This window comes from Mesoplodon mirus, assembly GCF_964341445.2.
Source record: "Mesoplodon mirus genome assembly, chromosome: 2".
Classification (NCBI taxonomy): Eukaryota; Metazoa; Chordata; class Mammalia; order Artiodactyla; family Ziphiidae; genus Mesoplodon; species Mesoplodon mirus.
Window position 1 is genome coordinate 35,380,264 of NC_138977.1, and position 55,281 is coordinate 35,435,544.

Genomic DNA, 55,281 nt, shown 5'->3' on the forward strand with positions numbered 1-55,281 from the left:
GTTGGGTCTTTGTTGCTGCGTGTGGATTTTTCTCTTGTTGCGGAGAGCAGGGGCTACTCTTCGTTGCGGTGCACGGGCCTCTCATTGCGGTGGTTTCTATTGTTGCGGAGCACGGGCTCTAGGTGCACGGGCTTCAGTAGTTGTGGCTTGAGGGCTCTAGAGTGCAGGCTCACTAGTTGTGGCGCACGGGCTTAGCTGCTCTGCAACATGTGGGATCTTCCCAGACCAGGGCTCGAACCCGTGTCCCCTGCATTGGCAGGCGGATTCTTAACCACTGCGCCACCAGGGAAGCCCCAATATTGATCATTTTTGTTCATAAACTGAACTGCAAGAAAAGTGTGCCTCCTGAAAGTAGAGGAAGTTTAAAATTATGCCTTTACTGTGGAATTTAAGAGCAATTAGCACATGGGAATAGGCATGGACGATGGAGGTACAAATGTAGAGAAATGGAATGATAGATACAATAAGAGGGCACCATTTCATTGAACTGTTAGCTACCATAAATCCCGTGACCTGATTTCACTCCAATGATAAATGGTTTACTTTTAAATAACTTATGCCCTATACTATGCTTGCATTCATTTTAAACTTAATTGAGTATGAGCTGAATACAAAATAAAATATAAACTTTTAAATCAAGGTATGTAGATGTCAAATCAGTGCTTGAAAACTAATAAAATATAGTATTAAACAACAGCAACCAAAAAGAAAATCCAGAGAGGACTTTCTCTTGAGTTCCCTTGTCCCCGTGCCACATTTTTACTAGCAATTGATACCACTTCAAAAGCTCAAAGTGCATCTAACGCATTAGAACACATGGACAAAGCCTGCCTGCAAATCTAGCTTACCTCTGCCAGTCCCATCAACACCTGGAACACAGCTCTTCCCTGGAGCTCTCTGAAGAGGGTGGCTCTTTGCTGGGAATAGACAGGGACTGAACCAGAGGAGAAGAGTACAGAGCAGAGCCATGAATATTATCTTGGATCTCCTCCTGCTTCTGATCATCATCATCTACTCCTACTTAGAATCCTTGGTGAAGGTTTTCATTCCCCAGAGGAGAAAATCTGTGGCTGGGGAGATTGTTCTCATTACAGGAGCTGGGCATGGAATAGGAAGGCATACTGCCTATGAATTTGCAAAACAGAAGAGCAGACTGGTTCTATGGGATATTAATAAGGTATTGGATTCATTTACCCACCTTTTAAAGTTACAAGTGAGACAGGTGTTTAAAAACTTATTTGACTTAACATTTGCTTATATTTGTGTTTTTCTTTCTCGAAGTTTGGTAACTAAATTCCCTGGAGCCTTACTCTACATATGCATCAGGATGGGGTTTTTTTTGTTGTTGTTGTTTAAAGTACAAGTGCCATATTACCCATCACATCTAGTTGCAGAGAGCGAGTTGGAAGAGGACTATGGTCATGGCACCCAATAGCTTTTTTTTTTTAAGATTTATTTTTTATTTATTTACTTATTTTTGGCTGTGCCGGGTCTTAGTTGTGGCGCAGGATCTTCAATGAAGCATGTGGGACCTTTCATTGCTGCGCGAGGGCTTCTCTCTAGTTGTGGCATGCAGGTTTTCTCTCTCTAGTTGTGGTGCACAGGCTCCAGCACTCATGGGCTCTATAGTTGTGGCGCACGGGTTCCAGGGCACGTGGACTGTGTAGTTTGCACGCAGGTTCTCTAGTAAAGGCGCACGAGCTCACTAGTTGTAGCACGAGAGCTCAGTTGCCCCTCGGCATGTGGGATCCTAGTTCCCTGACCAGGGATCGAACCCGCGTCCCCTGCATTGGAAGGCAGATTCTTTACCACTGGACCACCAGGGAAGTCCCCATCAGGATGGTTTGATGAAGGGAATATAACTGAGACCTTAGCAGTGATTTTTATGCCATGATATGCAAGTTTCATAACATAGACTCAGGAGCCAGGGTACTTCCAAACTGTTTAAATTGAGCAGACAATTTCTCTCAGCCTCAGTTTCCTCATCTGAAATGGGGATAATATTGGGTTGGCCAAAAAGTTCGTTCGGGTTTTTCTGTACGATGTTCTGTAACAGAACATCGTACAGAAAAACCGAACAGAACATCTGACAGGAAAACTCGAACGAACTTTTTGGCCAGCCCAATACCTCACAGGATAGGCAAGAACAGAGGTTAGCAAACTACAGCCAATGAACCAAACCTGGCCCCAGAGCAGACTGTTGAGCTAGGAATGTATTTTTTAAAGGTCTGGCAAGGCAAAAACCAAATAAAAAACAAAGAATATGTGACAGAATTTCTTCATGCGTTCTCTCACATGCATGCAATCCTAAAATTTTTACAGTCTGCTAGGTGCTTTACTGCCTATTTCATAGTTGGTGCTCAACAAGCATATGTTAAATAGATTGTTGAGTATTCTTCTCCATACTCAAACATCTCCTTTCATGACACCACAAAGAGCAACATCTTTCAAGCATGTCCTTTAAGCTATGAGAATGTAGCAAAACAAGTGAAAACACGTGAGACTAACATGAACCTTCCCTGGCAGAAAAGCCAGGTATAATCTCTGCAAGTTAGGCAAGCGGTGCCTCTCAGGAAATTTGCTTACAAACAAGTGGGACATTTTGGACGTGAATTTTAATCTTAAAAAAATTTTCTTCCCAATGCTTTCTCCCTCACTCTTGTCCCCTCACTGACCTACATCTTTTGGAATTTCTTTTTTCCAATTACAGCATGGTGTTGAGGAAACTGCAGCTGAATGCAGAAAACTAGGGGCCATTACACATGTGTTTGTGGTAGACTGCAGTAACAGAGAAGAGATTTATGACTCTGTAAACCAGGTGAGACTTCAGAATACAAATTTCTTCCCATAATTTTGTGTCCCCTTACATGGAATATGAAAAGATTCTTTATGACTGCCTAATTTAAATTAGATTTTTTTTTTTAGCCTCTGCTAACTGAGGTAGTTGTGTGAACAAGGTAGGACATAGACCTTTTCCTTCCATATAATCCACTCAACTCTGCCTATTATTATTGTTTCATATTATTAATCGATTTCATTCTGGTCAGAAGTTTGAGCAGCTGCACAGAGTGACAGAGAAAAGATTGATCACCAGGGAAAAGGATAACTTTCTACTTTCATTTTAGTCCTATTACTTTTGCAGTAATTCCTTTATTTTTTCCTTTAAATATTTCCTCTTTGAGATTTTATTTATGTTGGTGCCAATCTAATCTTCTATAGAAAATATAATATTAATAATTATTATAACAATTTTTAAGGGTAAATATCAAATACAGTGGACCAAGCACTCTGAAAATGGTTGTACCCTTTGATTCAATCCCTACAATAACCCTCTTAACCTCACTTGACAGGTGAGCAAACAGATTCAGAGGGTTTAAGCCAGACCAAGGTCATGTAGCTAGTAGGTGGCAGAGCCAGGATTACACAATTAGTACTTTTAAAATGTTTGGTAAGAACTGATGTGTCAGACCAAGTTCATGTAGCTAGCAGGTAGTGAAAACAGGATTACTCAATTAGCACTTTTAAAATATTTAGTTAGAACAGATATATCAATCAACACAAATATTAATTTCATTTTATTGATAAGTTTCAAAAAATATCTATGATGTACTGGGTACTGAAATTTAGCTGTTAAAAAAAACAGTTTACCCCAGCTTTATGACAGTGTCTCCTTGGCAACCACTCTTTGGACTAAAGCTCTTTCCTGCCTGAACTCTGAGAGATCTCATCAAACAGAATAAAGAATCTAATCCCTGGATGATATCAGCCCCAAAACTTTGAGTTTCGATACTACACCCAATGAATGTGTTCTTTCTATTTCAACAGGTAAAGAAAGAGGTGGGTGATGTAACTATCGTAGTGAATAATGCTGGGGCAGTATATCCAGCTGACCTTCTTAGTACAAAGGATGAAGAGATTACCAAAACTTTTGAGGTCAACATCCTAGGACATTTTTGGGTAAGCGTGAGTCAGAAATATTCCTAGTTTGTGTATGTCTGACAATTCCTCTTAAGGTACATGAAGTTCATAATTGAGTTCACATCCTTCTGAATGGGAAACTCCATATCTTTGCCTTAAAACAACAATCATCCAATATTCGTGTCTCTGACAGAAGGGCACAGATTTCAAGGGGGCACGACTCACCAGAATGTAGGCTAGTTAGTCTGCCTTATCCACCAGTACCTAACACAAAGCCTGGCATGTACTGGGTGCTCAAAAAATATTCATGGAGCTTTCCTAAGGATTGTCAGTATACACCTTTTCAGTGCTTTAGAGAAAATACATACAGTGTACATTCACTTGTGACCTCATGTCATGGAATTTTAGAACAGAAAGGACAAAGAACTCACTACTTGGGTTATATAGGGGTTGGGGGTTCTTCTGGCTGGAACTCTGAGCAAAGCTCTAGGTCAGGCTGGAGCTTAGAGATAAGGCTCTACAGACCTCTTAAAATTGTTTGGTTTTGTGAGAGTCTGAAATATGTCTTTGTAGAGAGCATTTATATGAATTAATCTTCCAGTGCCTCAATATTAGTGTAGAACATAGGACAGATCTGGATTCTGGAATAGAGAAGAAAAAAAGAGATGTGTTCCCCCATTTTCCCAAGCCCCTCACACATGCTAATGAGAATTAATTATTATGACCACCAAACTACTGAGAGACCCCATGTATTCGTTGTCTACAGCTGCATAACAATTATATCAAAACTTAGTGGATTAAAGCCAGAATAAATGTTCATATTCCTCTCACGGTTTCTGTGGGTCAGGAATTTGGGGGTGGCTTGGTTTGGCAGTTCTGGCTCTATGAATTTGCACAGGGTCCATAGGGTGCGTTTATAAAATTCTCATAAAATAATATTGATATTTCTCACCAAACAGTAAAGCTTTTTGGAGGTAAAGAAAGACTTTTTGTTTCCTGGAACATCAACATATAATGCACAGTATTACAAATAGGGAGATATTAAATCTGATCATGGTACATAATGACCATGGGTCAGTACAGGACTCAGCTGTTTCTACTCAACTTGATATAGGTACACAAGATTTTAACTCTTCTCATTAGAAAGATAAAGCCCCAAACAAACAAAAAAATCACATGATACCAGATTACCATACGGAATTTTCTCAGCTCTGAAAACTGAATTTTTCCCTTAATAATATTGTTTAGATGATGGATCCATAAAAGAGATTTTTGATTCCCTCTGAAGGGAAGAAGAGGGATATTAAGATAAGTTCTTGGCATGTGGTATGCAGTGCACAGCACTCAATGCCAGCTCAAACTAATTGTTTTAATCTTTTTTTCATTTCTGTCATCGGTGGAGAAGTAATCATGGAATCTTGGCACGTATTTCATTTCATCGAAAAAGTTGTCTTAAATGACATTTCGTCTTAAAAATAAAACTACCTAATTTGGAAACTTAACACCTGTGTCATTGTTTCTTTTGGTTCTGCAATGATCCTGAAGATCACAAAGGCACTTCTTCCAGCGATGATGCAGAGAAACCATGGCCACATTGTCACAGTGGCTTCAATATGCGGCCACGGAGTGATTCCTTATATTATTCCATATTGGTAAGTATTACTTTCTAGTAGTGCTATATATTTTTACACTTTTAAGGTTTTATTAGACCTCAGATTCCAGTCCTCATAACAGGTGATTTGTTTTATTTTTCTTTATTTTATTTATTTATTTTTGGAGAGCTAGAATTGTGTTTTCTTCATTTTTGAATCTTCTTAGGACAAAAAGTCAAATGCCTTGCAAAAAATAAAAGCTAAAAAAAGTCTCATAGCAGGTAATTTGGATTTACAGAATGTATACAGTCGTTTAGAATAAACTCTTAAAAATGACTTCTCCTAAAACAAGGAAACTGGATTTAAATGAAAAATCATTTTAAATATTTTTAGATTTCTGAAAACTCCTCCACAGAGCAATGAAAGAAAACAGTAATGCCAAGCATGTTTTCGTTGTATCCTGTAATGAGTAGATGTTCATAAAGGAAATAAGGAACTAAAAAACAAACAAAAAAAAAAGAAAGAAAGAAAGAAAGAAGGAACTCACAGACTAAGAAGCAAAATATAAGGAAGTCCAAATGAACACAAATCTGTGCCATGGCCTGCATGCCCAAGATAAGCTAAACAGAGTGGCTCCTGGATCAAAGCATGTTCCAGTGTGCTTGTGCCATAAAAGATTGTGTGTGTGTGTGTGTGTGTGTGTGTGTGTGTGTGAGAGAGAGAGAGGGGGGGGTGGGGATTGAGAGAAAGCCTTTACCGTATTAAAAGATGCAGATAGCATATTCCATGCTCTACCAAGGACATAAAGAGACGAAGGTGGGAACTCCCTAAAGACACACTATTTGCAAAATATTTTTTCTTCATACACTCCTTCAATGGCATCTCATTTCCTTATTCTGGTCTTATATCAACCTCATAGAAAAGTTTAATTTGTTAACATTTTGGCCAATTCTTTTTGTAACAGTCAATACATGTGTATCAATGTGTGGGGATGGGGGTGGGTAGTTAGTTGGTTTATTACTTATCTACACATCCATGTTCAAGGTTGAATTTGGACCAAATTATTTCTGACACCAAATGTAGTCACAGATGTAGTTAATTTTCACTGTAGGTTAAGGTGTCCTTGCACATACATATGGTTGTTTCAAGCTGCCTCTACCATCTTAAAACACAAATCAGAATTTCACAGATTAAACATTTAATATTGTTTTAATGTTTAGAAATGTGGAAACCCAATGTAATCATTGTTTTCCTTTTCTTCTTTTCCTTTAAGAGAGCAGCCAGCCTTTAACTTTATGGTTCTTGTCATCTGGGTCAAAAATACAATTAACATTACATAGCTCCTTATAGGTAATAAAGTTATTATGCATATGCTATTTGATTTAATCCTCAAGATGGCTCTATATTTTATTACCAGCATCTTTTTATAAATGAATTTTATTTTATTTTTTTGTTTTTTGGCTGCACTGTGCGACGTGTGGGATCTTAGTTCCCCAACTCAGGATCGAACCTGCACCCCCTGCATTGGAAGTGCAGAGTCTTAACCACTGGACCACCGGGGAAGTCCCTCTTACCAGCATTTTAAAGATCAGAAAATCAAAGGAAGAAGACAAAGTAATATGTTGAAGGTTGCACACACTAACACACCCACACCACCTGAAGTCTTTTTACTCCAGATCTTCACAATGAAATTAAGAAGCCAAAGTGAACTCCACATTTCAAAAGAGAAACTATCAAGAGAGAGAGGAGAAATGTGTAGAGTCCCACAGAAGTTTGTTAATACAGATATTAGTTACATAGTTTTTCTAAACATGATTTTCCTGATTCATATTTTTCAAAATAAAAGCAGCAGTAAAAAACTGATTAGAAAACAGTTTAAAGATTGAATGGAAAAACCTTATAGGTAGAATGAGCAGTAAGCAAGTCAATCAAAGTTATTAGAATTTGTTCTATTGTTATCACCACTAATAAAAAAATCGGTACATTCAGAATTCAGTGAAATCAGATAAGAAAATGTAAATGAAAATAGACCACCAAGTGGAAGATTTGGGGGTTTGGCTTTTATTTGTTCTCAAACAAAATCAACATTTTCCTCTCACAGAAAGCTGAGGAATGTTTCACTTTCCCTTAGCTAACAGGGGTGGATAATTCTCTTACAGTTCCAGCAAATTTGCTGCTGTTGGCTTCCACCGAGCTCTGACATCAGAATTCGAGGCCTTGGGAAAAACTGGTATCAAAACCTCGTGTCTCTGCCCAGTTTTTGTGAATACCGGGTTCACTAAAAACCCAAGCACAAGGTAAGGTCAAAATCAAGTTAAGATGGAAATATGGCCTGAGAAATTGGTATGAACTCTACATGAGAAATTTTTAGGTGGGTCAACTGAGAAAATAGAAAACAAAAAAACGAAAAAGGAAAAACATTATTTCTTATTAATGTTATTGGATTGCCTTTACGTTTTCACTTTGAAATTAGATGAACAAAGGGGAAAAATGCATTAGGGGCTAGTAGGAGTGATCAACTGCCAATGAATCAGGCATTGGGTATTTATTCGTGTCCAGGGGAAAGACTCAACACACACGCAGGTGTTAAGAGGGAGTGAGCATGAGGGTGGGTAAGATGGAGAGGTGTGCTTCGGGGGGATGGCAAGAGTGTCCTCTCCGGGAAACCACACCCCCAAAACGAATGTGACCTCACCTCCCCCCTCCCACTCGCGGTTCATCCTCCTCAACAGAGTATGGAAAGGCACAGATATATTCCCCTTTTCCATATTCGACAGCACTGGCCACAGTGCTAGCAAAAAGGACTCCAACATTTTCCAAACTTGCCTGATCCTAAGCATCATCACTGTGCTTACATAAAAAATAAATGTTCTTAGGCTCTTCCTTAGAGATTCTGATTCAGTAGAGTGAAACGAGCTCCAAGAATGTTTTGCTTTGTTTACAAGGAAACCAGGTAACTCTGGAGGCAGGTTTGGAAAACATTGACATAGTAAATATAACCACATGCATTTGATCATGGCTACCACCCTGTCCTCCTTTAAAATGCAAATGTTCCTAGAAGCGGCAATAAGCTGAGTCTTTAACCCCTCAGTCAAGGTGAATTTCTTTTTTTTTCTTTTTTAAACTGAGACCTTTTCTTTTTTTTTAAGTTTATTTATTTATTTATTTTTGGCTGCATTGGGTCTTCCGTTGCTGCGCGCAGACTTTTTCTAGTTGCGGTGAGCGGGGGCTACTCTTGTTTGTGGTGCACGGGATTCTCATTGCAGTGGCTTCTCTTGTTGCGGAGCACGGGTTCTAGGCACACGGGCTTCAGTAGTTGTGGCATGAGGGCTCGGTAGTTGTGGTGCACGGGCTTAGCTGCTCCACAGCATGTGGGATCTTCGCGGACCAGGGCTCAAACCTGTGTCCCCTGCACTGGCAGGCAGATTCTTAACTAATGCACCACCAGGGAAGTCTAAGGTGAATTTCTTGACCAAGTACTTTGTTTCTGGTAAAGGAGGATTTGAGACGACAAGAGAGGAGAAATTGGCCCTGAAAAGAGAGGAAAAAAGCGGAAAGGTGAGGATAAGGAACCTAAAATTAATACATCTGCTTCACAATTTGCCTCGATTCTAATAAACATTCTGCTACAGGTTAACAAAATATACTGAGCTTGCTAATCTGAAGCCAATTTATTATTGGAAAGGAATTAGTCCTAAATATAGTCATTCAAAGGAGCTAATAAATTCCCTTTTATTAAGCTCAGCCTCATTTAAAGCTACTGACTCTGAAACTCTGAATTAGCTGCGTCATCTCCAGAGCTGTAGCCACTCCCTGGCAGTTGAGTCCTTAACTGTGTTAGAACACAAGTACTTAACAAGTACACGGTATTGTACGTAAGTAAATACAATGAGATAATTGGGACTCTGGGCTCAGTTTTCTTAAATAGGAAATTGGGCCCAATACAAATCCTCTTGGTAAGCATTCAGGCTTAGTGTGAGCCCAGAGTACCAGGTCTTCCAGAGGGGAAGGCAAAATAGATGACAAGCGTAAGGCTAATATGACCTCGGGTATGTGGGTTCCTGGGGGTGACCCTGGGAACTGACCCAGGCAATGCTGAAAATTTGGAATTGGTCTCACCCAGACTACCTGATTCTGAACTTCCTTGGCAAAGGCTAGCATGTCCATATACTAATGTGAGGCTTGGCTCAGAGACAGGGTTGATAGACCCAGGTAGGTGAAATCAGGGAGGGAAGAGGTAGTACCCAATAATTTAGAAAACTATTGATTTGTATTACTCTCTGCTGGCTTGCCACTCAAAGTCATGGAAACCTCAATCATGTGAAGTAAATCACATGATATCTCAGGGAAGGAAGTTGTAACAGTCACTACTTCCTTAACTCCTCCGCACAACCTTTGTATTCACTAAGCCATTCAGCCTATGCCTAGACAACTTAACTTTGGTGCAATACTTTCAATCCATTTACATTTTAATTTCCTGTCATCATCTTGCATTAATGGGCATTCTATACTGGCCTGTGGTTATGAATACTTCTCAAGACCCCATGTATACAGTCTTCAGTATAAGCAAGTTCACACCTCTAGTTGTAATGTAATACTCCCTATGCATGTCTTGAATTCTCATTAAACTTTAGCATAGGCAAGTCAGCAGTGAATCTCAAGTACTAAATGCCCTCAAAACAATCCAGCTTTGTGGGATACCTCCACAAGAAAGCAAGTGTACTTAGCTATAGATTTCTCTTCTCATAAGAAGAAAGCAAGTGTACTTAGCTATAGATTTCTCTTCTCATATCTAACAAGCCCTGAAGAAAGATGCCAGTTGTTTCCTTTCTGTCCTTTGATCAGTCCTACCCACTACTCTTCCTTGCCTGGCTCCTCTTCTCTTCTATTATCTAATTCCTCACCACCATTTTGATGTTTTGACTGAGTGAGCCATGAAACACACCTACTGGATGTGAAAGTAGTAGATTGTGATAACAAAACATCAATGTAGCATGGGGGAGGGAAGGCAGGTGGCATTTGTGCAGTGAATCCTGGAAGCTTTTATTTTTTTATTATTTTTTAAAATAAATTTATTTATTTAATTTATTCTTTATTTGGCTCCGTTGGGTCTTCGTTGCTGCGTGCGGGCTTTCTCTAGTTGTGGCGAGCAGGGGCTACTCTTCATTGTGGTGCACAGCCTTCTCATTGTGGTGGCTTCTCTTGTGGCAGAGCATGGGCTCTAGGCTTGTGGGCCTCAGTAGTTGTGGTGCGCGGTCTCAGTAGTTGTGGCTCATGGGCTCTAGAGTGCAGGCTCAGTAGTTGTGGTGCACGGGTTTAGTTGCCCCATGGCACGTGGGATCTTTCTGGACCAGAGCTCAAACCCGTGTCCCCTGCATTGGCAGGCAGATTCTTAACCACTGCACCACCAGGGAAGCCCCTGGAAGCTTTTAAATCCTAATTAGTGAAAAGATAAGTTAATTTTCCTGCTTTTGTTGATTATAAAAAACAACAAAAAGGACCAAACTTTTCTTTTTTAATCACAGACTATTCCCTGTATTGGAGACAAATGAAGTTGCAAGAAGCTTGATAGATGGAATACTTACCAATAAGAAAATGATTTTTGTTCCATCATATCTCAATATCTTCCTAACACTAGAGAGGTAAGTACAGCACAAAACACCTAAAATACTACAACACGGATAGAGCTATCATTATGGAGAGTTTTTCAGTTGTGAACGTTGCCATGGAAATTCTCCATGCCTGGGGAGAAGAGTTAAGTTTCCTCTACTATTACCTTACTCAATCTATAAAAAGAGAATGATTCATTTTCTCTACTCCATCTATCACCTCTGCCCAGTCTTTGCCAGAGACCATTCTAACTGAGGGAAAGACAGATTAAAGAGAGAATGCAATATGGTGAACTAGCTAAAAATAAAGGGTCTATAAAGAAGCCTGCTGGGGTTTTGATTAAGACTACATTGAATCTATAGATCAATTGGGGGAGAGCAGACATATTAACAATATTGAGCCTTCAAATCCAAAAGGACAAAGAGCACAAGGTATCTTTTTATTTTTTCATCTTTTTCAATATGTCTACACAGTATTTTGTAGTTTTCAGTGTACAAATCTTACACACCTTTTGTCAGGTTTATCCCAAAGTATTTCGTGGTTTTTATGCTATTGCAAATGGCATTTTTAAAAATTTCCTATTTCCCATTGTTTGTTGCTAGCATATATTTGCTTTTTGCACTTGGATCTGTATTTAGCAACCTTGCTAAACTCACTTCTAGTAGCTTTTTTGTAGATTCTAACAGACAGTTTTACACAGATGATCATATTTCCTGCAAATAAAGATACTTTTACTTCTTTTTTTTCCAGTCTATATGTTTTTTATTTCTTGCCTATCACACTGGCTAGAACCTCCTATTCAATGTCAGAGAGGATTGGTGAAAACACACATCCAAGTGTTGTTTCTGATCCTCAGAGGAAAGTAGTCAGTCTTTCACAATTAAGAATGATATCAGCTATAGATTTTTTTCATTTTCTCTTTATCAGGTTGAAGAAGTTCCCTTCTATTACTACTTTGATGAGCATATTCATCAAGAGTAGATACAGATTTTGTCAAATGCTTTTACTGAATATGTTAAGGTATTATGGTCTTTCTATTTTAGTTTTTTCATATGGTGCATTACACTGACTCGTTCTAAAGATTAAACCAACACTGCATTGTAATGTCTTTGTCTGATTTTTGTGTTAGGATAACACTTACCTCATAAACTGAGTTGGAAAGTATTCCCTCCTCTTCTCTTTTCTGGAATAACTTGTGTTGAATGGGTATTATTTCCTTCTTAAACATTTTGTAGAATTCAACAGTGAAACCATCTGAGCCTGTTGTTTAGCCTCTTAGCTAAACAATAAGCTCCTCAAAGGGAGTAGCTGTTTTTAAAGTACTTTACCTTATTATAGAGGGCATAATATCAATAGATATTCCATAAAAACTCAAGGAGAGGTGGAGAGGCAGATGGAATGGATTCTGATGGTGTTGCTCTGTGAACTCTTAGCATCAGGATTCATTGACAGTTACAGCAATAAGCCTAGGTCTTCAGTTTTAGGTCTTTACTCACATAAGATTTCATATAATAGTTTACTAATATGAGAAGGTGAGAAGAGTGGTATATATCAGTGCTTTCTTTATATTTGCATAATATTTGAACTGTATTAAAAGATACACACAAAAAAAGAGAGAGGTAGATGTGAAGAAAGAACAGAAGAAAACTAAATGCAAACCATATAACTCTCAGGGTATTTTTAACTGACAACAAAAAAGAACTCTGGTGTCAAAGATTTTAAATTGAAATTTTTTCATCTTTTTTTCGTACAGATTTCTTCCTGAACGTGCCTTGGCAGCCATAAATCATGTACAGGATATTCAATTTGAAGCAGTGGTTGGCCACAAAACCAAAATGAAATGAATAAATGTGCTCCAGGCTGAGATGTATGCACCTTAATGATGTGGAACTAAGTTTAGAGTCAATGCTTCAAAGCTCTATTTCACATTTTTCAATGCCATTAATATTAAAAACATTGGTTTGACATTAGCAGTGGTCAAATGAACAAGACTAATCACCGGTCTTTCTATTTCTCGAGATTATTTCTGTAGTTTTAATAGTCAGATCCATTTTTTATTCCATGCCTCTTAAAAACTTCTATGCTTACATAAACATACTTAAAAGGGTCATTTTTCTTTAAGAGATTTCATTTCTTTTCTTTCCGTTTAAAGGTGGACAAAGCTACCTCCCTGACCATAAATACAAAAAGAACTTATTTACACAGGGAAGTTTTAAGACTGTTCTTTTTTTTTTTTTTTTTTTTTCTTTTTGCGGTATGCGGGCCTCTCACTGCCGTGGCCTCTCCCGTTGCGGAGCACAGGCTCCGGACGCGCAGGCCCAGCGGCCATGGCTCACGGGCCCAGCCGCTCCGCGGCATATGGGATCCTCCCAGACCGGGGCACGAACCCGTATCCCCTGCATCGGCAGGCGGACTCTCAACCACTGCGCCACCAGGGAGGCCCAAGACTGTTCTTAAAGTAGTCTTCCAAACTGTAGCCAGGCCACAGAATGTCAGCAAGTACACAGTGTGAGTGAGCAGTTAGAGATCAAGTTTAAGCAGACAGCTGTGCTCCAAAAGGCAGAAAGATTACTCCTATGAAACTCAATGTTTGGGAGCTTTCTCTAGCTTCTCCATTTTTCATCAACCCCAAACAGAGCTTTCTCACCTGATTCTGTCCCTTATATAGCTCTTATATCCACCAAGAGTGGACCCTCCACACTTTCTGCCCTTTTCATAATCTCTTAAAATACTATGACATTTCAAAAGGTGACTCTCTCTTGAATCTCAGAGTATCTAAAATTTTAACCCCATGGTAACCTCTTCTTTGTAGTTTATGCTTTCACATATCATTGGTACCAGACAGTTTTGAGCTTCAAAAATGAAAGCTAACACAGGGAAAGGAACTAGGCTGGCTACCTAATAGTGCACCATGGATCTGAGAGATGGAGGGGAAAAGAGGGTGGTCTTTTTTTTTTTTTTAATAGAAAGAAAAATCTGATTCCAACTACATCAAGAATAATCTTGTTTTCTGTGTTTTTCACACATTATAGGCTGCTTTTACATCGACTATCCTATTTTATCCTCATTAAAAACATGATTAAAAACAAATCATTAATAAAAACAATTTCTTAAAAACAAATGATAAATGTGTTGTTGTGCTTTTAAAAAATGACCTCTTGTAGTTATAAAATTAAGAGTTTTGGGCTTCCCTGGTGGCGCAGTGGTTGGGAGTCCGCCTGCCGATGCAGGGGACACGGGTTCGTGCCCCGGTCCGGGAAGATCTCAAATGCCGCGGAGCGGCTGGGCCCGTGAGCCACGGCCGCTGAGCGTGCACGTCCTGAGCCTGTGCTCCACAACGGGAGAGGCCACAACAGTGAGAGGCCCGCGTACTGCAAAAAAAAAAAAAAAAAAAAAACAAACAGGAGTTTTGATTTCTAATCTCTGAGTCTCTGTGAGCCTCCTTCAGGAAGCAAGGATCTGGGTGGTAGCAGAGAGATCTTGCAGATGTTGAGAGGGACAAGGGGTTCTCCCAACTCCGGCTTCTTTGACAGTTAGGAGTGTTGGTGTATGTGCTGAAACTTACTGAGTCCTTTGTATGTGAGGCACTGAACAGAGTACTATTGTTTTAAGATTTTTTTCCTTGCTACTTTGGCAATAATTTTTGTTCATGATATTCTTTTAATTGTTTGCCTTAAAATTAAGAACTTTATGAGAGAAACCTTAAAATGTATTATTTTAAAAGTATGATTACAAAACTTCAAAAGAGGAATATATATAGTAAAAACTATAAACCCGCCCCACACAATCCCAGTCCCTAAATGTACTATATTAATGTACAATCTTCCTATCTTTTTCTAATGCATGCACAAGCACATATATGAGAAATACATTACATTCTTTTACTGCATGTGTTACACAGATTGTTTCAAGACACGCATTATATTCTGTAACTTGCTTTTTTAACTGACCAACACATGCCCAAAGCCTTTTCTTTCAGTACATAGAGTTTAATCTCAACCTTTTTCATGGGCACACAGTACTAAATGGTACTATATTTAACCATTCCTTTGTAATATAACATTTAGGATGTTTCCAATTTTTCTCAATTTATTTACTCTTTTTTTTTTTTTTTTGCGGTATGCGGGCCTCTCACTGTTGTGGCCTCTCCCGTTGCGGAGCACAGGCTCCAGACACGCAGGCTCAGCGGCCATGGCTCAGGGGCCCAGCCGCTCCGCGGCATGTGGGATCTTCCCGGACTGGGGCACGAACCCGTGTGTCCTGCATCGGCAGGTGGACTCTCAACCACTGCGCCACCAGGGAAGCCCTATTTACTCTTTATTTACTTAACAAATACTTATTGAGTGTCAGCCACAGTTCTAGACCCCGGGAAACATGAGTGAATAAAGCAAACTTCTTGCCTTAATGGAGCTCACATGCTAGTATGTAGGGCAAACAACAGACTGCAGATATCATGAGAGAGAGTTTCTAAAATAGTTAAGAGTTGGGACTTCCTGGTGGTGCAGTGGTTAAGACTCCAAGCTCCCAATGCAGGGGACCTGGGTTCAATCCCAGGTCAGGGAATTAAATCCCACATGCCGCAACTAAAGATCTCTCACATGCCGCAACTAAGACCCAGCCCAGCCAAATAAATAAATAAATAATAAAATAGTAGAGTCAAGGAAGAACTCTCTGAGAACTAACATTTTTGGGTAGAAATATGTGTGAAGTGAAAGCATGGCCCGTGCAAATACCTAGGGAAAGGAAAGTGCAAATTCTGACGAAGGAACAAACTTCTCTGAAGAACTGTATGAGGGCCACTGAGGCCAGAGTGGATGAGCAAGTGGGCAGTGTTGTAGGTGACATGCCAAAAGAGACACCAGACTGTTGGAGACCACACAGGCCACAGTAAGAAGTTTTGATTTTTCTGAGTGTGAGAGAAAGGATCTGAGGATTTGAGTTAGGAACTGACCCATATAAATGAAATCCCAACGTTAGATGCAAAGAAAAAACTCTCCCTTTTTAATCCAATTTTTGGCTTTAAGCCTTTGTAAGTGAAACTCAGAGAAATACCTGGAAGCACAAATATCGAGCTCTCTTTGCCTATTTTTCCTGTATACTTTGACTATTGACTTCTTCCTTGTCAGTTCCAGGTGTGTTTCTAAATGTTTTACTATGACAATCTCCATCTCAGAAATCTCCTCAAGGGTACTCACTAACACCAAAATCCCAGTTCCAGGGCTAACTCTAGGGTGTGCAGGGCCCTGGGCAAATGTTTCCTGTGGGTTTCTGTCTACATAAATAAGTCGATTAAAAACGTATTACAGGGACTTCTCTGCCAGTCTAGTGGGTAAGACTCCACACTTCCACTGCAGGCGGCACAGGTTCGATCCCCGGATGGGGAACTAGGATCCTGCAGGCTGCGTGGTGTGACCAAAAAAAAAAAGAAAAAATATTATATAATTCATAGGTCCATTGAGGTATAGGGATATATTGATGAAGATTTAGAATAATAAAATTATTTATTGTCCACTCGATGCAAGTAAAGATTCTTCTTGGTATCCAGGTTCTATTTCTTCTTGTTTGGTTCAAGAGTCATTTCTTTTTTTTTCTTTATTATCAAATGAGCCATTTCTTGCTAATTTCATATCTTTCAACACAAGAACTGGTAGTAATGTTATTATTTCTCATAACACCGTGGTGCTTGTAACATGTTTGTATTAAAATAATATGAATCTTCTAGCCTCTACAACACTCTACTACCATCTGTATCATGTTAGTCACATCATTACTCTTGATTTTGCACCATCCATTGTGCTACTTGTAAATACTAGCTTCCAACCACTCGAAGATTGTTATGGCACTTCTTTGATAATAACCACAAATTCAAGCCTGACCCAGAGTGTGCAGGAAATGTGAATAATTTGTTTTCTGGTCATGTTAAATTTATCATTTAGAATGTTATAGCATAACATGGAACAACACATATTCTATGTCTTGAACTCTTTAGGCCATAATTATTGCATTCCTAGAATGTGAACTTTTTCAACACTGACTGCACCTTGTTTCTCATACATCACCACCAGCAGGAAGGGGATTTTAGGCATAACAAAATAAATAGTCGAATTCATGCAAGGAATGTCTGTTTCTCATCTGGGAGAACTTAACACACTAACCAGGGAGAACAGAGCATGACCACATCCATCAGAAGGGTCCATTGTTGTGGTGAAGACATCTAGAAAGCCCTCAGAAGTGACAGATACAGCCACTCCCAAAGGACTCCTTGACCCATGGTGTAGAACCTATAAAGGGGATGGGGCAACTGCCCTAAATGCCAGTGGCAAGGAGCGTAAGGACACCTGATGCCACCCCTGGAGCCCTTGGGTGTTATACAGCAGAAGTGGCAGCATGGTTAGCACATAGTGAAAGTGGATGCCTGGGCCCACACATACGGCCTGAGTAGTGGACCCAGAGCCCTAAATTTGACCTATATCCGAAATAAGTGTGAATCACCCCAAATCAGCATGTCAGCATCACTTCAACAGCCCAATTTCACATGATTCTGCAAAGGAAATACCTTGCCAACCAGCAGCGGCAGCAATCTGCTCACCAGGCACCTATCCTAGAACTGGGGTCTGAAAACAGCCCCAGGATGACACCATACATACAAGAGCTCCAGGACATCTGGTCAATTCCATGTGCACAGAGAGACAGACAACTCTCCAAAGGGAGAAACAGGACCAGCACCAAAAGAGGACTTAGAACATTTCAAAGAAGTCACTTCAAAGAGGAAGACTCTCTGAGGCGCAGGGCTGGGGCAAGATGTCTGCATGCCCAGGTGTAAGAGTAGCAGTGCCCAGCTCCTCCAGATTTGTGCACAGCTTAAAGGGACGCCGAAGTAAATGTATGGCTGAAGAGAAATTTTTCAGTTAGTCTCAGATCTAAATCTTATATTATGCATATGATAATGTTTTTAAGGATGAGGTAACATCTAACATTCAAGTTCCCCATTTATTGAGGGCATGGTACTCAAAAGACTCATCACAGCATTGTTCTATTCCCTTGCATCACGGCCATCACATGAGAGCATGTTGGAAATACAAACTCTTGGGCCCCACCCCAGACTTACATAATGAGTCTGTACTTTTTTAAAGGACCCCTAGGTGATTGATATGTACTTGAAAATTTGAGAAGCATTGCTTTTTATGACATTAACTTTGAATTTAGTGCAGCTCCATGTCAGAACTTGGCTGTCCTAAATATATGATAATTACAACAAATCTAACAGTACCTCTGTGCTTATTTCTTCACAAATTATATGAGAAACCATAGGGAGGAAATTCCAACCCCTGTCCTAAGGGTCCTTTCACACTTTCTTTTTGCCTTCTCTTGTATCTAAGATTATTAGATAGCATAACTTTTTCAATTTACTTCTTCAAGTATGCTAGGTGTTTTGTTGAAAACCCCTTCTTTATTTGATTGGATACGCTACATCTGATCAAATTTGCCTGTCAGCTGCTTGTAACAAGAATAGGATTGTAGGAAAGTTAAGTGACATGTATTTCATGAGAATTGTCTTAGTCTGTTCAGGCTGCTATAACAAAATACCATAAACTGGGTGGCTTATAAACAACAGAAATTTATATCTCACAGTTCTAGAGGCTGGGAAATCCACGACCAAGATGCTGGTAAGTTCAATGTCTGGTGAAGGATTTTCCCTGTGTATTCACATGGCAGAAGGGGGTGAGAGATCCTTCTGGGGAATATTATTCCTCTTTAATAAGGGCACTAATCCCCTTCACTAGGTTTCTGCCCTCATGACCTAATCATTTCCCAAAGGCCCCATCTCTAAATACCATCACACTGGGGATTAGCTTTCCACATATGAATTTTGGAGGAACACAAAGTTTCAGTCTAGAAAAGGAATCTTTTATAGTAACAGTAATCACATTCTGACTTGCCTAGGATGCAATCACTTCCCATTCAAGCTAACTTTACAAACTCAGTGTGCAGTTAAAGAACGGTCATAAATTCACATCAAAATACTTATGAAAAGCAAAATCATTTACCTATTGGACTCTAATAATGAACCATTATTTCAATAGAGATTTTGTTACTTTTAAATATGAGGTTAACCTGTGTAAATTAAGATAACAATTTCAGGACAATAACTCAAAACCTAAATTGCCTATTCTAATATCTAATTCAAATAGCTAGAATTTTTATCTTTTGGTTTCTCAATACCTTTTTCATTCCGATGGTTCTTTATTCATTAGTTCATACTTTGTTGAATTGTTTTGCTGCATTTAGTCCTCACCTTCTCCTCCATTATATTCATTCTCTTTTCGGCCTCCCCTTTCCAAGCTCTTAGCCACACTCTGATCTGGTCTGAAAACATACCCTATTTTTCAGTCACCAAAATTATACTATCTGTGTAGGAGGAAAAGAAGACCACTCAATGTTGAATTCAATTTGGAATGATATAACTTAAATAATTCAAACAATATTGTAGTTCTAGCCTACCTGGTTATCTAATAATATTGCAAAATTGAGTGCTCCTTTTTATCTTAGTGAATTCAACATACAGAATATCCAAAATAAACAGACTGCACCAACTCACAGACTATTTTCTATAGTTCATGCAAGAAAAGATATTATTCAGCATGAATTTCATTAAAAAAGTGTTGATAGGAAACGGATGATACTAGGCTATAGAAAAATCAGAGATTACGATGTGATTCTTGCTTTAAAGATTACAACAGAGCAGGGCACCAAGTACATTATAAATAACTGTTCACCCAAAGAAAAGTGAAATTAGTGCCAGTGAAAATTGCTAACAAAGTGCTTTAATCCGGCCCTAGGTGGTTATTTTCCCTTGGTGAAGATGTGTGTTAATAATTTCAAAGTTGAATTCAGTTTTTTTCAACTTTTTCAACTTCAAACTTTTCCTTAATGAAGAAATGACTGGCTGCAAAGAGTTGTTTGAATTGAATATATAATCTAAAGCAGTGGTTCTCCACCCATTTAAGTCACAGCAGCCTTTGAAACCTTGGTGAAAGCTTTGGCTTCACTACAGGGGAAAAAAGCCTATGTATAAACACATAGTTTTGCATATACAGTGTGTAATAGCTAATTTATGTGCTATTTTGAAAGACTTTCTTGATAAACAAGGAAGAAGTCATCTTCTACATGGTGTCAGTATAGGTTCTTTTTCTCTGACAGTAACAAACTGACATTAAAAAATATTCTTTATTTAAAATTCTGGAGTAAAAGGGAATTCCCTGGTGGTCCAGTGGTTAGGATTCCGGGCTTTCACTGCCAAGAGCCCAGGTTTGATCCCTCGTTGGGGAACTAAGATCCTGAAAGCCATGGGGAGCAGCCAAAAAAAAAAAAAAAATTTGGAGTATATACACTAAAATATTTCTAGTGGGTGGTAGGATTTGAGATGATTTAAAATTTTTTTCTAGTGTCATCTCTGTTGTCAAGGCCTTTCCAGGGTTGTTTTTTATTTAATTTTGAGTTTTATTTTGACAGTTAACAATTCAACTAAAATATTTTCATAAGAGAAATGCTACTTTCATTTTGGATCAAGAATGCTGTGTGATTATAAATAATGTTATGAAAATATTATCCAGGAGTTAGAAACCTTTCTTTCTTTCTAAATATTTATTTATTTATTTATTTATTTATTTATTTGGCTGTGCCAGGTCTTAGTTGTGGCATGCAAGATCTTTTTAGTTGTGGCATTCGGGATATTTAGTTGCGGCATGCGAACACTTAGTTGAAGCATGTGGGATCTAGTTCACTGACCAGGGATCAAACCCAGGCCTGCTGCATTGGGAGCATGTAGTCTTAACCACTAGTCCTTTCTTTCTTCCTTTCTTTCTTTTCATTCTTTCTTTCTTTCTTCCTTTTTCTTTCTTTCTTTCTTCCTTTCTTTCTTCCTTTCTTTCTTTCTTCTTTTCTTTCTTCCTTCCTTCCTTCCTTCCTTCCTTCCTTTCTTTTCTTCTTTCCTTCTTTCTTTCTTTCTTTCATTCAGCTTTTTATTATACAGACTTCTAAAATATATTTTAAAATAGTATAATGACTCATATACCCGTCACGCTGCCTCTCCAATTGTCAGCTTTTTGCCAGCTTGTTCAATCCTTATTTCTAACTGCTTCCACCTCTTCTACTATTTTTTTAAATTGTGACTTTAAAAACTACATAACATTAAACTCACCATCCTAACCACTTTAAAGTGTACAGTTCAATGGTGTTCATTGTATTGAGGTTCTTGTGGAACAGAATGTCCACAAGAATGTTCATCCTGCAAAATTGAAACTCTCTGTCCATTAAGCACTAATTCCCTCTCCCCTCCTGCCCTCAGCTCTTAGCAACCACCTTTCCACTTTCTGTTTCTAGGATTTTGACTACTTTAGATACTTCATAGGAGTAGGATCATACAGTATTTGTCCTTTTGTCACTGGCTCACTTCATTCAGCATAATGTCCTCAAGGTTCATCTATGTGGTATTATGTGACAGGATTTTCTTTTTTAAAGCTGCATAGTATTCCACTGTATGTATATGCCACATTTTATCTAGTCATCTGTCAATGAACGTTTGGATTGCCTCCATCTCTTTCTTCTATTATTTTTGAATATATTCTACATATCATGTTAGTGGGAATATTCCTTATTTCATATCAATCCAATCCAAGTTAGGCCATTTCATATTAAGTAAGTCAAGCCCCTAATACAATACTATATACATCTGGGTTATCATTATGTTACATGATATATCATTGGGCAGAGGGCATAGTCAAAGAAGAGAAAGAAATTTTCAATGGGTAAAATATTCAATTTTTTAAATCTAGAAATTGTTGCATTGTTATTGAAGTTCACAAATTCATCTTTCCAGAGTTTAGAGGAAACAAATTTCCCATTCAAGCACTACAACTGGATCATTTATAGAGAAAGATTGCCTTAATATGACAATTTCAGATTTTCACCAGCATCAGTGTTTCCTCTAAGATTACAAACAACTCAGATGGTAAACACATTTTAGGGAAAAATTCTTAAATCAGAAAACTATATGTTATCAGCTACATCTTACTACAAAATCAGCTTGAACATTTTAAAATCAGTGAGATAACTGGCAAAATTTGAATAAGATCTGTAGATTATAGAATGGTAACAATTTAATTTCCCAGTTTTAATAATTGTACTACCATGTGTGTAAGATATTAACATTTAGAGAAATTGGTTGAAGGTTACACTTGTATTGTTTTTGCCACAGTTGTGCAAGTCTGAAATTATTTCAGAATAAAAAAGTTTTTGAGTGCTAGTTTCTCTATAGATAATTGGTATCTTGTGAATAAAGCTTAGATTTGCCCTTTTAAAATCCCAAACTTGGTGGATTAGAGATTGAGAAATGCACATCCTGGAGGAAGGCAAAAATAAAAGGGTGATAATCTTGGTTATCCTACATCTGAGCAAGAGTAGGGCATGCTGGGAGATTCCTGCCCAGAAACCCAGCTACCTTTCTGTGGGTAAAAGACAGCTAGGTGTCAACGACCAAGCAGAGATACCCAGCAAGTTCCTAATCTTTGACGTTTTTGTAAGAACATAATTTTTATTGGCAAAAAGACAAACTAAATATGAAACTTGGAGCAATGTAGAATACAAGAGAAAGGGAGCCTAGTATCATTTTAATTTATTATTTTTAGCATAAAAGAAAATATATGAGTTAAATGAACTAATTCAGCCTTCCTAATAATTGGACATAATTACATTTTTATGAATTTCTTCTCCATGCATTTTTCCTGTGTGCCTGCATGAACTTATCACAAGCTCTCCCTCTGTTCAATAAATGTGAGCTAACACTTGACACTTTATTGTGCAATTAATATCATCTCTGAGCCTGATATTAAAAACTATGAGTAGGGCTTCCCTGGTGGCGCAGTGGTTGAGAGTCCGCCTGCCGATGCAGGGGACACGGGTTCGTGCCCCGGTCCTGGGAGGATCCCACATGCCGTGGAGCGGCTGGACCCGTGAGCCATGGCCGCTGGGCCTGTGCGTCCGGAGCCTGTGCTCCGCAAGGGGGAGAGGCCACAGCAGTGAGAGGCCCGCGTAACGCAAAAAAATAAATAAATAAAAAATAAATAAATAAATAAATAAATAAAAACTATGAGTAGCTATTAATTTCACAGTTGTCATTTTCCAGTAAGCAAGCTCAAGTCTTATATTAAAGATAAAGCTCTAGAGAGTGGGGCCAGGTATGAAAGAAAACTCTGAGCTAAATTCATATACCACAAGGTAAATAGCTGGCTTGAGAAAAATTCAAACAAGCAACCATTTTATTTAAATGGCGCCAAAGTTCCAGTTTCAGTAAACCAGATGGTTTTATATCATTTGACACTGTTGGAGTTCCTTTTCTAACTTTCTAGTTAAGTTAATATGTTGAAGACAAGACCAACTTCATGGACATGTGTACCTTTGCACAGAGTTTTATGCCCAGAAGAACCCCATGAGTGGTTTAATGCTCTGTTGTTGCCATCTTGAAATTCTTAATAATTTAGGAACAAGGGATCCTGCATTTTCATTTTGCTCAGGGCCCTGCAGATTATGGATCTGGTCCTCGCTGAAGGCACCTCCAGTACCAATCAGCCCTCATCCAGGGTAAGACTTCATAGACATCGTGCCTAAACCCCAGCCTCAGCCTCTGTCCCTTCAAGCTGGAAAGTGAGACTCCACCTCAAGGTGGTTTACCATTTATGTAGAGGTACTCAGTGATGGTTAATTTCCATCCCTTCCCCTCTCTCCTCCTTATTTCCCATTTTTCTGTTCCCCTTTCCTTCTTTCCCACTTTATTCTCCCTTTCTCCTTCCATTTCCTCCCCTCCTAATTCATCTACCACATTGCCAAGTCCTTCTCCCTCATTCTGCTCCCTCTCTCTCATTTCTAATGTTTTCTAATTTGTAATGTTTTAAATTCCCATTCCTCTCTCCCCCTTCCCTTTCTATCTAACCCTCACACACCCCCATTCCCCATTCAAGTGGGACCTTTGAGAGCTGGTGCCACAGGACCCAGTGTGGCCAGAGACAACGAGGCTTGGTGTTTCAGCTAATGCCAGCTCTGAACTCCAAGAGTGACCGTGCTCCGAGGGCCTTTTGATCCCGCAGAGATGGAGTCAACTACAGTCCCTTGACTTTTCCAACACACATTTCAAATTTTTTATTACCTGCTTTTTAATCATTCCAGATTGAATCCAAGGAAAATTCACCTGTCAGTTAAAGGTTGTCTTAGAGAGCAACTTATCTTTTTGAAATGGCCTGAAAATAGATTTGAGGGAAGAAAGCTCAGAGATCTCTAGAGCTCCTGGAATCCTGGAAATCTGGGTGGAGAGTCTGACCCTGTGGTCATTCTCATTAGCATGGAAACTGTTAACGTGTTTTATTTACACTTATGTAACATACCACCCGATGGTGGCTGCATCATATCAGAGTCTACACTCTTCATAGAACGCTCTGCCCTCTTTTTTCAGGACCTTGCTGAACAGGAGAAAGTTGAGCATTATAAACTCTGGCTGGCAATGCTGAAACAAAAACAAACCAACATAACACATCTGGAGGTGGTGTCAACACAAATGGCAGCAGTTGCTCTTGATTTGCCAGGGCCCCTGCCAAGTGGAGGCCTGATGATTTTGGCATAAAGAACTTGTTTCAGTCTCAGTTAAAGAAAACTCATTATTTGAACTGAAACATGATCCATGTTCACACAGAAGGATATCTTAGTTCAGTCAAGGTGAGAGAGGGGCTAATCTAGAATAGGTTCCAGAAAAGACATCACAATTCCTACTTTTAGTGGCAGGGGAGGGGGATGGGGAGTGCAAAGTGCCACTTCATTACTGTTTGCTTTCTTGATTTTTAAGGGACTGTGGTTTTCTAGAAGCAGAGAAATTGCGGAAGTAAAGAGAGAAAAAAATATTTTCATGGGTCAGTGACCAAAAAATGTTTTGCCAAATAAAGGAGTATGAGGAGCCTGGTAATGCTTGTTGTGGTAAAACAAGATACTGTAGCAAATAACCTCCACACTTCCAGTGGTTAGCTAATACAATGAAAGTGTTTTTCTTATTCATATAAAGGACCCAGGCAGGTGTGCCTGGTCAGAGGGCAGCTTTCATGGTTATTCCAGGGTACACGGCCCTTCCTTCTTATAATTCTGTTTTCTAGGATCTCAGAGTTCTCTGAAGTGGATGGTATAAGAGAGAATGGAGAAGAATGGAGAAGCCTCAGCCACTTCTAAGAAACCTGCAGCCCCACCTCATCCACAGATCAATGGAGAAACGAAATGTGCTATATCCATACAATGGAATATTATTCAGCCTTTAAAAAGGAAGGAGATTCCGACATATGTTACAACATGGGTGAACTTTGAAGACGTTATGTTAAGAGAAATAAGCCAGACACAGGAAGACAAATACTGTATACTTCCAGTTATATGAGGTATCTAGAATAGCCATACACATATAGACAGAGAGTAGAACAGTGGTTCCCAGGAGCTGGGGGGAAGGAGGTCTGGGGATTGTACCTTTAAAAGGTACAGAGTTTTAGTTTGGGATGATAGAGAGTGATGATGATTGTACAACAACGTGAATGTACTAAACACCACTGAACTGTACACTTAAAAATGGTAAATTTTATGTTAAGCATATTTTACCATAATAAAAAAAGGCCTCAGTGTAGAACTAGTCAAGAACATCCAGGAAAAAACAGTCTTTGGCTGAGCAGCTGCTTTCCAGTGATACTTGCATACTGTGAGAGGGAGCATGGAGTTTGGGTGGACATTTAACTTTTTCTGCCAAACTGGGAAGGAAGAGGTACAAAGCACTGAAATATTCTTTTTAAAAATGATCCATTCCTAGGGACTTCCTTGGCAGTCCAGTGGTTAAGACACTGTGCTTCCTCGCAGGGGGCACAGTTTCGATCCCTGGTCGGGGAACTAAGATCCTGTATGCCACGTGGCATGGTCAAAAAAAATAATGCTTCTTGTCAAAAGAAGCATTTGAAAATGCAGCTGAGGCATCCTTCAGACTTCAGCTTCCATGATCACCCCATCTAAATTAGCCTCTTTATCCTGTCATTCTTCACTTTATTGTATTTCTTTTATAGCACCTCCCACTGATATTTGTTTACTATTTATTTGCTTATTTGCTTAGTGGTTCTCTCCCTTCTGAGGCAACGTAAGCTCCAAGAACTTTATCAGTCTTATTTACCACTGTATCGCAACTACCTGATAAAAGTGCCTGCTATTTATTAGGTGTTAAATATTTCTTGAATAACTCAATGTGCAAAATATTTGTGTAAAGAAGTGTATTCATTAAGGTAACAAAAATCACTTTTACAGATAAATCCCCAAATCCCAGATGTTCATAGGATAAGATTTTATTTATCATTCAGATTGTTACCAAGCAAGGACTCACTGCCCAACACACATAGAAGCCAATACTGTAATAGGGAAGAAACTTGCATTCTACTACAAGTCAATCACTAAAGGGATGTTGCCTATAAGCTTAAATTATACATAATGGCCTATCTCTAGGAACCCTGCCTCCCAGGTAATGAGCATTAAGCTAAAATACCTTTGTTTAGCTCATAGGAAATAACCTGACCAGGCCCACCTGTGAATGACTGCAGACAGGAGGAAATTAACACATCCCATCCAGAGGCTGATGGGAAGCAGGAAATGTTTGACTTTACTCCTTCTCCTTTCAGTATAAAAGAAGCCTGAGTACCAACTCAGGCAAGATGGTTTGGGGGGACATGGTCCACCGTCTTCTCAGTCTGCTGGCTTTCCAGATAAAGTTGCCGTTCCTTGCCCCAACAGCTTGTCTTCTCGACTTACTAGCCTGTTGTGTGGCGAGCGATACGAGCTTGGACTCGGTAACACTACTATAGCACTGGTTTTTGAGAAAAGAGCTTGATTGTGAGGTTGACGACAAGGAGACAGGAGGCAGACCTCAAATCTGTCTCCCATATCTGGGGTTCGGGATGAAATTTTAAGGGGTTGGGGAACAGCTTGGTATGTGGAAATGCTGGTGGGGCAGGTTTCCATCAGAGGTTTGGAAATTGGCCATTTATGGTAAAATACGGCAAAGGTCTTCAGCTCTGGATCTTCCTGGACAACAGACCCTTGGCTTCTGAAAGCGTTCCGGTGTTCAAGTTTCGGTCACATCCTGGTCCTTTGGTTCTGAGTGTTATTCGAGGTCAGAATTTTCTGTGCGCATGCTTCAGCTGCATGACTTGTGGCTTTGTTCCGTTGTCTCTGAAAAACAACTCAGAATCTTGTTGCTGACAGAGTAGAACCAGTTCAAGCTGGTCCTGTGGTTACAACATGAAATCCTTTCAGGAGACCAATTTACTCTCATGTGGCTCTGCCCTCCTAGAGGGCTTTGTCCTCGACATTCCGTCACCAGAAGTTGAAAAAGAGAATGGAGGTTTTGGTAGGCTAAGCTTACAAGTGACATACATTGCTTCCTCTTGCCTTATTTTGGCTGGAATCTCAGTCACATGGCTACCTCCATGCAAAATTTGTTTTGAAGCTGCAAGTTTTTGATGGATGGATGAATCATCAGTATTAGAAGCACTGAAATTACTGTTCTTTTCCCAGTGTTCCCAATGACAGCAAGATGTTCAAACATGAAAACCTAAAGGTAAATTGTTTATGTAAAATGCATTCAGTTATAACAGAATTGTAGTAAATTTAAAGGAAAATAAAATTATAAAATTACTTTTTTTTTTTTTTTTTTTTGTTTCTGCGGTATGCGGGCCTCTCACTGTTGTGGCCTCCCCCGTTGCGGAGCACAGGCTCCGGATGCGCAGGCCCAGCGGCCATGGCTCACGGGCCCAGCCGCTCCGCGGCATATGGGATCCTCCCAGACCGGGGCACGAACCCGTATCCCCTGCATCGGCAGGCGGACTCTCAACCACTGCGCCACCAGGGAGGCCCCATAAAATTACTTTTTAATAAATACTTATGGAAACTACAAGTTTAAAACATTTTATTTCCAGTAAACCTCTGGCCATATTTTTGTTGGGGGTGTCCTTAATGGCTGTGTGCTTCTCTTCCCAGCTCTGCATTCAGGGATATCACATTGGTAGCTTGAAATCTGCCATGGTGGGAGTATTTACACAGGAGAAGGGAAAAAGCCAAATATCAGGGCTTTTAACCTTCCCAGCCCAGGAGAGCTAGTTGTTAAACATTTACTAGCCCTGAACCTAGCATTTACTGCTAAGTTTACTATATGGAAATTGATATTAAGAGGTATTTTACAAACCTATTGGGAATTGTGGGCAAGTTGATCCATAAGTTCAAAAAATACTAAACAAGTGGGAAAAAATGAAGCAATTATTATCTCTAGGAAAAGCAAAACATATAAATATACTATAATTATAATGCATTATCTGGCTCAGCTAGGGGCAAAATTTTATATACTCATTATAATGAAAGCACCGAACGTGGGTTTAATCAAAACTGGAGTGTAATTATATTGGAGGGAAGAAAAACAGGAAGGAGGTCTGTGTAAGGGAGCTAAAATCTTTACCTCTTGTGTTAGAAGTGGTGACAGGCATGAGAGCATCCCCTCTCAGATCTCTAGATGCGGGGAGCATATCTACCATGGGCCCAGTTACTGCACTTTGAAATCCATCACCATGTTTATGTGGAGGTCATACTCATGATGTGCTCCCAGCCAATGACTGAGAGACAGGGGATTCCTCGGATGGGTCACTGTGACTCAAGTACTCCCCAGTGGCCTTGCTGACCTTTCCTTAAAGCTGCTCTGTGGTCTAAGGTAACTCCACCCTATCTTCTGCCCTTCCCTATCTCTTGACTTAGTAAGACCTGCAGGCAGTCTGACAGCATTTCCTAGCCTTCTCCAAGGTCCCTTTCCATTTTTTCTCACAGGCATTTACCCTAAGGAAGTTTTCACTTCTGTGTCTGCCTCTTAGAGGGACTGGGCTAACACTGAAGTCAATAATACCTAAAATTGATGAATCTAATGATTATATCCTTTTTTTCCTTGAAAGACACATGTAAATATCAGAAGAAATAGCTAAAAGCAGTAAAAGTGGTGAAGGGGCACACATTTTTAAGTCTTTAGCACTACTTGACTTTTTAATATGTGTATGTATTAACTGTTTTTAACTACATGGTTTAAAAAGTAAAAGACCACTGCTCTAGATATTGGTTGCTTTAGATTGTTGAGGGGAAACAAAATTTTACCTAAACTTTATCATCTGTTCTTCTAGCAATGACTCCTTTCATTTTCATTTTGGATACCAGCAGCAACAGGCTGATTCAATAAACTCCTTGCAAACAGCTCCTCCCAGAGGGAGCAAAATGATCTGCCATCTAAGCGCCACTCTGCGATGAAAGTACTATTGGCAATGCCCTTGAGTTGTTCTTTCTACATTTAATATATAGAAAAGGATAATTTTGAGAGATGTTATTATTTTTCCTTGTCTCCTCCCGACTTCAGGTAGACAAGCCCTCACTATGACTTTTCCTTGGGGATTTTTGCAAAGTCCATCAAAAGTTACATAAATCCTCAAGAAATTCACTAGAACTTTTAAACAAAATCTAGAACACCTTTTCACACATAAAAAACGTTTGATAAGGGCTTCCCTGGTGGCGCAGTGGTTGAGAGTCCGCCTGCCGATGCAGGGGACACGGGTTCGTGCCCTGGTCCGGGAGGATCCCACGTGCCGCAGAGCGGCTGGGCCTGTGAGCCATGGCCGCTGAGCCTGCGCGTCTGGAGCCTGTGCTCCGCAGCGGGAGAGGCCACAACAGTGAGAGGCCTGCGTACGGCAAAAAAAAAAAAAAAAAAGGATCATATAACTATACTGGGAGATTAGATGGAGGAAGATTGTGCAAGTTTAGAGAGAAGCTGTTGGAAGTGTAAGATGGTTAATTTGTAGAAAGCAATTGGGAATATGTAAAATGACAGGAAAAAAACCCAAGAAATAGTAGTATAAACATGTTATTTAGAAATGGGGAAATAAGTTCCATGAATAGCTAGTTGAAACAAATGTTTCTTCTGGTGAGAAGAATGATGGTGGGGATGAGTGTGGCACTAGACACTGTGTTTCAGCACAAGTCTTGTTAAAATCATGTATTTCTGTGATAAAAACTTAAATTATGAAAAGGCAGATGGTTAAAAATTGATGCTACTTAGAGCAGTTGTCAAAAAGTATGTAATAAAATATTTAAAAATTGCTCAATAAATCTATTTTCTTTAACAGCAAAAAAAGTGGACTTCTCTGGCTAGTTCAGACACTCATCTTCTGAATCTGAAGGAAGAGCATAGGATTAAGTCATCCATGAAAGTAAGTCCATGACTGCAGAGCAAAAAGAAATCAGGAAGCGTGCTCACTTCGGCAGCACATATACTGATTCACTTTGCTGTACAGTAGAAACTAACACAACATGGTAAAGCAACTATACTCCAATTAAAAAAAACAACTATAAAAAATGAAATAAAATCGGAATCACACAGAGAAGATTAGACACACAAATTTTATGAAGTGTTCCACATTTTTGGGGAGTTTGAGATTAGCAGAGGCAAACTAGTATATATGGAGTGGATGAACAACAAGGTCCTACTGTATAGCACAGGGAACTATATTCAATACCCTATGACAAACCATAATGGAAAAGAATATGAAAAAGAATGTATAATGTATATAATATATATTGTATATATAGATGTATAACTGAGTCACTTTGCTGTACAGCAGAAACTAACACAACATTGTAAATTAACTATACTTCAACAAAAAGAAAAGAAAAGAAAAGAAAAAGAAATGAGGAAGGGCCTAAAGCAATTTAGACAGTAGGTCTACAGTAAATCATTAAATAGACATAAAGTTCTGATCTGCCTTCTGTTCACCATTTCTAACTGTCATGGAAGTCTTGTTTGTAAGGGAACTCTGAGTCATTTGGCAGCCGGATTAGTACTCATATTCTCTTTCCTTCCTAAAAGGGAAGTGGTATAAAATTTGTGGTGTCCAAAAAGAGTGGAAATAATGTTAAATAATTATAAAGTATTAAAAACAGAAAGAGATGGGGAGCAGAGAAAGAAAGAGATGGAGCGAGCAAGCAGGTGCATTAAACAGAATTTTATGACTTGACAATTTTTGTTACATTGTTATATTGACATAAACCTTGGCAAAAACTCTTTGAAGCTCCATCTGGAATGAATTTACTACTGGACCAGAAAAATAACTCAGTAAATTCTCGAAGTATTTGAAATGAAAGAGTACTATTCTTTAAACTCCTTCATTTAAATTTTGACAAAATAAGCAAAACACAGAGATTCTCCAAGAAAGAAAAATAATGGAATAAACAGAGGGACAAAACCTGCTTTCCTCCCCTCAATGATTAATGATATAAATAAAGAAGAAGAAAATGTATTTCTTTATAATCCATTCTCAGCCATGTATCTCATTAATTGTTTGTCCTCCCTTTCACTTACTGAAATCATGCTTAATAATGTGTATCAAATGGAAGTTTTCTTTCAGAGCATATGTAGTGTCCTCTACTGGAACAGGACAGCCCCAAGGTTTCAGATGGCCTTTGTAGCAAGTTAGGGGGAAAGAGCAACAATGATGAAGGAGCCCTTCTCCTCCTTCCTCTTCTCTTTCTTCTTCTTCCTGCTCCTTCCCCTTTCCTCCTCTTTCTTTCCGAACAATCTGCTTAAACAAGAGATAAGGAGATCAGCAGAAAGAGAGTAGCTCAGCTTTGCTTAGCACCGCAATAAAGAAAAACCAATTAATTACACTAGCTGAGAGTCTTCATCAGCTTAGAGTCTTAAGGAAAGGAGATGCAAAAAGAAAGCATTACCAAATCAACAATATGTGGGTCAAGGGTGAAGTATTTCTCTATCTCAGGAGCCTGTCAAAATTATTCTAGCTTGTGTTATTTGAGGCTATTTGGCAAAATCAACTAAAAAAAGCAATAGACTACAAAAGTAAAGATGAAATATTACCTCCTCCCAAAATATGACACTGTAAATAGTTCCTGCTGTAGCAGAACCTTTCAAAATCTATTTTTCTAGTGTAATGAAGTGGAAAAATTGAATTCCACAGAATTCCCTTCAGGGAGAATACTGTATCTGCACAGACGAAATGCCTTGTCTAACCTGTGTAGGTTGGAAGCCAAGAAATTGAGAGGGTCTGAATGTGGGTAGAAAGCCCTACATAAGACAAGTGGATGGATTTTGTGGTAGTTGCAGAAGAGGAAGAGAGAGAGAAAGGAAGAAAAGAAGGGAGTAGGGTGGTGGAAGGAGGATGACAAAAACCTACGTGGTGACATCTCTTTGGGACCACCACCGTTCTTCATGCAGATCTGCAGGAAAAAATCATGAAAGGCTGGAAGTTTAGTGAGTAGAAAATGGTGAATACACAGATTTAATCTCCAGGGTCTCACGGTGCTGATCAGAGACAGTCTGAAGGGAAGGAGAATGTTGAAGGCAGAGAGCAGTGTGTGGAACCAGGAGGACGCTGGACCTTCACAGACCACGATATGAGGGTTTTAAGCCGGGTTTAGCCAGCTCTTTCAGGGACCAGGCGTCCAAATGATGTAGAGGTAACAAGTTTTTTTGTTTTATTTTGTGATTTTGTTTTTAAAAGTCTCCAGGCTGTTTTGAACTAAGGTGGAAAATTCAGTTCGATCTCAGATGAAATCATCATTTTAGAGCCAGATTTGCCTCTCACGGTTACTACCAAACTATTAGACTCCTGGTGACAGAAGGGGAATAGACCCTAATATAGCATGACCTCTGAGGGCCTTTGGAATTCAACAGTCAGTGTCACAGGGAAATCAGGGAAACTACTGAGACAGTGATTACAGACTGGAGTTGGGGGGAGTGAGGGTTAAGGGAGGTGTAATCTAAGAAAGAATGTTTCAGATAAAGACCCAGACATACCCAGTGCCATATGACCTTCTCAGAATGCAAAAGACCAAGAAACTCCTGATGACCTAGGTGGCTGGATATTGATTTTCACCCCAACCCTTATCTTACTTTACCTACTTAAAAAGGATTTTCTGAAGACCAAATGGCTTCTGTGGGGTTGCTGATCAGGCAGATATGAGGAACTCTGGTCTAGACCACATATCACCAGTAACTAGAAACATTTTAGAAGAGAGCAGGGTTGGGAGAAGAGAATTTGAAGTTGTAAGTAGAACATACCACTGACATAGAGAAAGGATGGCAATTAATATAATGTGCAGGATCCAGCATTGGGAATTGGCGTGGACTCAAAGACACCCATGCATTTATACTGGTGAAAAAATGCTGGCCAGAGTTCCAAAAACATTGCTACCACTCAAAAGAAAATTGCTACAACTCAAATTGGCAAATTTGGGGGCTATGCACAAATGGGAATTTGAAAAGACCTCCATATATGTATTAATACACAGAGGACTTTTTCCATGAGAGATGCAATAAGGTGGTAGAAAACACAATTTGGAAAATAGCACCAGTTGGAGGACATTGCTCTAATAGCAATTTAAGCAAAAATTACTGTAAGAAGTCAAGTTGAAGGACCTCCTCTCCTCCCCCCACTCAGGGTGAAAAGATATATCACTTTAGATTTGGAAGCAGATGCAAAAGTAACTCACTTCCCCTTGTTCACCCTGGGTCTTAGTGGCTGATTACACATACATGTATTATACCCTCTCTAACCAATAAATGATGTTCAAATACAAGTCATTCACCTAAAAAAACCCACAACTTCCCAAATTTGATTCTTGGCTGTCTTTACATATTCAGCAAACTTTGGTCACTACTTCTGGTCTCTACCCTGGCACTCTGTGCTAACACAGGGCATTGCTTACTGTGCACAGCTCTATGGCAGAAGCAGCTCCTGTTGTCTTAGGTGAGGATCCCACAGCCTTGGGGCTGGACCCAAGATGTAAAGAGAAGGCATCCAGATGAAAATCAATACTTATGGCCTTAGAGGCTCAAATAGCAACATTAAGTAAACATAAGCAATATGAGAGGTAAAACAGGTCTTTCTCCAAGGATAAAAATCCTCCTAAAACAAGAACACTAGATACAAAAGATTCTAGAATAGTCCCGAGTTGTGCCTAGCAAGTGTAACTACTTGAATCCTAGCTTCTTCTAATTTTTTTCTGTCCTTGAAACAGTTTCAGGATCATTTCTAAAGAGTCCCTGCTATAGCAGGCCAGATGGAAGAAAAGAAAAAGGACGTTGTTTTCATAGTGCAGATTACAAAATTGCTCTCCTGAATCAGCTGAAAAGCAGTGATCTGAAAATTTCCTGACTTGCTCAACGATTTTATCATGTAAAGAAGGTGACTAGGGGAATTGCTCCTCTGTGACAAACTCTGACCAGTGGGGAGGAATTTGTTGGTGAAATGGAAATGACAAGAGTCTTGGGAGAAAGTTACATGTCAGTTAGTATTAGAAATAGTTAGAATGAAGAGGCAAGGACTCATGAGGCACAAAATTGCTACCTTTAAATATTTGAAGAGCATCCATGTGAAAGAGAAATTTAGATTATTTTATGTACCCCTAAGAAGGGAAATTGGGCCCAATGAATAGAAACTGCAGGGTAATAGATTTCAGTTATTATAAAGAAATAACTCTCAAAAATACTCAGCGCTCTTCAAAGATTTGATAACTATAATTATCAGTGCCACATTTTTGGGTTTTGTTTTATTTTTAATCTCATATTACACAAAAGTAGAGAAAGTTACTGTTAAAGGTGGGAAGTTCTCTGTTGCTAGGGGTGTCCACGCAATGACTGGGAGGCCTTGTGGTTAGAATTGGTCCTATATGTATTGGAATACTTAGTGACATATTGGTACATAACGAACTACTCCAAAGTTTAATGGCTTAAAACAAAGGTATTTACTTAGCTCATGATTCTGTGGGTGGCCACTTTGTTGTTAATTTATCTGGACAATTCTTTCCTGGCTAGGTCCACCCATGTGGTTACACAGCAGGGAGGAGGGTCTCAAGAGAGGAAATGTACAAAGCAGTGGCAGAACATCACTGCATCCTGTTGGCCAAAACAAGTCACAAGGTCAACCAAGATTCAGGGAGAGGGGAAATAGACTTACCTCTTGATGGCAGGGGTTAAAAAGTCATGTTGAAAAGGGCCTGGTACTTCCCTGGCAGTCCAGTGGTTAAGACTCCATGCTTCCAATGCAGGGGATGAGGGTTCGATCCCTGGTCAGGGAACTAAGATCCCACATGTCACGAGGTGCGGCCAAAAAAAAAAAAGGGTGGGGGGGCCTGGCTACAGGGAAGATGAGGGATTGTGTTCATTCTCACAGTCTTGTACAAAAAGTCACTCAAGTATCTTTAACAGAGGAATGATGTAATCAAATAAGTGTTCTAGAATGATCACCCAGGCAATATGTTGAGAGCCATTGCTTTAACATTTCTCAACTTTTACTACAGAAAGCACGCAAATTATATACAGTCAGTCTTCACTTTTCATGGTTCTGATACTCACAATTCAGTTCCACAGGATAGTTAAATAACACCATCCCCCAACAATCTCTATTACCAATCTCTATTACCCTGGTAGAGTAACTGAGTAATTACATAAGTATCAACTTTACAGCTTGCTTTTTAGTCCACAAATCACTATGTAAATAGCAGATGCATACATGATCAGTGACCAATCATGTCACTCCTTTTGAAATCTGTCAGTGATTGGTCACTGCGCATCTGGAATTCAGTTCACACATGGACAGCAAAAATGCAGTTGTGGTCCCCTCTTGTTTCCCAGCGATAAACCCATGTGACATTTTACAAAATGGATCATTGAAAGAAGGAATTGGCCAAGAAAGATGAAAGTAAAACCAAGAAACAAAAAGTGGTATCACTAGATATAAAATTCAAATCAAACATAAATGGAGTTATAGAAAAACAGCAGACCATGGGAATATTGACATTACATATGCAGCCAGAGAAACTTAGTGAAGGCAAACTTATTGACATAAATGAGGAAAGCAGTTGTAATGAAAAGGGTAGAGATACCCCAGGGGAAAAGGCAACAGAAAAACACTTTACATTAAAGCAACTCTTGGAGATATTTTACAACATTGAAAGCACAAAAGATAAAATATTGGAAGCTGATCCAAACTTAGAAAGGAATATGAGAATGAGTTAAAGCTTAGAAAAGTTACCTATTCCGTATCATAAGTTATGCAATTAGAAGAAGGTGAGCACTACTCAAACTATTTGTGATACATTTTTTACAAATAAACATTTAAATTCTCAATATGTCTAATGTTTTAAATCACAATGTACTAAATAAATATTAGTTTTACTATTTTTTTGATTTCCTTATACATTCATAACCAACAGTAAAACAGTTTTAATGTTTTGACAGAAGGCCACAGAACAATTGCAGTTCTTCCCATTGATGCTGAACATTGCTATGTATGGTTTCAGTCAGACTAGTCATTTTTATGGTCCCATAGTACCAGAGAGGACTCCCTGTTCAAGAAACTTCCTTCTCAGTCCATGAGATTGTTTTTTATAATTACTAGATTTGGAATTGTTTTGAGTGTAGTAACTCTGCAATTAATAAACAAAGAAAAAAATTAGATGTTAGAAAAACAAATTGAAAATAACTTGGGTTTTAATAAATAAAAGTATTTTTTAACTAGAACTTATCCCATAGCTAAAAAAAAAAAAAAAAGATTAAACTACTTTAGGATCTAGTAAAATGCTCCCAGAAGGAAAACCGGAGATATGCTTTTCCCCAAATATACTTCAGAGGCAGTGATAATGATGCATAATGAGCAACAAGCAGATCTTTATCAAGAACCAAAACTTCCTGCTAAAGAATGGAAATCAGTTACAGTCTCATCTGGTGCTTTTGGTGGTGGAGGCCCACTGCCAGTCTTGGACCCAGCATACTCTGGGTCCCTCTGGTCATCTGAGCTAGAGGAATGAATAAAAGCACCTCAAAGGCCACTTCTTCAGTAACTTTCCTATGCCCTTTTGGTTCAGTTCAAAAATGCTGGTGAAAGCATTAAGGCTGAACACCAAATTATGTGTTCATCAAAACAAGTTCACACACCAAAAAAAGCTTTAAAAAGATAAATGACTGAAACATAGCTCTCCTCTCCCACAATTAAATGGACCCTAATAATATCTTTTTCTCTGGAAAAGAAGGAGAAAATAGGAAAAGTAGTGAAAATGCAAAAGTGGGCCTTGTATATGTTACAGGAATTTCTTCTGAGACGCTCTTCATACTAAGTTACCCTTACAATCTAAATATGGATTTTTTGGGAATTCCCTGGTAGTCTAGTGGTTAGGACTCCACACTTCCACAGCAGGGGATCTGAGGTTTGATCCCTGGTTGGGGAACTAAGATACTGCAAGCTGCATAGTGTGGCCAAATAACTATGGAGTTGTTTTTAGGTGATAAGAAAACTCATATTTATTTACTGAGCAAATATCTACATAGCTTTTACTATATGCCAAGCACTGTCCTAAACACTTTATGAATATTCACTCTGGGAATCATCTCAACAACTCTTTTGGGTATTTTTATTTACCTCATTTTAGAAGAAACTGAGGCACAGAGAGGTTAAGTAACTTGCCCCATATCATGTTACTAGTGTAGTAAAGGTGGAATTTGAACCCTGGTAGACTGGTGACAGAGGCTGCACCCTTTTTCACTATGCTGTGACCTGTTGTTAATTTTTTCCATCCAACAGTTTAGTTTGGTGTGTTTTTGTGTCTCTTTTCAGATCCCTCCCACTGATCTCTATTCTGCTGAAACTTGGAAAGCATTATCCTCTTTACCCATTTATAGGAACTTGGATCTGATTCCTAACCTATGATTTTCATTCAGTGTAATGGTCTATGAACATTCAGTGAGATCCCATTGTATATAAGGAAGAGATATGTCTTTGTTTATTAAAAAGACAGAGGCCTACCTATTTTTACAAAGTGACAGTCTTTGAAGAAATAATTATAGTTATCCACTTTTAGTATCAGCATGTATCAGGCAATGTGCTAAGCACTTTTATGTGCAGTTTCTCCTATGCTCCACAAAATAACTCTAAGATGGAGGTATTATTAGAATTCCCATTTTATAGATTAGAAAACTAAAGTTAAGAGAGGTTAAGTAACTTGTTCAAAGTGACACGGCCAGTAGGTTGTAGAGCCTAGATTCAAGGCTTAGGTTTATCTGACTCTGAAGATCATTGTTTTGTCTGTATTTCTATGCCATTCTACGTCACTTTATTTCCTTAAAAGGATAGTCAAAGATAAAATTCTTCCTCTGTAAGATGATAAGCCACACAGATACCCAATGTGGCTAACCTTTTATAGTCAACAAGTCGTTGATGTATGCCCAACCAGAATAAATACTACATAATAAAATTTAAAGGGAAGTTAAATCAAACTGTAATGTAAACATCCCTTCTAAGATAAATTGTCATTAATATTTCTTACCTATTCCAGACCATGTCTCAGAAAAAAAAAAAAATTCAGACACTTTACCAACACCTTACACAAGTCTTGCACAAAACACTTAACACTGATGACTTTTCCAAAAACAATTACATTTTTCATAACCTAGATGGCCTTCAAAGTGTTCAACAGTCCTGGTCATAGTTTTCAAAACCACACATTTCTCATTATTAGTGAATGAATAGAACACTTCAAAAAATATGCCATGTACCCTTTCAAGCATCACTTCCTTTGAAAAAGAAATAAGAAGATGGGACTTCCCTGGTGGCACAGAGGTTAAGGATCTGCCTGCCAATGCAGGGGACATGGTTTCGAGCCCTGGTCTGGGAAGATCCCACATGTTGCGGAGCAACTAAGCCCATGAGCCACAACTACTGAGCCTGCTCACCTAGAGCCCATGCTCCTCAACAAGAGAAGCCACCGCAATGAGAAGCCCATGCACCACAACAAAGAATAGCCCCCGCTCACCGCAACTAAAGAAAGCCCGTGTGTGGCAACAAAGACCGAACACAGCCAAAAATAAATAAATAAATAAATAAATAATTTTTTAAAAAGAGAGCGCAAAAGAAACAGTGTGTATTAAATTAGTTTTAGACACGGTGCCTAATGTTTTTTCAAAGCAGATTAGCTTATAATTTGGAGGCTCTTCTACCTGCTTATTTATAACTTGGCTATTCTACAGTAAATGATTTACGTAATAACTCTCCATATTCATATCTTTCTTTTTCTAAAGAATTCGTCTGTTTGTTTGTTTCAAGATCGCCATGGTTCCCAAGCATCTGCCATGTTCTCACGGTGGGGGGAGGAGGATAGGATTTGCCATTTCATTTTACTGCCTCCTCAGCAGTTACAAACGGATCCCCCCAAAAGAGTAGTAACTTTTAAGGTAAAAACTCCATTCATTTCGAAAGAACTTATTTGGTTATGATCTTTTTACATGAACTTTACCTATTCCATTGGGAATTTAACAAAATACATTTAAGGAAACATAAAAGAAAACTGATTTAAAATGGGATGTTTCATTACACAGCCAAATTAACCATAAAGCATCTATTCACTACTTCATCACATCTTAATTCTCAAATTTTCCTCAGCAAGAACTCTTTGGCATTTCTGCCCCACACCAAAGCCCCATATTTTTAAAAAGTTTGAATTTTCAAGAAAAAATATTTTTAAGTAATAAATAATTTCCTCCATTTTATAGGTGTTGGACAGAGGGGTGCAGGAGCTGACCTTTCAGTTGTCCCCTCAAAGCCATGGATCAAGCCTGCTCTGGGAGTGGAGAAGGAAATGAGATTCACATAGAATTTGAGAGTGAAGCAAGAAACTAAGATGGGTCTGATGAGAATTAGATGAAGTAACCCCAGGAGCATCTTTGCCCTCAAACAGTGGTGAGAAGATAAGCAGGGCAGCAGGAAACTCTCCCTCAGCATGCAATTACACAAATCCACAAATACATTCCTTCCTGATGCATTTCCCGCAGTCCCTTCACCAGCCCAGGATGTCCAAATCAAGCGATTTTTACCTGCGTCAACTAAAGCTTGAATAAAAGTTTGAAGAATTTTTCTACACATCACTGAAAAGCACATGCTACGTGGCATGGTCTCTCTCAGAGCTCACACCTGTAGTTAAATTCCTAGGCGTCTAAAATAAGGGTAGCTGCCCACTCTCAAACCAGCGCCAAAGAGAAAATGTATCTTGCCCCCCTCATCACAGCCACCATCCCCTTTTACATATCACTCCCCCATGCTCTAGGATTACAGGGAGTTACAGCTAACGCTAGATTGCAGGGCTTAATGAGTGGAAAGATTAAACAAAACAAAAACAAAAGAGCCATCACAAACTGCAAATTAAGGGATCAGCAAAACCCCTGCTGGTTTAAAAATCCCATTCGCCCTTGCCAATGCACTAATTAATATAATAAAAGGCACAAAGATCTCGCTTAAAATTAAATGAGCAGGCTGCCCACGCAGGGCTTGCTGCCCACTCTCTGAGCAATCATCTGCTTAGAATGTAACCAATTGTCTCCTCCGGAGGTTAAAGGAAGGGAGGGAAAATTGCTTTGGCAGAGAGTCTAGCAGTTAACTATGCCCTTTTGAAAATGGAATTCTTATCCTGCTTTTAATGCCAAGCACATACAATGTCAAGTAAATTGGTCTTAATACCAAACATGACAGAACTGCAGCAAATGGATAAAAGTGCTACCGTTTATATTAACAAAAATAATAGGAAAAATATGGATACAATTTATCTCATAGTGTTAACCAGTATTTGAAATTTTTCTTCTTTCCAACTTTCACTCGTCTCGTATCTAGAAAAGGGCTTGGCACACAATGGGCACTCAATAAATATGTGTTTAATAATTACTCTAGGCCTTCCCTGGTGGCGCAGTGGTTGAGAGTCCACCTATCAATGCAGGGGACACGGGTTCGTGCCCCAGTCCGGGAAGATCCCACATGCCGCTGAGCGGCTGGGCCCGTGAGCCATGGCCGCTGAGCCTGCACGTCCGGAGCCTGTGCTCCGCAACGGGACAGGCCACAACAGTGAGAGGCCCACGTGCCGCAAAAAAAAAAAAAAAAAAAAATTACTCTAGTTAAAAAACTATACCCTTGTTGATGTCCCACAAACACTATTAATGTTAGCGATTCAATATTAGTTCATTTTTAAAATTTATTTTATTGAAGTATAGTTGATTTACAATGTTGTGTTAATTTCTGCTATACAGCAAAGTCTGAGTTATACATATACATACATTCTTTTTTACATTCTTTTCCATTATTGTTTATCACAGGATATTGAATATAGTTCCCTGTGCTATACAGTAGGACCTTGTTTTTTATCAATACTAGTTCTTGATGCCCAAACTCAGAGGCCAAACATCTTGTTTTGCTTTATTCAATCCATAATCATTTATTATGCCTTTCACTGTCCTAGGCACAATAAACAACATAAAAAAATTAAAGCTTCCCTAAGCAGCTTACATCCTGGTCCCCAAGAGAAAAATGCAGATAGGAAAAGGTAACAATACAGAGAAATAAGAGCTGAGTGACTTATAGCAAGAGTAAACTGCTATACTTCTATTACTGTTTCTTGATAAATAATAAAAGATGCCATTTATTAATCATCTTCTATGTGCTGGACACTGAAGTAGGTGGTTTATGTACATAATTTCATTTAATTCTCACAGATTGCTTCAGAATAGGTTTTACAATCCCTAGGTTTATAGGAAAGAAAACAGATACTAGAGAGTTACTCAAGGTGATGCCATTAGTAAAAGACCAAGTTGAGGATTCCAGATGTCTTACTTCAAAGATTACATATTCTGTCCAAGATGTCATGCTGTCTCCTATTTTTAAAAGGTAGAAAGTATGCTGTGCCTCTCCTCAGAGCTACAGAGATATTTAGGAGATGTAGCCTGGATAGTGAAATTCTGGAATTGCTAGGACATTTTGAGAAATTTATGAGAAGAAAAATGGTCCAAGAATTTGAAATCTGGATTATTTAGGAAAATTTGTGCTCTCTGTTCACTGTACATATGTAAAGAATGAAAGATCACTTAACGATAGGCAGGGAAATTTCATGAAAGGGATGAGATTTAAGCTATGCCTAGAGGAATCTAAAATTAAGATTCATCCTTAAACTCAAGGAGCAAATGGTCAAACAAAGGAGAAAGATATGAATCAATGGACATTTATACAGGATAAAGGCACTTAGAACTGAACTAATTTTTCCTCTACACAATTAAAACATGGGTTTTGTAGTTAGTCATGTTTAGCCTCAGGCACAGTTCTTAGTGATTGCCGTGACTCATATTGAACACATTCTTCATTATCCTAGGACATGAAAACCAGGGTTCTTATAACTCGAAGGACCAGTGATACTATACATTTCAAAATTAAATACAGGGCTTCCCTGGTGGCACAGTGGTTGAGAGTCCACCTGCCGATGCAGGGGACATGGGTTCGTGTCCCGGTCTGGGAAGATCCCACATGCTGCGGAGCGGCTGGGCCCGTGAGCCATGGCAACTGAGCCTGTGCGTCCGGAGCCTGTGCTCCGCAACGGGAGAGTCCGCAACAGTGAGAGGCCCGTGTACCACAAAAAAACAAAACAAAAACTAAATACAGAATTTGTAATTCTGTTATATATCATCTTAAATAACAAAGGCAAAATATAATCATAAAAATTCTAGCAATAAAATAATGTATAAAGCATAAAGTAAAAGTCCCCATCGCCCCCCTTAATCCTACTCCCCTGGAATCCTTCTTTTCATTGATTATTCAACAAATATTTATTGAGTACCTACTTTGTGCCAGGCAATGTCCTATCGAGACTCTTGGACAATCCATGAACAAAATAGACAAATATTTTTGTTCTCATAGATTTTACGTTCTAGAGGGAGAAAGGCAACAAATAATAAATATTTAAATTATGTGGTATATTTATGGAAAAAAACAAGTAAAGCAGGGCAAGGAGGGTTAGGAATGCAAGATGGGTGGGTGCAATTTTAAACAGGGAGCTCAGGTTAGGCTTCATTGGGAAGCACCATTCTCCATGCAAATCCAAATACACACTCACTATTATTTTTACAACATGAGATCATATTCTAACATCATTTTTTTCAGTTCAGAAATAGATTGTGGGTGTAATTCTGTGTCATTATGTATGGATCTGCTTCATTGTTTTTAGTCATGGCATGGTATTCCATTATATTTGTGTACCATTAATCATTTAACCAATTTTGTCTTGAAAGTTACTTAATCTGTTTTCAATTTTTCTTACTACCACAAACAATGCTGCAGTGAACATCTTTTTATATGTATCCATGTACCTACAGAAATGCTACTGTAGGACCAAGTTCTAGAAGTGCTTATCTATTATGTGCTCATCTATTATGTGCTAAGCATTGGTGATATAAAGATGAGCATAAGACAAGTTACAGCCCTACTTCGCAGTAGAAAAAGGATTGTTGTTTTAGATGCTTACAGAAATCTTAAAATACCGACTTGAAAATACCAACTTTGAAACATAATTTCTAAATCAAGAGTTAAATTAATAAGGAAACAAACTAACAATAAAGCTGAAATTCAAAGATCCTTCCCCATTGTGCAAACTGATTTTTGTTTTCTTATTGAGTTTTTCCAGATGCAATTACCCAAATGTTTTCATCTTTCGGGATAGTCCTGTGACTAACTCCATGTCTGCTATAAAAACAGATTTTGGATTCTTCCCTGACGCATTAGTTAAGAATCTGCCTGCCAATGCAGGGGACACGGGTTTGAGCCCTGGTCCAGGAAGATCCCACATGCTGTGGAGCAACTAAGCCCATGCACCATAACTACTGAGCCTGCGCCCTAGAGCCCACAAGCCACAACTACTGAGCCTGTGCGCCACAACTACTGAAGCCCCTGCACCTACAGCCCATGCTCCGCATCAAAAGAAGCCACCACAATGAGAAGCACGCACACCACAACGAAGAGTAGCCCCCACTTGCCGCAACTAGAGAAAGCCCACGTGCAGCAACAAAGACCCAACACGGCCAAAAATAAAATAAATAAATTTATTAAGAAAAAACAGGGGCTCCCCTGGTGGCGCAGTGGTTGAGAGTCCACCTGCTGATGCAGGGGACACAGGTTCGTGCCCCGGTCCGGGAAGATCCCACATGCCGCGGAGTGGCTAGGCCCGTGAGCCATGGCCGCTGAGCCTGCGCGTCCAGAACCTGTGCTCCGCAACGGGAGAGGCCACAACAGTGGCAGGCCCGCGTACCACAAAAAAAAAAAAAAGAAAGAAAAAACAGGTTTTATTATCTTTGATACATATTTGCATATATAAGTATATAAAAAGATTTTTGTAATGATATACACTTCTTATCCTTGAATTCTGGATTTTGATCCTATCTGAATTATGTTTGAAATGGACAAGTATTACATATAGTAGAAGATCAATCAAATAAAAAAGATCCAGAGTAAAATTTATCCAAGAATTAAACATGGTAAATTTCAAGAAAATATGGTTAAAGAGAGGTTTTTAGAAGGCAAAGAGGAAGAAAGAGATTTCATGCTGGATGACCTAAGTCTTCAAAGGTGAAGTAGAAGACCACATCTTCTGTTGGAGTGGAAGAGTCACAGGATCTGAGGGCCTGAGAATGTGGGTAAATCTTAGAGAAACACAGTGGAAAAGGTGGGAATAATTTAAGAGGACATGAAAGTGATCAGATAGAAATTTGCAGTAATCCCAACCAATAGGGTTTTTTTTTTTTTTACAGTTTCGGAATCAATAAAGAGAACAATGATAGTGTCCTAGGTTTGGAGATAACTAATAGAAATGGCAAGTGGGCAGAAAAGTCAAGGGCCCCAGGAAAAGTAAAGAGAATGGTATAAAAATCCCATGTGCTCATCACCCATCTTCAGTAATTATCTCCTCATAGTCAATCTTATTTTAGTTTTACTTCCACACTCCTCCTAATTCATTAGATTATTTTGAAGAAAATCCCAGATATGATACCATTTCACCTAGATTTTAATATGTATCTCTAAGAGCTCTTCAAAAAAAACACAACATAATCACAATCCTGTTATTACATCTGAAAAACTAAATTCTTAATACAAATATCCAATCCATGTTCAAGTCACTCTAATTGCTTCATAATTTTTTATAGTTTTGTCCAATTCAGAATCCAACCGGAATGTACACACTACATGTGCCTTATAGGTTTTTTTTTAATCTTGTATGTTTGTTTTATTTTTTATTTTTTTTAACATCTTTATTGGAGTATAATTGTTTTACAACGTTGTGTTAGTTTCTGCTGTATAACAAAGTGAATCAGCTATACGTATACATATATCCCCATATCCCCTCCCTCTTGCGTCTCCCTCCCACCCTCCCTATCCCACCCCTCACAAAGCGCGGAGCTGATCTCCCTGTGCTATGCAGCTGCTTCCCACTAGCTATCTATTTTGCCCACTAGCTATCTATTTTACATTTGGTAGTGTATCTATGTCAATGCTGCTCTCTCACTTCATCCCAACTGACCCTTCCCCCTCCCCGTGTCCTCAAGTCCATTCTCTACGTTATAGGTTTTTTAAATTTCTTCAAACTTATAGTTTTCCCTCCCACTCTTTCTTTGCAATTTGTTGTTGAAGAAACTAGAAGTAGGAGACACACTCAGATATGCAGCCTGGGCTAGATTTCGTAGGGCTTTATAGGCCATTGTAAGAACTTTGGGTTTTAAGTGAAGTGGAAAGCCATTAGGAAAGTAAAATGTCATCTCAATTTTTTTAGCCTCGTTCTCATTCTGACAACTGTGTGGACAATGAATTATGGTAGGTGAGAGTGGAAACAGTCAGAGCCATCACCATCTCTAGCACTTAGGCACTGCCCTTAGTCTTGTATCTCTCAGTTACTACTTCACATGAAGATTTTCCTGTTTTCAAGATAATCAATGACTACATTGGATGTATGTAGAGGTTTTCTATCAAATAGCTCTCTTTGGGACAAAAGACAACCTTCTTTTTGGGATTCTTGATCATGAATATGAGTGAACATACAGCAGATTAATCTTGGCATGGCAGGGAATAAGCCGTCACTTGCTCTGAAGTGCTCCCCTCTGTGCAGAGACAAAGTGGACCTTGGCCAGACTCGCCAGTATGAACTGAATCCCACTGTTAGCAGCTTGCAGCACAAGCCTTACTGAGTCTGCTTGAGTTGGCAGCATTAAAAGAAACTCAGCCCTTGTTAACTATCAGAGCCAAATGTCCCATCCTGTTTTTTTCCCAGCTGCCACTTCAAAATAAAGTGAATGTTTCAAAGTCTATTGAGTACTGCAAACAGAGCTCAAAGATTTAATAAAAACACACATTTCAAAGAGAATTCATATGGAAGCTTTTGAGATTGCATGCTGCTGATAACATCTGAAATGTAAGTGCCAGGAAAGGGCCTTTCCTAACCCAGGATAATTAATAATAATAATAAATTGTTGTATTCCTCTGTTTAAAAAGATTAAAATTTCCAATATCCTCTAGAAGACACAATAATAGTTGTCACCATGAATTATTTTTTATAAACATATTTCCTGTTTACCAGTTCCTTTGGAACTTTGTTGCATAGTCACAATGGCAAGCCAAATAATGTGTTGGTTGAATGGATTCCATGTCAGACTGCTTGGGTTTGAATCCTAGTTCTGTCCCTTTCTTAATTGCATAACCTTAGGCAAGTTACTTAATCTCTCTGAGTTCAGGTTTCCTCCTCTAAAAAGTGGAGATAGGGGCCTCCCTGGTGGCGCAGTGGTTGAGAGTCCGCCTGCCGATGCAGGGGATACGGGTTCGTGCCCCGGCCTGGGAGGATCCCATATGCCGCGGAGCGGCTGGGCCCGTGAGCCATGGCCGCTGAGCCTGCGCATCCGGAGCCTGTGCTCCGCAACGGGAGAGGCCACAACAGTGAGAGGCCCGCGTACGAAAAAAAAAAAAAAAAAGTGGAGATAGTAATAGGACTATGTCATAGGCTTGTGATAAGCACTAAATGAGTTAATATCTGCAATGGATTTTGAACGCTGACAATAGTTAATGTTAGAAAGTGTTAGGTATTATTAGCTACCTCCAAAGTTTAAAAATGTTGTTGAGGCTATGATTGTTTTGTTTTGTTTTTTTAATTTTTTAAGTGCACAATTTAGTGGGTTTTGGTATTTTCACATAGTTGTGCAACCATCACCACTATATAATTCCTAGTCATTCTCCACTTCCTGACAACCATTAATACACTTTGGGGCTCTATAGATTTGTCTACTCTGGCCACTACATTTAAATAAAATCATAGGATATGTGGCATTTTGTGTCTGATTTATTTCACTTGGCATAATATTTTCAAGATTTATTCATGTTGTAGCCTATATCAGTACTTAATTTCCTTTTAGGGCTGAATAATATTCCTTGTATGGACATACCACATTGTGTTTATCCACTATGTATCAGTTGATGGACATTTGGGTTGTTTCCAGTTTGGGGCTATTACAAATAATGCCTCTATGAATATTCACATACAAGTTTTTGTATGGACATAAGTTTTCAATTCTCTTGGGTAAATACCTGGAGTGGAATTCCTGTGTCACGCGATAACTTTACTTTTAACTTTTTGAGGAACTGCCAAATTGTTTTCCAAGGTGGTTGCACCTTTTCATATTCCCACTAGCAATGTATGAGGGTTACAATTTCCTTACATTCTCGTCAACACTTGTTATTGTTTGCATTTTTTATTATAGTCATCCTAGTGGGTGTGAAGTGGCATCTCACTGTGGTTTTGATTTGCGATTTTGCTAATGACTAATGATGTTAAACATTTTTTCACATGCTTGTTGGCCATTTGTATACCTTTGTTCGAGAAATGTTTATTCAAGTCCTTTGCCCATTTTAAAATTGGGTTGTCTTTTTATTGTAGGATGTAAATATTCTTTATACATTCTGGATACAAATTCCTAATCAAATATATTACTTGCAAATATTTTCTCCCGTTCAGTGAGCTGTCTTTTCACTTTCTTGATGATGTCTTTTGAAGCTCAGAAGTTTTTAGGGTTGAGGAAGCCCAACTTTAAAATTTTTCTTTTAATACTTATGCTTTGGGTGTTGTATCTCAAGACCTAATCCTAATCCATTGCCTAATCCAAAGCCACAAAGATTTATGCCTAGGTTTTCTTCTAAGAGTTTTATAGCTTTAGTTTCATTTTCTTTTTAATTAATTAACTAATTTGTTTATTTTTTATAGCTTTAGTTTTTACATTTAGATCTGCAATCCATTTTGAGTTAATTTTTTTGTATAGTACAAAATAGGTATCCAAATTCATTCTTCTACATGTGAATATCCAATATGTCTATCCTTCCACCAGTACCACACTGTCTTGATAACTGTAGCTTTGCAGTAAGTGTTTTTTATTTTTGGCCACACTGCCTGGCATGTGGGATCTTAGTTCCCTGACCAGGGATTGAACCTGTGCCCCCTGCAGTGGAAGTGCAGAGTCTTAACCACTAGACCTCTGGGGAGGTCCATGTAGTAAGTTTTAAAATTGGGAAATGTGAATTCTCCAACTTTGTTATTTTTTTAAAGACTGTTTTAGTTATTCTGTGTGCCTTGCATTTCCACATGAATTTTAGAATCAGCTTTTCAATTTCTGCAAAAAAGGTTGCTGGAATTATGTTGAATCTCTAAATCAATCTGGCAAGTATTATCATCTTAATGATATTAAATCTTCCAATTTATGAACATGAGATGTTTTTCCATTTATTTAGGCCTTCTTTCACTTTTTTCCACAATGTATATGGTTTTCAATGTACAAGTCTTGGATTTCTTTCAATGCTATTGTAAATGGAATTGTTTTCTTAATTTCATTTTTGAATTGTTTATTCTAGTATATAGAAATACAACTGATTTTTGTGTATTGATCTTGTATCCCGCAAACTTGCTGAACTTATATATTAGCCCTAATAGTTTGTGTATATGCATGTACTCCTTAGGTTTTTCTACATAGAAAGTCACGTCTTCCGTGAATAGAGAAATTTTTACTTTTTCCTTTCCAATTTGGATGTCTTTTATTTCTCTTTCTGGGCTAATTGCCCTGGGTAAACCTCCACTACAATGTTGGACAGAAGTGACAAGAGGGAACATCTTTGTTCCTGATATTAGGGGGAGTCTCTTAGTCTTCATCATTAAGTATGATGTTAGCTGTGATTTTTCATAGTTATTCTTTGTCAGGATGTGGGAATTCTCTTCTGCATCTAGTTGTGTGCTTTTATCATGAAATGGTGTTGGCTTTTGTCATGTACTTTTTCTGCATCTATTGAGATGATCATGTAGTTTTTTCCCTTTCATTCTTTAATATGGTATATTAAAATGATTGATTTTCATATGTTGAACTATTCTTATATTCCTGAGATAAAATCCCTCTTGATCAAGGTGTACAATCTTTTTAATATAATACTGGCTTCATTTCACTTTTATTGAAGACTTTTGCATTTATATTCATAAGGGATATTGGTCTATAGTTTTCTTTTCTTATGTCTTTGTTGGTATCAGAGTAATACTAGCTTCATAAAATGAGTTGGGAAGTCGGAACAAATCTAGGAATCTGTCCATTTCACATAGGTTATCTAGACCTATAATTGGCATATAATTTTCATAGAATTCCCTTATAATCTTTGTTTAATTCTTGTAAGGTTTGTTGTAATGTCCATGCCTACATTTGTGATTTTAGTAATTTGAGTCTTCCTTCTTTTGTTCTTGGCCAGTCTTGCTAAACCTTTTTCATTGTGTTGATTTTTTTCAAAAAGACAGCTTTAGATTTCTTTGATTTTCTCTCTTGTTTTTATATTTTCCATTTTATATAATTCCAGTCAGTTATTATTTCCTCCCCTCTGTTTGCTTTCAGTTAATTTTCTCTTCATTTTTTAGTTCCTTAAAGTATACAATTAGGTTATTGACCTACAGTTTTTCTTCTTTTCTAATGTAGGCAAGTGCAGCTATAAAATTTTTTTCCTGCTCTAAGACTCTGCCTGTTGAGAAATCATTAAAGGCTAAATGCATGAAATATAAGATAATGTTTAGCATCCAAGGATCTTAAAGTATTAACAGGACACAGATTTTTTTTTTTTTTGGAAGGGAAAGCGAAAACAGAACACCTTATCATTACTAATGGTAAATTTGTATTACTATCTTTAATATACCAACTAAAAGCTATCAAGCCTAACATTATTTTCAGAAGTAGGATATAAATGATAAATATATAACTTATAATCTTTCTCTCCATTAATTTCTCCCTGTACATCAGCCAATATTTTCCTTATTCCCATGCCGATATATTTATCTCAGTCTAGTAATTTATTTATTAAACTAATGGTTGCATCAGTATGTTGTTTATTAAGACTTCCAATGAAATAAACTAGAACTAGGCTAACTTTCTGTTCCCCTAATTATCATGTTTTTAAAAACCGTTTTTGGAAGAGAGTTCCTACTAAGAACAGCTAAATAAACAAAAATTTTAAGAAAGAAATATATACTGGAAAGTACCTCATCATTCAAGTCCCAACTCAAACACAAACGCTTCTTTGAAGCCTTTTCTGTCCATCTAGAAAATTTTGTGTCTCTATAACCTTCCAATACATTCTTTTATAGGATTTGCCATGTTTTTTTTTTTGTTACTGTTTGTATTATTATAGTGTCTTCTCCCATAGGCTGTTAAACTCTGAGTTCTAGGAGGGTGAGGGACAGTCTTTATTCATCACTGTGTTACCAGGACCTGACACAGTGCCTGGGACTCAACACTATTCATCTGGGAACATGGTTACCAACCAGTTCTGGGATTTTAACTACGAGGATATGTGACACCTTGGAAGTTTGTTTCACATCTTTGGCTTCTCATTTACCCTCCATTGTCAAAGAGTTTGGGGTTGTTATTGTCATCTTCATTTTAAAATTACAGTGACACAATACAGAGAAGTTAAGTGACTTTCCAAAAGTTACATAATGAATAAAAGTCTAGTCTATAAATACATTTTCAGTCATCAACGTTCTAGAATGATGCTATGCTCTTCCCTGAGGCTGCTCCCATAGGTGTCAATTAATGAATCAAGATAATGCTTTTTGTACTATAAGGCAAATATCCCTAAAGTAGAAGGAAAATGACAAATTTTACAAAATTTGTCTAGAAGAAAGTCTACTGTTGTTTTAAACTTTCCCTTTAACCTGGTGTCAAAGCTAACTTTTAGATTGTTTCCTTTTGTTTCCATTTCTTCTACCTTGGCGGTAGAGTGCTTCCTTCACTACTGCTCTACTGCACTACCACTACTACTATACCAATATATTCCAGCAGAGGGCGCTCCAAGTGTTTTACAATTATTATGGTGCCTTCGCTTCCTCCCACTGTGCCTACTATCTCAAAGACAAGTTTTGGCTTAATTCTGGTGCCAAGTCCTTGAGTGGGTCTGGCTTTCCCTTGGGGGTATATTAGGAACTGGTAGGGTTTGAAAAACCTGAAGAGAGAGACTCTGTGTTTTATCATACATCTTCATATTCCATTAAGGAGGTCATATTTAAATATACAATATGAAGTATAGAACATAATTTTTAATGCTTGATTTGTTATAGTTAGAGATCATGATAGATCATGATTCACTGATAACAACCATGCTTTTTCCCCCACAAAGGTGTAGCTTATCCAATTCATCTCAAAGGATGACACAAGTATATATTTTTACATTTTATTCATTTAGCAGATCAAATACTTTAAAATATCTCTACAATCTACACTATGGACCCAGAACTCATCCCACTCTAAAATCTAGTGGTACATCCAAGAATTTAATGCTGATTGTGGTAAATCGTTGGCTTGCCTGTGTTTTTAGTAGTTTACGCAACATCTAAATGATAATGAAGAGTACGTTGTGGAGTGCTTCTAAAAGATTCATTTAGCTTGAAATAAGCATTTTAAAAAAAACATTTATTTAAAATAATAAATCAAAGAATAAAAAAAGAAGTGGAAAAATACTGAATATCTTCTATAGGCTGGCTATGGTGTAGGCATAAATGGTAACATGATAACAATTTCATTTACAAAAACCAATTCAAATAAACTAAGGATTTAGATATAAAATGTGAAACTCAAAACTTTAGAAGGGGCTTCCCTGGTGGCACAGTGGTTGAGAGTCCGCCTGCCGATGCAGGGGACACGGGTTCTTACCCCGGTCCGGGAGGATCCCACATGCCACAGGGCGTTTGGGCCCGTGAGCCTATGGCCACTGAGCCTGCGCGTCCGGAGCCCGTGCTCCGCAACGGGAGAAGCCACAACAGGGAGAGGCCCGCGTACTGCAAAAAAAAGTTTTAGAAGATTTTAAGTCTCAGTTGGAAAGTGTTTCTTAAAGGAGATATAAAAACCTTAACCCATTAGGTAAAGATTGATAGATTTTATTATCAATACATTCTAATTAAAAACTGATTATCAAAAGATATCATTGAAAAGTAAGAAGTCACAAACTGGAAGATGTTTAATACTCAGATAATGAACAGAAGTTTACTATTTAGAATATTGAAAATTACTCCTAAAAACTAATCAGAAAAAAGAACAAAAATCCAATAGAAAAATAAGGAAAAAATTGAAGAAGAAATTTGCAGAAAAGGAAATCTAAATTGGTAATAAACATATGAAACATTAAAATCTCATTCATAACTAGATAAATTCAAATTAAAACCAGGAGATACTATTCATATTTACCAGATTGGCAAAACTTAAGAAATCTGGCAAAACTAAGTGCTGGTCAGAGTGTGGGACGACTGAAATCCTCAGAAACTTTCCTAAGTGTAAATCTTGGAAGACAATTTGGCATTATCTAGTGATATCAAAGTTATGAGCACTGTGAAATCACAAATTCCACTTGTAGGGAAACTCTTGCATTTGCTATGTAAGCTTGTACATGTCACAAATGTACATAGCAGCGTGGTCTGTAATAGAAAAAAAACTGGAAACAACTTAATACCTATCAACAGGGGGGATGAGTAAATTATGGTATAGGCATCCAATGCAATACTACACAGTAGTAAAAAAAAATGAATATACCATCAACAAGGACAAATCTTACATATAATGTTGAGCAAGAAAAGCAAGTTGCAAAAAAATACATATAATATGATATTGCTTATTTAAAGTTCAAAAGCTTGCAAACTAAATTCAAATAGAGTAATATATGCAAACAAAGCAATATATGGGAATGATAAACATACATTCAGGATAGTATTTACCTCTGTGGGAGAGAGAGAGGAATGTGTTTGGAAAGGAAACCTCAGAGTAAGACTTTAATTATTCTTTATACCTTATGTATACACGTACACTGTTAAGTGCAGGATAAATTTAATTATTTTAAAATATTGAAAATTGTACGCATAAAACTCTATTAGCTCTGAAGGGAGAAGTCCTCTAGATAGAATGTGATGGGTCTAAATTAGAGTCATGGTTGTAGAGATAAAGCTTTAGGAGAAAATCTGTGAAATATTATGAACAAAGAAAATGCATAATCATGTTTGATTGGATTTGAGTACAAAAAAGAAAAAAAGATTAAAAAGAAGCTCTGCTATTTCAAATTTTGGAGGCCAAGAGAGTTTAGATGGAACTGAGAAAGTTGGGAATGGCAACAGATTGAAAGTCAGGACTCAATATGCTGAAACTGAATATTGATAGGAAAGCTAATGAAGAGATGCAGTAGGTTGTTAGGTTGCTTTCACTGATGTGAAAGGTCATTTGTACAGGGGTCGAGGTTAAACTTAAATGTGAATTAGATATCTGAAGCCAGGAGAGGTCAGAGGTCTTCCTTAGGACTGTTCTTGGAGGAAGAATAACCAACCAATTAATAAAAAGGAATGAGATCAACACTGTAAAGCAATTATACTCCAATAAAGATGTTAAAAAAAAAAAGCAATGAGATCATAACCTCCAGCTAGTATTACAACAGCATTGTCTTCCTACAATTGTCTTTATGTACAGAAACAAGGCAAATCATAAAAAAAGGAAAAGAATGACCAATGGGAAAATTTAAAAGTTCATCCTTGTTATTAATCAGAGCAATGAAATTAATTATTGGCAAAGGCTTAAAGAAGAAAATAGAGTTGATAGAACTGTCAGGAAATAATCTCATACATTGCTGGTAGGAGTCACTTAGGTAAGATGTTAAAAATCTTTTGAATATATGTGTTCTCTGATGTAGCAGTTTCACTTTTGGGGAAGTACCTTGATGATTTAGTTAGAAGTTACATTTAGTTACAAGTTATACAACCTAGTAACTGTTTTTTTTTGAAAACTGAAAAAATAACTAAAAGTGAAACTTGATTTAAGGAGCAGTAGTAATAAGTCCATACAGTGAAACACTCTGCAATCATTTTTGAATGTTGTTAAACATAAGTATTTTTTGACTTGTCAAGTTATTCAACATATATTCTTCAGTGGGAAAAAAAAGCAATTAAAAAAGCCTACCTTAATTCATGTAAAGAAAATGTTCCAAAAGGATACACAGCAAGATAGTAACAGTTGCTATTTTAGAATAGCGGTGTTATTTCTATTTTCTAATTTTTCAACAATAAGCATATATTGCTTTTATAATAAGATAAAAAACACTAACTTTATTTTTAATTTTTTTAAATGTCTTTGGAATTTTTCTTAGGTGGATCAGTAATATGTTTAGATATGAAAGCAAAGAAAGAGGAAAATGTCAGGACAGAGAAGGCATATAAAGAAAAGTACATCTTGTATATTCCTACCACAAATGGGTAGAATATCATTGGTGATGTCACATCATTCTACCCTAGAAGTAAACCTGAAGGTAAGAATTTAAGTCCGCGTTTCATTTGGGAGGTGATTCCAAGAACCACTGGCAGCAGCAGAGAGGGAGAGAGAAAAACAAAGGGAAGGAAGCTAATTAAGGATGAATTATCATGCAGATCACCCCTGTGGGCAGCTGGGCTCAAACCCCAGGGGAATTCTGGGAAACCGTGTAGAAGGTACCTCAGAGTTGCCTGCCCCCTCCCCCCATCAGCTCGGTGAGGTTGCTTGATTTTTAGTCACCAAGTCCCTTCAGTCACTATTTGAGAGCTGCTTGTGGGGAGATTGGAGACAGTGGAACTTCCCAGCGCTTCCAGCCTCCCCTGCCTTTGG

At 38.3% G+C, this 55,281-nt stretch overlaps 1 protein-coding gene across 1 annotated transcript; it reads left to right on the forward strand.

Moving 5' to 3' along the window:
* The first annotated feature begins 841 nt into the window (after positions 1-841).
* On the forward strand, positions 842-13,000 carry HSD17B13 (hydroxysteroid 17-beta dehydrogenase 13). Its single transcript, XM_082602896.1, has 7 exons — positions 842-1,177; positions 2,711-2,818; positions 3,826-3,957; positions 5,464-5,570; positions 7,670-7,807; positions 11,036-11,152; positions 12,874-13,000. The coding sequence occupies exons 1-7, from the start codon at positions 968-970 to the stop codon at positions 12,962-12,964; spliced, it is 903 nt and encodes a 300-aa protein (XP_082459022.1). The 5' UTR covers positions 842-967; the 3' UTR covers positions 12,965-13,000.
* Positions 13,001-55,281: the final 42,281 nt, after the last annotated feature.

Bases quoted from the DNA above. Each gene is read 5' to 3' on its own strand.
- HSD17B13 (XM_082602896.1), top strand. From the start codon at position 968: ATGAATATTATCTTGGATCTCCTCCTGCTTCTGATCATCATCATCTAC. The intron at 3,958-5,463 runs GTAAGCGTGAGT...ATGATCCTGAAG, and splicing joins ACATCCTAGGACATTTTTGG to ATCACAAAGGCACTTCTTCC. The intron at 11,153-12,873 runs GTAAGTACAGCA...TTTTTCGTACAG, and splicing joins ATCTTCCTAACACTAGAGAG to ATTTCTTCCTGAACGTGCCT.